Genomic DNA, 72,089 nt, shown 5'->3' on the forward strand with positions numbered 1-72,089 from the left:
TGCCATTGTTTATTTATATCGGTATGAGCTCATGGGTATTTATTTCATACTATGGGTATACTTTATGCTTCTTTATACTATTGGTTATAGTACATTGCTTCTTTACTTTTTTGCTCAAACTTTTTAATCTTGGCCATTGGGAACTCTTTCTGTTGTCTCCTTTGTGCCTTTGACATACCACCATTAAACTGTTCGTGGGGGATCTACTAAAGGACTTACTTAGGGACACTACCACGTGCTCCAGACTAATCTAACGTATTTTTACCCCAGTCCTTGGATCAATCATTTCTTCAAGTAGCTCTGGTCCCTTTTATTGGGGAACAATATTAGAAACCAAAATCATGGTACTAGGTGTCCTTGTTGCTACTGGAGTATCATTGATTCTAGGCCATTTCAACTGACAAAAGGAATATATATTTGCATATACACATATGTATAATTTTTTTATGTAACCTATCTTCACTCTATTAAGCTACACATGAGTTGTTACTGATGTTTCTTGCTCTTATCAGTTATCAGCAGACTTCCCTTGCATATGAGTAAACTCTTATTCTAACTCTTATGTCCAAGGAATCTGGATTTCACTATCTGCCATCCATTTACTTAATTGTTCAGTTCTAGTATACAGGCACAGCACTCTGAAGATTGCTAATCCATACCCTATGCGAAAGAACTTTGCCTGCCAGAACACAGTGCTTATGTGCAGTGACAGGCTGCCCTCAGTTCCAGAGTTACTTAGGGCGGCACCTTCCTCATCCACTCCCAACACTAAAGTTATTTCATATATTTGTAATATGGTTAAATTCTTTTGCACCATGCTACATTTCATTCAGTGATCCTGAGATGTCCTAATTTAAAAAAAAATTAATAAAGTTTCAATCTTTGTGCTGTAAATTCTATGGGTTTTGACAAATGCATAGTGACATATATCTACCATTACGTTATCACACAGAGTAGTTTCTCCATTATATGAGTACACCCTGTGTTTGATCTATTAAATCTTCCTTCTCATGGACATCTGGCAACTGTTGGAGGAGTTCTTCAAGAGGACATGACCCCCAGTTGAACCACGAGCTCATCCTCACCCCTATCCTTGGAATGTGTTCCACCTACCCTTCCACAGCTGGAGCTTCAAGGATGTAGCCTTGAGAGAGTAAGGCATTGAGACAATCTGGACTGAATATGAGCCTGAACCCAAGTAAGGTCTCTGTATAAACTTTTAAGATTCTAGCAGGTAGCTGGGGAGATCTGCTCATCTTGAAGCTGCTCAAGACAAGCCTCAAATGTAAGTCCCCTTGCTTACTAAACCTGCCACCCACCAATCTGGCATGCCCTGCCTCCTTCTTCTTCAGTCCCTTGCCTTCTGTGAACTGGCATCAGTTTCAGATTTCACCTGGGAAGCTCCCAAGGTTCCAGCCCACCAGCAAGTGATCTTTTTACTGTTTTCACAGTTGCACCTTTTTCAGAAGGTCATATACTTGGAATTATAAAATAGGTAGCCTTTTCAGACTGACTTCCTCAGGCATGTGCGTTTAAGCTTAATCAATGTCTTTTGTAGCTTGGTAGCTCATTTCTTTTTATCAATGGATACTATTATTCATATATTATTATTATTCATATTCAATAATATATATTCATATATTATTATTCATATGGTATTCATATATTATTTGGATAAACCAGTTCATTAATTCATACACTTATTGAAGGATATCTTGGATGCTTCCAGTCAGAGCATTATGAATAGTTATCACAAATATTCACATGCAGGTTTTTATATAGACATAAGCTTTAAAATAAGTTGGGTAGATACCTAGAAGGGAGATTGCTAGGTGATATGGTAAGACTATATTTAACGTGGCAATAAATTGCCAGACTGTCTTCCTCGCTAGCTGTGCCATTTTACAATCACACCAGCAATGAATGAGAGTTCCTATTGCCCCACATATTTTCCAGAATTGATATTTAGCCATTTTATTTTTAGGTGTATCATGGTATGTTAAATATTGTTTTAATTTGTAACTCCCTAGTGACAAATGAGGTTGAGCATCTTTTGATATGCTTATTTGCTATCTTTTTTTCTTCTTTGGTGAGACATCTGTTCAGATAATTGCCTGTGTTTTTAATAAACTTCAATTTTTAGAGTAATTATAGGTTTATACAAAAATTAGGTGGAAAGTGTAGAGGGTTCCTATATACGCCCTCTCCTTCTCACAGGCTTCCCCTATTTTTAACATGCTGTGTTATTGTGGAACACTTGTTAGAATTGATGAACCAGTATTGATACATTATTATTAACTACAGTCCATAGATTACATTTGGGTTCACTTTTTGTGTTATACAGTTCTGCGAGTTTTGATAAATGAGTAATGTCGTGTTTCTACCATTATGACATCATGCAGAGTGGTTCCACTGCCCTAAATGTACCTAAATATCCACCAATTATTCCCCCTCCTCACTCCCTGAAAAACAGGTAACCACTGATATTTTTACTGTCTCCATAGTTTCGCATCTTCCAGAATTTCACATAGATGGGATCGTATATTATGAAATCTTTTCAGACTAGCTTCTTTCAACTAAGCAGTTGTGTTTAAGGTTCTCCTCCATGTATTTTTGTGACTTGATAGTTCATTTGTTTTTATTGCTCAAAAATACTCCATTTTAGGGATACCCATTGAAAGGAACCTTGAATACTTACAAATTTAGGCAATTTTGAATCAAACTGCTATAAACATTCTAGTTAAGGTTTTTGTGTCGACATAAATTTTTAGCTCCTTTGGGTAAATAGCTGAGTGTGATGGTTGAATTGTACAGTAAGTCTAACTTTGAGTGTTCAGTTTTGGAAGAAACCTCTAAAATGTCTTCCAAAGTAGCTGTGCTATTTTGCATTCCCACCAGCAACGAATGAAGGTGCCTGCTGCCCCACATCCTTGCCAGCACTTGGTGTTCATGTATTTCCAACTCCGGGTTTTTGTCCTCACGTTTCCAAATGTTTATTTGAAGATTTTTAAATTCATTTTTGAGTGTAGTGTTACAGTTTTCTCAGCTTCAAGGTTGTCTTTTTGGAAGGAAGAGAGAAATTTTGCCAGCTGAAATGCTTTGATTCATCTTTTCTATTTTTATTTCTGTAGCTTTTTATGAATACAGTCAGATTTTTTGCTATTTCTATTCATTTTTTTGTTTATTTTTATTTTTTAAAACATTGTTCCTAGCTCAAGAATTCTATTTTCTTTTGTCCTCTTCTGTGCAGCTCCTTCTATGAATGGGGCTGGCGTGGTAGTACGAAGGAGGGGATGATGAGCCCTATTTTTCTTTTGTTTGTACAATCCTTAATTCCCCCCCTCCTTTTTTCCTTTATTTTCTTTTGCTGCCTCATTGCTAAGCAGTACCACCCATCCTCCATATATCTGAATCTCCCCGCAAAGCAATATTTCTACATGATGGCCACTACCTGCCATGTCCCTTTGCTGTAGCCAGTGCTGTGAGCCATCAAGTTCTGACCTGTGTTCATTATATTGGCATTTAATATCGGACTTTCACTTTCTCAGGTGATTTGTCTGTGCTTTTCTGTGTCCTTCATACTCTTCTTTTCTTCCTTGAATTCCTTAAGCCTCTTCTATGCTGTTCTCCACATCTACAGGCTTATAATAATGGGTGGGAAGCCTGTCAGAATTTTTGAAACTACTTAAAATTAATTTGGAGGTGGTGCTACTTTTTATCTTGTGGTAATGGTAAATGCATATTATTTTCATTGTTGTTAAGAGTTTCATGGGGAGGGTGTTGGGAAGATTTGAAATCTGGTGATACCATTGTCTTTAAACCACTAGCTTTGAATTGAAAGTGGAAATTTCAAAACTTCAGAAATGATTTGTCCTGGATACAGTTTTATGAGAAGGTTATGTCCTGAGCTTTCAGACTGAGGCTGGGAGCGCTATATTGCAGTACAACAAATGGAAAAGTGAAATATTTGAAATGAAATGAAGAAAAGAGGCACGGTCAGATGGATGGATAGGTAAAGAGAAACGTTTGGGTAGATAGATACATTGTTAGGATATATATTAGAGGCAGAGGGGTGGTGGAGAACTTTTCCTCTTTGTGAGGGATTAGCTGGTCCCATCCATTAACTGTGCAGTAGGGGATTAAAAAGGAGGAAATTTCCTATCAGAGAGAGACTGATTCATGGTGTCTCTCTGTCTGCTAGTTGCAGTTAAGCCAAATTAGATTGGCAATTACTGCGAACAAAAGGGTGAAAACAATTAGCAAAATGTCAAAGAAAGAAGTTATTTTCTTAGAGAAAGGAAAACATTTTGGGGCATTCATCCCTCTGTATGGGTGGTATATATTAAGTAAAGTGGTAGAGGTATTAGATCTGACCCGTGCGTCAGCTCTGGAGGAGATTCATACCCTTGTCCAAAAGTTTCTGGACGACTAAATCGGTAGACTTTCCTGGCATTGCCAGTGAGTGGTGATAAGTGCATTAGGGCTGGGTGGGGGTGGACATAGAGGGAGGGAAAAGTACAAATAAGACAAAGGGGACCTGGGGCAAGTCTGCATTCCCACTACTTAGAAGACAGGAATTTTCCATGAGTGGGAAGGACACCGTGAAAGGCAGCAGAGCTGAAGATACCTTGTGAGTTCCCTAAATGAACAGCCATACCAGAGCAAGGGAATTTAGGCAGAAAATAGAGTAGCCCCTCTGTGGCATGGAGAAAAGGAGGAGTCATTCCTTTGCAGGGGTCTAAGTTTAGGGATCTATTCCAAGAGGAGCTCCCATGAACCCCTAAATAACCCAAATATGTGTTCCAGAAGATTCCAGCATTTTTTCCCCAGCAGCTTAGGGTCAGAAGCCATCTAATGCTACATGAGGAATTGGGGGTGAGTACAATGGAGAAGCAGACAACAAGTTTGTCAATTAGCTTGAGTAGTTAACCTCAGAAACAGATGTTGTCTTCTACAGAGAGTGGGGAAGGAAAGTGTTCAGGGCCATTCCCTCCATTTGCCATCGCCGTAACAAAAACACACACGCTTCTGCTGGCAAGTCTTTGGAAATTTCTGGTAGTGGACAATTGATGTGTAAAAGAGAACAATGATAGTCCAGGGTAGACCACTTCAAGCAATAAGTGAAGAGTTTGGGATTGAGAATTATCTGGAGAGAACAATATCAAATCAGTTGCTTTTCTTCCCCATTCATGTAGTTTGTAGACAGCAGAAGCAAAACAGAGTTAATGCCTGTTATTCATAGTTAAATAAATGAAATCTTCCATGTACATTACATCCCAGAATTGACTCTTTCATTCCTTGTTACTAAGCCTAAAATTCTGCCACCAAAGATTCATTTCCTTTAAATTGGAAAAATGACTAAAATCTGTCCTGTGGACCCTCCCATGTTTGTTGAAAAGGAGGAAAACAATGTAAGTTGTTAAAAACTGGTAATATTATCAAATACTAATAATATAAATAAATTATAAATCTATAATTACCAACTAAACCCTGATGTCTTCATTAAAAGAGGTCGTCTATATGTTTAGCTAAGATACTTTCCTTTCTGTTTTAGCTACTTTGTTTCTCGCCCCTCTGACAAATGTGAACTAATGTGGAGGACTCAAAGAACCAGGAGAAGAGGAGACAAAGGGAGGTTGATTAAGGGTGGATTATAGGCAGAAGACTATTTCAAAGCATGTATGGTGGGTAACAAAAGAAAAACTCTGTAACAGTTTAAAAAAGAAAGCAAAAACAACAAACTGATATCTTTTCCTCTTAATCTAGCAATAGTAATCCTTTATTGCCTCATCACTAATAGCTATGATCCCTCCTGAATCTAGGTTGCCTACTTATCTATGCCTACGTATCTTTGAGGGGTACTTAAACTTCTTTGCACTAGATTTTTTTTTTTTTGAATACTTAATGTGCGATAGGCACTATTTTAAGAACTTTACATGTGTCATATTATTTTAATGCCTACAATGAATAGGTAGCATTTTTTTAACTTTAGGGAAGAGAAACTGAGGCACAGAGTGATTAAATAACTTGCTTGTCACAGCTATTAAGTAGTACATACAAAATTGAAAGTCAAGAAGAGGTCCAGCTCCAGGCAATTCTCAATTATGAACTTAAATTGGTAAGTTTAGTGGTCCATTTCCCTGTGTCTGGCCAGAGGTATTTGTAAGCCATCATTTTTAGGTGATAATCCAATTGCCTCTAAAATGAAAATTTGTTTCTGCTCTTACTTACCTGTTCTCTCTCTCTCTCTCTCTCACACACACACACACACACACACTCAAGCATTACCAACTTCTTTTGATTTTGGAAAAGATGATTAGGACTTTTGGTCCTTTAATCCTTCTGTGCTCGATGAATTATGTGTGTTTTAACCCTGGATTTATTTTAACTTTACAAATGGCACAATTTAAAGACTCTGATTGCCATCCATTTGAGAGCACTGTGAAGAATTATTCCAGGCAAGGCCACCATTTATTAGCTCTGTGTGTCCTTGGTTTAGTGCAAACTTTCTAAGTTTCAATTTCCTTTTCCTTAGGGAGAGAGAATTCTACCCACTTCACAGGTGTTTGTGAAGATTATATAAGATGCCGTATATAAATTCTAAGGAATTTTGTAAATGGATGGTGCATCTGATAACTAATTTGTCTTCTATTCCCCATATGATCTTCATTTCTCCTTTAAAAATGAAATTTCCCTTGGTGTTTCATCCCCTTTCACTACTCTAGAGTGTAAGTAGATAACCTAAGTTCCTCACATAGTAACTTCATCAGAGAAGTAAGAAATATGTATTTGAAAGTAGAGAAAAATGAGGCCAAAGAGTCACACAGGGGAATTGGAACCAGAGGCAGTTCTAACTCATAGTCTAAATCCATTTTCTTTAGATTATAGTGTTCACTTTTTCTCATCTCTGTTTTTTCTTTCATTTCATCATACAGTATTTTCATCTCTCTTCAGAGCTAAAGAAGGAAAGAAATGGAAACAAAAATTAACTCAAATCTCAGTTGAATGGAGTCTTTTTTCATCAATTTTCAGAGTCCAAGTTCTGTATTTACATACAGAGTGTGAATTGGTAAGAATCTAAGTTTGTGTAGGACTTCACTGTTATGTGTCTTTACACATTAGGTGTTGTGTGTTTTAGAACACTCATCACATTCACTATTCAGTATGATTCCTCGCAATAATTTGTTTTAATACATATCAGGTCGATGGAATCATTCCTATTTTACAGATAAAGATACAGAGGCTCCAGGAAATTGGACAGGATACACTGCTGGCTGAGTGTTCACAGATGGTTTAAGAAAGAGACAAGTGAGAGGAAAAAGATCCTTAAAGATAAATCAGAATTCTACTCCTTTTCACCTCAAGTATTACTATTTACTGCTTGATCAAAACTATTCAATTAAGAGTATCCAGCCTTTGACCGGGGAATTTGTAACACATGATACCAGATTGTTGCACCGAAGTCTACAGCACTCACGTGGCCAGTGATTTCTCATCTTGTCCAGGATTTCAAGGCCAGTTTGAGATGATCCTTTGTTTGGTCAGTGGTAGGTGTCAGCCCATGTATCTGCTGGAAATACCCTGGGGAGAAGAGAATTCGGTAGAAAGGAAGTGATTCTCAGTATGTGATAGATAATCATCACACTCACATACATTTGAGCATTTGCATACATTATTTAGTAATTAGCATATCTAATTGCCTTATGACATTAGGAATTAGCTTGCCTGTTTGCTTTGCTTTTCTGCTTAGTGCTATTACCAAATGTGTCACTGGAGTCCACACGTCCCCACAGAGCTTTGCCTGTGCTCTGGGTCTCCCTTAACTTGCAAAGGGCTCAGCGTATAAAAGAGGTAATTTCAGGATTTCAGAATCATCTCCGACCTGTGAAATCCTTGAAGGGGGAACACATTCCATTTTGGTAATTTCCAGAGAGATTATAAATCGTGGTGATTATAGCTCATGGTAATAGAAAATAATTAGAGTTTATACTTAATGAATATGTATGCCTTGTGGCTATTACATAATCCTAAAAATGATCATCATTACCTGACAACAGATCACACTCTTTTGCTGGTATATGCAATGTTCTAGCCCCCAAAGGTGATGAGCCATGAAATAAGGTACATGTGGGGTGGACTAAGTCAGTCACGAAGAACTTCAGGGGGGAGTGATGAATCTTAAATACTTCTGATAGAAGGATAATCTAGTGGTTGAGGTGTTGGATTATTTCCAGGGAAAGTTGCTTAATTGGCCTTCATGCAATCTGATAGGCAGATATTACCTTAGAAGTAGAAAACTTAAGTCTTCTATTTCATAATTTTATGAAATATAAGAAGCCTCTCTAAGGTGGTGATTGATTAATGTGGCAACTTGACTGTCCCACAGGATGCCTAGATAGCTGATTAAACATTATTTCTGGGTATGTCTGTGAGGATGTTTCTAGAAGAGATTAACATTTGAATTGGTGGGCTGAGAAGAGCATATTGTCCTTTCCAGTGTGGGTGAACATCATTGAATCCACTGAGGGCCTCAATAGAATCAAAAGGCAGAGGAAGGTCAAACTGCTCTCTGCCTATCTCCTGAAGCAGAAACATCAGTCTTCTCCTGCCCTGGTTCCCAAGCCTTCAGATTCTGACTGGAATCTTTACCATTGGCTCGCCAGCTCTCAGGCCTCTGAACTACACCACCAGCTTCCTGGGTCTCTAACTTGTACGTGACAGATCATAGGGCTTACCAGAAGCTATAATCATATGAGCCAATCCCTTATAAAAAATCTCAAGATGTGTTTATAGATAGATAGATATAGGGCCATAGATCTAAGGAGTTAGATAGGAGATTGCCTCTTTCTGTCTTCTATTGGTTCTGTTTCTCTGGAAACCCTGGATAATGCACTAATATACCAAGGTTCCTCAGCTTTGCACATTAAGAAACTTGGGCTTATCAGTACAGCTGAGTTGGGTTGTTTCATGAAGACTCATTCATGCTGAAAGAGCTCACAAGAGAGTAATGAATATATACCAAAATGAAGCTGAATAGTTAATCTTTTGGATAAATAAGACATGGTCACCCTGTTGGAAAATAATAATTAGAAGCTAGCTTGATGATTATAGATTCATAATAAAAATTAATTATAAGAATGGACAATTGAATGTTATAATTGTTTTCTGTGCTATACTGTCCCTGAGGAGTAAGATATTAATTTAGAACCCTTCCTTTTGATCAGAATTTGAGTCCATATTTATAAAACATGGCTAAGAATTTATTTTCAAATGTGTGACATTTTATATATAGTCAACAACTTTGGTTTGAGTAGCATCAAGTCTTGATTTGGTCTGGGAATTTTTCTTTCCGTTTAAAATAATTGTGTATCACTGCTGTGATGCTTCTTGTGTTGGTTTTATAGATTTCCTCTGAGAAGTTAAAAATATTTTAGGAGAATCTCATCACTGTCTCATTCCAATGCCCAGAAATCTTTAGGAACAGTTGTAATCAACAGAAGTAGATGGAAAAGTTGAGAATGTCACCATTGTAAGTCGCTAGCAAGCTCGAGAGTAGGGACTTGTAGGTAATAATGAACCATGTGGGTGAAGAATTTAAGATCAGTGTGGTCTGAACAAATTAAAATACAGTCAAGAGTTATAAGATCAATTGGATAGATGTTGGGAAAGGCATTTTGGAGGTAGCCAGTGGCACATTCTGGAAAGTAATAGTAAGGTAAAATTCAATTTGGAAAGTAGAAGTGTTGTAAAGCCTGGCATAGGGAGGAATGAGGCATTCTCAGGTCAGTCATGGAACATTGAGTGCCACTTTCTGTCTTCAGTCCTCTTCTGGGTCCTAGGGACATAGAACTGAATGGCAGAAGGAAGCTCCCTGCTAGATGACGTAGAGGGGAAGGTGGACATTAAGCAACTACTCAAAAAACCCATCAAATAATAATCACTGCAAAGTGCTATAAAATAAAGTTTAGAATTCCATGATAGGGTGTCACAGTGAGAGTCTGTGGGGGTCTGAGTTCTGAAGATACTTTCTGGTATAATAGAATAATGGATTCATTTGCTTATAATTATGAATCTGCAATTACCAGCAGGGGGTTAGAATCTCTAAAAGATGAAGTAAGATACTGTTACATACTGTGTTACTTACTGCGGACTCAGAGGATTGGAGAATCTTCTTTCATTTTCATTTTTTAATATTAGTAGCATAAGCCGGTGTCCTTGGGTAAATGTTTGAGACTCAGTGAACGTTCTGAGGTGTCTGGGTGATAACTGGCCTCCCTGGGATTCCAAGCTATATCTGACTTGAGTGCAGTTACTTAATGACCCAATGCATATGACAAATTCTAAATGACTATTTTGAGACTTATTTACTTTTATAAGTGTAGATGTGTGTCCTAGGCAGGCATGTGGAAGATTGAACATTAATGAACTGTACCTGGAAACTGAGTAAAATTGAGCGGGGGTACAGAGTATTTTGGTCCTCATTCATTCATTCTGCAAATTGTCATCTGTGCCAAAATGTGTGGTCAAGGTTGCAGTGGGATTCCAGAGAGTACGATGTTAATAAACCATTTTCTCTCTTCTCCTGGGTTTGAAATGTCACCAGAGCCCTGAGATGCAATAGAGGATTTTAATGTACATTCAGGTGTATGATTCTTTCTATTATCATTCTGAGTATTATTATCATTATTCACATCCTATTAGCTTTTCAACTTGAGCTAATGTGACATTTTAGTGCTATGGAAAATCAATGAGGCAAAAATTTCTCATGCTACCACAAACAATTACTGTTGATTTAAGTACAAAGACTAAATACCACGTGGACAATATGGATAAAGAGATTAAAATGCACACACATACATACCATCCATTATTGAGAATCTTTTAAGTGGCTTTCAAAGTTAGTGTTTTCTGCTGGGAAGAAAAGATTCCCTCATTGAATGACTATAGCCTGAACTGAAACTTGCTTTCAGTGTAATTAGCTATGTCCTCACTTCTGATAATGATACAAAACTTCGGGTTTAATTAGACTCTAATTGCTGTTTTAAATTGTCTCCTGCCTCACACTTTGCTTTCTGTGCCATCTCATTCCGGCTTTGTGTGTGTGTGTGTGTGTGTGTGTGTGTGTGTGTGTTTAAATTTTTTCCCCCCATTTTCTATTTTTGTTCCTGTGTCAACACCACAGTACTTAACAAGTGAGTCACAAAACTTCTAACAAACAGGGGTCCTACCAAGAATACATGGTGTTTTTCAAGAAGCTTCTCTGACAAAGATTTTGTGTGACAGAGGGTAGCTGTCCAGCACATTTTCCATTTCTCCTGGGGAACAACTAGCTCATGTTTCCTTCCAGGTAGGGATGACCACGTGACCAAGTCCTGGCCAGTGGAATGTGTGTAGAAGTGATCTTGGCTCATCAAACCTTTCACATGATCTTCCATTTTCTTTCTTCCCCTGTCTCCTGGATGGATGTTGATGTCCAGGTCACCGTGAGGGTCATGTAGTCTCCAAGCCCTGATAGGCTACGTGGGGGCTCTCTCCTCTGCCCCTACCTACTGGGTTTCATAATGCGAGTGAGAAATGGTTTTCTAATGAGCTAAGATGCAGCGATTCATGATATACCAGTTTTAGCAGCTAGTGTTTCCTTCATTTGATAATGCCTCCCATCAACCACTGGCTCATGTTTTTCTTTACCCTCTATCAGTGATGGTTTTCCAGAACTGGGGGAGGCTAGCAAGAATTAGGTCCATTGGGCATTCATGTAGGCTGGAAACTTGGGCAGGAGCTAATGCTTTAGTCTTGAGGCAGAATTTCTTCTCCTTCAGGAAAACCTCAGTTTTGCTGTTAAGGCCTTTTCACCAATGGCATGAGGCCTTCCCATGCAATTGAGATCATCTTTACTTCAAGCCAACTGCAGGTTTCAACCACATCTACAAAACACTCAGATTAGTGTTTATAACTCTAGCTAGGATGACATATCAAACTAAGGGAAGGAAACCTTTACTTAAATCCAGAAATCTAAACTCTTAGAAATTATATAAGAGCTTTTTCTTATTATAATAGAAATGCTAAATAGAAAACTTTATTGCAAGTACAGAATTTTTCTATCACAAAAGGCATCTACATACTAGGAGTCACTAAATAAAATCAACACTAGTCAGCCAGATGCATGCTGAGCATAAGACTAGTAATGGTGTATGAAAAATTGGAGGAGGTCATTGAATTGAAAGGTTTACAACATTGCGGGGGGATGGGTGGGAAAAAAAACCATATGTGGGTTCGTTACAGTATTTTCTAACCTCTAAATAGTGACATTTCTCCCCCCCCCCAAAATATTCAAACTCTTGGAATTGGATGATTCCATTGGAATTGGTGACTCAGGAAATCCACAGGGGTTTTGACCTGGGAACATGGAAAATATGGAGAAGTGGGAGATAGGCAGAATCTACTGTCCATGCAAATGTAATTCAGGTGGGGATAAAATGCAGTGTGAGCTGGTGGTATGAGGGAATGTGGGTGAAACTTCCATGTCTCAGTCTTACAAGATGGTGTTTTCAAATCATGTGAACAAACCGACAAACACTGTTTGAGGAGAGTCATGGAATGAGAAACAACGTAACCTTCAAGTGCCTGCACTGCCCTTCAAAGCCTTTGTAACCTTGAACAGTAACATTTTAAGCCTCAGTTTCCTCACTTGTCAGTTAAGGGGATTGTGTACCATGATCCCCAAAGTACTCTCAGCTATAGCATTTGTTAATTCTCTAACATATCTCCTCTGAGGAGAGGCGTATGCTTCCACTCACTTCCTGGTTGTAGCAAAGTATTGAAAAGTCATTTAGAACTTAGCCACCCTTTAAAAATACCTATCGGAGGGTGCCTGGATGGTTCAGTTGGTTAAGCAACTGCCTTCGTTTCAGGTCATGATCCTGGGGTCCTGGGATCAAGCCCCATGTCAGGCTCCTTACTCAGCAGGGAGCCTGCTTCTCCCTCTCCGTCTGCCTGCTACTTCGCCTGCTTGTGCTCTCTCCCTGTCAGATAACTAAATAAAATTAAGAAAAAAAAAATAGTACCTATCAACCATAAATGACTCTTAATCTCACAAAACAAACTGGGGGTTGCTGGGGGGAGGTGGGATTGGGAGAGGGGGAGCGGGCTATGGACATTGGGGAGGGAGGCGAACCATAAGAGACTATGGACTCTGAAAAACAACCTGAGGGTTTTGAAGGGTCAGGGGTGGGAGGTTGGGGAAACAGGTGGTGGGTGATGGGGAGGGCACGTTTTGCATGGAGCACTGGGTGTTGTGCAAAAAGAATGAATACTGTTACGCTGAAAAAAAAAATAAATAAAAAGGGAAAAAAAAACAGTAAAAAAAAAAAAAAAGAAAAAGGTCTAGGCAAAATAATGAAAGTTTTGCCTACTCTAAAGGGAATTTAATTTGCCTAAAAGCCTAAGCTGTTTCTAAAATATGGTGAGGTAGGGTAAGGAATTAGGGTAAAAGAAAGTTTTGGGGTTAGATTGGAAAGAGAAGGATGTCAAATATTGGAACCTAAATTGTGCATGCACAGTTGAATGGGTCTTTGAAAGCAAAGCTTAAGTTTCTCGGTGTGCCTTAGAATTTTTCGAGAGTGAATTGCGTCTTTCCTAAAAGCAGGTTTAACCTCTAGTAATGAGGATATAATCTAATCTCCTGCAAGGACTATATTAAGAAAATAAAGGTTGTATTATTCCAAAAAAAAAAAAAAAGAATCTACTAATATTTACCAAGTGCACTTAGGTGCCTGGCGCTTTATATGCAGTATCTTGTCATCATCACTCTATTCCAATAAGGTGTGGAAGATTCAAGTCAAGATGCAAATGCTTACATCGATCACTGAGGTCAGACCGCTAAATAGTGGCAGAGCAGGCGTCCACTTTCAGGCTTCCCAATGCAAGGGGACTTAACCCTCCGCCGCACCATGCCGGGTCATCCTCTCATCCTTTACCCTGATTTCGTGCCAGATGTAGCTGAAGCACTGCTGTCTGCCTTTCTTTCTGCTCACCTCTGCTCCCTCCTCAAGAGGCCATGTTCACACCTGCTCCTTATTTTGTCCGCTCGTCTCATTTCTCTCCCCATCCCCTTGCATGAGTCCCACCTGCCTGGGCCTCCAGTTAATAACGACAGCTGGGAAGCTTCCTGCTTGCAGATAGCTTTTCTCTCTGGCCGTTTCCCAGCTGCTCGATGTGCAGCTTGTAGTTTTTGAGAGGAGCAGAGGGGCAGCTCACGGATGGAAACTTGAGAACTGGCTTGCATCCATTCTCCCCTTTCCTTGAGACAGACATGTTTGCAATTGGCTACACAATTTAGAGAAAAAGAGAAAAGTTGAAATGAAACACAGTAAAATAGAAAAGCAGTGAGATTGCTTCTGAACGGTGGTTAAATTGCCTGGGTCAGTGTCCCCTCTGAAAAAGCTAATGGCATCTTCCCTGAAAAAGGCTCTTCCCTGTCTTGCAATAAGAAAAGCTCTTTCAGGACCATAAACAACCCTCTTCGGCTCACCCAGGGTCACCCCTCCTCACTGCATTCTTCATTTATTGTCAGATGCTCTACCCTACCAGGGATCCTGTGGCTATGGGCTATACTGACAGAGTAATGCCTTCGTCTGTTTTCTTTCATCAAATGCTTTTACAAATGAACTCTTCAGGCTGGTTCTTATGGCTAAGATCTCCATTCTGGAACTCCAGTGCTTGCCACCTGACAAACTCTTGTCTGAGAGGCTCACTGTGAATTCCAAGTGTAAAAGGTTATAATAGGGAGGCCTGTGTGGCTTAAATGGTTCAGTATCTGTCTTTGGTTTAGGTCCTGAACTCAGGGTCCTGGGATCGAGTCCCGCATCAGGATCCTTGCTCAGCAGGGAGCCTGCTTCTCCCTCTGCCCTCCCCCTGCTCATGCTCTCTAGCTCTCTCTCTGTCTCTTTCTCTGACAATTAAATAAATAAAATCTTTTTAAAAAACAAAAGTTACTAATAAGACCCATTATCTAAATTTTATAAGTCTGCATGGTAATTCTTTTTTCTCCAATTCATAATAGTCTAAACCTGTATCTTAATTGATTGTGAGGCATAAAATTTCTTTATCAAGTTTCCCTCTTCAAATATGTCTGAGAATTAAGGAGAGTGTCTAAATATTGCAAAAATCTGTCCTGATTGTCACTATTTTGCTAGCTACCTCAGCCACCTTAGGGCTTGTGCGTTATTGTCTCTGCAGTCTGAAATATGTGTCCCCTTGTCTTTGCATGCAGATTCATTTTCTATTGTTGCTATAACAAAGTACCCCAACTTCCTGGCGTAAAACAACACATATTTATTATAGTTCTACAGGTCAGAAATCAAGTACAAATCTTACTGAACTAGAATCAAGTTATCAGTGGGGCTGTAATCTTTTTTGGAGGCTCAAGGGGGATCCACTTCCTGCTCATTAATGTTGCGGGCAGAATCCAGTTCCTCGTGACTGTAGGGCTGAGGGCCCTGCTTTCCTCCTGGCTGTCATGAGGCCATTCTCGGCTCCTAGAAGCTGTTACATCCCTTGGCTTATGGCATCTTTCCTCTATCTTCAAAATCAGCAACAGTGGGTCCAGTCCTCACCTCGGATCCATCTGACCCACTTTTCTGCCTTCCTCTTCCATGTTTAAACTCAGTGACAACATTGAGTCTATGTGGATCATCCAGGATAATCTCTCCACATCAAGGTCCTTAACTGGAACAACTTCTGCAAATTCTCATTTTCCGTGTAAGGTCACATAGTCACAGATTCTGAGCATTATGGTGTGGACCATTGGGGCCATTGTTCTGCCTCTTCCTATTATTGAGACATTGGCTCCAATGTCACTCTCAGAGGGGCCTTCCTTCATCATAGAAAATACTGTTTACATAGCAATGATCATTACCTTCATTTATTTTGCTTATTGTTTTTAGTTGTTTACTGTCCATGTCTCCAACTAGAGTGAAAGCTCCTTAAGAGGGGTTTTGTTCACTGCTATAGTCCAAACACCTGAATAGTTATTGGTACATAATCACTATTCAGTAAATGTTACTGAGTGGACAAAAGCTTACATAAATGGAAATGCTCTTGAACCCTTTGGTGTAGAGGATTCTGGTTTTGAGTCTTCGTACTCTTCCTAAGTATTTCCTTGTCCAAGATTGTTGACAATGTCCACTGTCTTCATCAAACAACTCCTTCTGCCCAGGGCATTAGAACATCATTTTCCCAGGGCAGGACATTTCCCAAAGTCTGAGTTTTTCAGTCCAGGAAAATTAGTCGTAGACAACTTCAGTAGACAATACAGATAGGACTTCAGTCTTCCCTACCAGATTCTCTGTACATCATGAGGTAAAGATGTCCTCTCAGCACTTCCTCTTTTGGGGGTAACAATAGCTAGCTCATGCATATCCCTCAAGAATTCACATGTATTTGTGGGGGAAGTACAGTTTTACCCATGTTTAGGAAAGATCCATTTTCTTTCTTTCCCAAAAAAAGAAATACACTATGCAGTATAGTTTAGCTGTTCATTATCTCCTTTTTTTCCTGAAAAAAGAAACGTACTGTGTAGTATAGTATAACTACCCATTATCTCAGACTTCTTCTTTTCCTTTACTTTTGCTTTGCTTTATTACTGCATAAACAAATAAGATATTTTTTAGAAAAGAGAAAGGAAGTATTGCCCCCAAGTTGAAATGAAAAAAAAAAAATTTTTTTTTTGTAAAAAATCAGGAAAGATATTTCTAGCAATAAAATGGAAGACCGTCTCTAAACACACACAGATACACACACACACACACACACACACACCCTTAGCAAAAATGAAAAAATCTTGGGCCCAGTCTTACCATGACATGTCTTTATGGTAACATTTGTGGATCACAAGACATGAAATGTAGCCTATGCTAAAGTACCCTACATGTATATATTCCATTTAGTAATTTTTAAGCCTTCTTGGGTAGGTACTGTTACCCAATGTTATACACAAGGACATTTTGGAGAGAGAATTTCCAGAAGATATTTTGCACTCCAAAACTGATTGCTTGATGCCAGAAATCCATGTTATTTTCAGAATTTTTCATTGCCCTAACCCTATCATCCTTTCTGCTTTGTTTTAGGTCACTCCAGTTGTCTTCTTCACACCTGTACACATACTACCTTTATGCTGTCCATGGATGCATCCTTTTCTAAGTCTGTCCTTCTAGGGGAATATTCCAGTACTCAAAAAAATGCTTAATTTTTGTTGTCACAAAACATGATTTCCTTCCAAGGCTTCATCTCACCAAAGAATCTCTGGGACGAATGCTAAGTAGAAAGCAACAGCCTGATCAGAAAGATGTAGAACTTGAATTTGACCCAAGGATCTGCAAATTTTGGTAGTAAGGTTTTGGTCCAGGAATGTTGGAGTAAAGCCCTTGGGAAACGGTGGTGTCTTCCTGAGGCTAACAATTACCACACCTCTCCTCTGAGGTCTGGATCTGGGTCAGCACGCTCCCATTTGGTTATCTCATTTTGTTTTATTAGCATTCCCCAAGACTCAGTTTCTCTATCTCTGAAATAGTATCCAGAACTTTAGTAACTTTCCCACTGGGGATAGTGACATCAATGTTATATGTTATAAAATGAAAACCATTTTCTAAATTCAAATCCTCATACAAGCGATTACAAAATCCAAAGTGAAATGATAAAAAAGAACCTTGACCTGTTTTAAGTAACAAGAACATTTAAATCTTGCATAAATGCAAGTCCAGCAGGGCAGACTCCGGGTAGTGAATGGAATAGAGGCTTTAGAGTGTCATCAAAGAGCCTGGTTCTTATTGTCTTTCCAATATTCTGTCCTCAGTATTGGCTTCATCTAAAGCTGATTCTTTTATGATGTTGAAATACTTTGCAGATGAAATCATGACCAAAGAGATTCTTTTTCCTGTCCAGCAGGGGCAAAAGAGAGAGACCTCCTGCCAAGAATTTTATGTAGTATGCACTTTCCTTTAGTTTGATTGGGCCAACTTATGTCTCAAACTACCACTAGATAGGAAAGAGTTACCATAAGAAGGCTATTCACTGATTAACACAGGCTAAATAGAGGCGAGGTAACGTCTGCGAGTCTCATGGGAATAAGGGGTCATTTGCATAAAATTGGAACAATGTGGGCAAGAACACAGTTGAGTCTGTGGCTGGGCAGGAGGCAAATCCATATTCACAGGTAACCTGTGCCCCTTTTCCACACGCCTTCTGTGTTTCCTCTTCAAAAAGGAAGACTGGTTATTATACGACTGACTAGAGCCCAGGATGTTTATTACTTGAGCTGCTAATGGAGTCCTTGTTACACCCGCAGACATAAGGAGAAGTCAGTCTTTAGAACAGATCAGTCATGACAATTTCTTCCTATTTTTACAGGCATGTTCCATACAATGTATCTTTGCCACTCCTTCCTTCAAGAAGTAAAATTTATTTCTCTACCTTATGAATCTAGACTTGTCTTGGAAGTTGCTGGAACCAAAACAAATGAACAAAAACCCCCCAAAACTGTAGTGGATATTGTAAGGGTTTTCAGTCTAAGTCTTAAAAGGTGTGATAGCTTCTAATCTTACTTGTGACCCTAAGACTGCTGTGTATAAAAGCCTGGGTTAACTTCTTTGAGGATGAGACATCACATGGGAAGAGAGGTCAGGTTAACAACAGACATGAACAGATTCATATGGCTATTTCAAGCCTCTGCATTTGGGGTGGTTTATTATACAGTAATAGATAGCTAGTGTATGATCTATTGGTCTGGTTATTTAAGAAAGAGAGGTATTGTATGTATATTTTTAATAAAGTATAAAGCATATTATTCTTAGTATGTAGGTTTATATTTAAAACAGTATAAGTCATAATCTATTTTAAGTGTTTATTTGTAGGGGAAGAAAGAATAGAGTGAAGGGTAAGGGTATAGAATTCTTTGTTGGTTTGAATTTGTAATCATGTAAATATCATACATAGTTTTACAACAAAATAAAAATTTAAATACAATCCTAAAAATCAAAAGCTCAAATTAACTTAAATTTCTTTCTAGTGGTAGAACTTTTCATAGTAACTTAAAAACAGTTATTTGTCAATCTATCCCTGTAGTAGAAAGATAATTACAAAAAAAGAACAACAACAAAATGCCAAAACCCCCAAATAAGGACAATAAACAAAAACCACCTTAAACTTTGTAATTCCAGGGGAACTATCCATCCTTATTTATTATTGGGGTCCATTGTACCATTTTCAATCTTTATAATTTCAAGTTATTTTACCAAAAAAAAAGAGTTCATATGGACCTATATGGTAATTGCAAGACAAAATTAATTTTATTCTACTTTTTTTTTTAGTATATGTGCTGCCAAAGCGAGCACTTTATTCTACTTTTTAAAGTAAAATTTCTCTTTAATATTTTTCTGCAGTAAATTATTCTGAGAAACCTGTTGATTGAATTCCTGGATGAGCAATAAAAATCTGGGTCTTTATTCCTGCATTTAACATCTATTTTCCTCTTTGTTTACAATTAACTGTATTTTGCAAAGGGGGCTTTGGCAAAGAGAAATAAGATAAAGAATTCAAATGTTCAGCAAAGGACTTTTTTGCAGACTGTGCATCTACCTTCAAACCAGAGTGATTTCAGGGAAGCAGTCAGAACCCTAAATATTAAGTGTTCTATCTCATGCCTCAATAATTGCCTTTAAGAAAAAATGTAACCTTCACCCTTATGAAGAAGGCGAATTAAGAACTCCGAGTTCTCTCCTTTTATTCAGGCACTGAGGCAGTGCAACTATATATTTAGCAGTGACAGACTCAGCTATATGGAACTAATTATGAAAACCAATTATTTATTTTTTTCCTCCATTAAAAAGCACAGATATATGTGAATATTCTCCCTGAAGACTGGAGAGTTTCTAGGAATCTTTTTTTTTCCTCAATGAGAAGAGGTGGCATTTAATTTCTTAGAGCAGCTATTCCAGATTGGTTTTGTGTTTAATGGAATGAGCTGATCAAGTGCAAGTGGAGAACTGAATATTTCTAGCCCAAGAGTCATTATGGACATATTGGAGTGGAGACCTTGGTAAATTAGGTGTCAAGCTAAAAACGAACTTAAAATGAATTCTAATCCCATTCAACATAGAAGGTACACTCATGTTTAGTCAGGAACTGATGCAGGGAAAAACAAAAAACAAAACAAAAAACAAACAAAAAAACAACCCAAACAAACAAACCATAAAACAAAAGTTTCTTTCCTTAAGAGATTACTTCCCAGTGAGGAAAAGAAACATTTATGAAAATAAAATTGACCTGTTGTTATAGTGAGTGATGTGTCCGCCGAATACTATGGTATTCCAAGTGTTAAATGAGCTATCTTGAATAGGTGAATATATATGAATATATATGAATAGAGCGTGGATTCAGAGGTGATCTCTGTGCTGGGATTGTAAGCGCAGGACATAGTTGGGTGGGTACTTCAAAGCATTTCTAGACAGAAGAAATGGCAGGATAGAAAGGCTTGAAAGAGGGGCACCTGGGTGGCTCAGTGGATTAAGCTGCTGCCTTCAGCTCAGGTCATGATCTCAGGCTCCTGGGATCGAGCCCCGCATTGGGCTCTCTGCTCCACAGGGAGCCTGCTTCCTCCTCTCTCTCTGCCTGCCTCTCTGCCTACTTGTGATCTCTCTCTCTGTCAAATAAATAAAATAAAATCTTAAAAAAAAAAAAGAAAGGCTTGAAAGAGCAACATGCATTTGGATAAAGGTAGGAAGTCCAGAATGGTTTAAGTATGAGGTGTGTGAGACAAATGGGAACATTTAGTGGAGGCAAGAGTTATCTGTGCCTTGTATCCATTCTCCACAACTATTCTGGGCCAATGTATTTTTGGAGAGAGGTAAGTAGCTGGAGGGTGAAATTGGCAGATGTTGTTGTGAATTGGGAGTTTGGGAAGAATAGAGGGCCTGATGGTAGAGAGCATTAACAGCATCCAGGTAGCACCCATTCCAGTATTTGGAAAGGTACCCCACCACTTGTTGTTTTGGTTGCTCTTTCACATGCAAAATAATGATTGAGTCATTCTAAAACGTTTCTAATTATTAATAAGATATCTAAGGGAGTAATGACACAGGGACTTCTTGGACAAGCTTGGCACTGCATGAAATCCTCATAAAGATTAAAATGAACATAGGGGAGAACAGTGCCCTCTTACAGTGCCCTCTTACACCCATATAAACCTGTGGAATTGAAATAGGAGAATGAAGGCACAAAAGCATGGTCTCAGCATGGATTTGCCAGATACCCAGAAGTGTAAGGTTAAGACTTTGTTATTTTATTTATTTACTTGTTTGTTTTAATTTAAGGGGTGGCAATAATGTTAATAGCAGGAAAGGAGGGAGCTATAATTACTGCCATTATCCTATATGTATCTTGCCAGAGTTGAAGTCTGGGCTCTTGGGTCTTGGTTATTTATTAGGAGTTTACTTGCTGACTGATGATGTCTGACTACAACTGGAGATAAAGCCTCAAGTTGGTAATGCATATTTCTGTGTATTTTGTATTGTGATTAACTACTATGGTTTGGTGTATCCCAAGCACTCACTGCCCTGTTCTCAATACATCTGTGTTGAATGAATGAATTGTGTACCTTATATTAAACAGGATAATATATCTGTATATACTAGACTGTATGTTCTATGAAGTCAAGATTTTTTTGCAGTAAATTCAAAAAATGGCTTAGGATCCAACCCTGGATGTGTACTTCATTTGAAATGTGATTTTGAAATATGTTTTTTGCTGTTCTTCCAAGAAAAGATGGAATATGATTCTTCAGCAGTTTGGATCTCAGCTAGACTTCTGACTCACTTTGACTAGTAGAATGCAGTAGATGTAACATTTAAAAAGTTCTGAGTGTAGGCCTCAGGACATTATAGTTTCTGCTGTTGTTCTCTTGAAACTAAGGCTAACATATAAAGAAGCTAGGTTAGTTTTATTGGAGTTGATAACCTTATGAAAAGAGAGGTCAGCACCAGCATCCAGCATGTGGGTGAGACCATCTTGGAGTCTGAGAGACTCAGCTGGTAGCTGGACTAAGACTATGTTTTAGTCCAGCTACCAGCTCCCTGCCCTCACAATGAAGAATTACAGATGGAGTCAGCTAAAAATTGTCCAGGTGTTTCAAGCTCAAATTATTGGCCCACAGATTCGTGAGTAAGTAAAATGGTTATTTCAAGCTGTGGAATTTGGGGGATGGTTTGTTACATGGCAATAAAAAACTGACATGCTTTATCTGTATTATTAACTGCTGGATTTCTAAAGCTTAGCCAATCTTTCAGCACATAAATAGCCCTTGTTAATTTTTTATCAACTACAAATTGTTTTTTCTTTTCTTTATTTTTTTCAGCGTAACAGTATTCATTGTTTTTGCACAACACCCAGTGCTCCATGCAATACGTGCCCTCCCTATTACCCACCACCTGTTCCCCCAACCTCCCACCTCCGACCCTTCAAAACCCTCAGGTTGTTTTTCAGATTCCATAGTCTCTTATGGTTCACCTCCCCTTCCAATTTTTTTTTTTATATAAACATATAATGTATTTTTATCCCCAAGGTTACAGGTCTGTGAATCGCCAGGTTTACACACTTCACAGCACTCACGATAGTACATACCTTCCCCAATGTCCATAACCCCCACCTCCTCTCCCAACCGCACCTCCCCCCAGCAACCCCCAGTTTGTTTTGTGAGATTAAGAGTCATTTATGGTTTGTCTCCCTCCCAATCCCATCTTGTTTCATTTATTCTTCTCCTATCCCCCTAACCCCCCATGTTGAATCTCCACGTCCTCATATCAGGGAGATCATAGGATAGTTGTCTTTCTCTGATTGACTTATTTCACTAGCATGATACCCTCTAGTTCCATCCATATCGTCGCAAATGGCAAGATTTCATTTCTTTTGATGGCTGCATAGTATTCCATTGTGTATATATACCACCTCTTCTTTATCCATTCATCTGTTGATGGACATCTAGGTTCTTTCCATAGTTTGGCTATTGTAGTCGTTGCTGCTATAAACATTCGGGTACACGTGCCCCTTTGGATCACTATGTTTGTATCTTTAGGGTAAATACCCAGTAGTGCAATTGCTGGGTCATAGGGTAGTTCTATTTTCAACATTTTGAGGAACCTCCATGCTGTTTTCCAGAGTGGTTGCACCAGCTTGCATTCCCACCAACAGTGGAGGAGGGTTCCCCTTTCTCCGCATCCTCGCCAGCATCTGTCATTCCTGACTTGTTAATTTTAACCCACTGAGCCACCCAGGTGCCCCTCTGACTTGTTAATTTTAGCCATTCTGACTGGTGTGAGGTGATATCTCATTGTGGTTTTTATTTGTATTTCCCTGATGCCCAGTGACGTGGAGCACTTTTTCATGTGTCTGTTGGCCATCTGGATGTCTTCTTTGCAGAAATGTCTGTTCATGTCCTCTGCCCATTTCTTGATTGGATTGTTTGTTCTTTGGGTGTTGAGTTTGCTAAGTTCCTTATAAATTTTGGATACTAGCCCTTTATCTGATATGTCGTTTGCAAATATCTTCTCCCATTCTGTCAGTTGTCTTTTGGTTTTGTTAACTCTTTCCTTTGCTGTGCAAAAGCTTTTGATCTTGATGAAATCCCAATAGTTCATTTTTGCCCTTGCTTCCCTTGCCTTTGCCAATGTTCCTAGGAAGATGTTGCTGCAGCTGAGGTCAAAGAGGTTGCTGCCTGCGTTCTCCTCAAGGATTTTGATGGATTCCTTTCTCACATTGAGGTCCTTCATCCATTTGGAGTCTATTTTCGTGTGTGGTATAAGGAAGTGGTCCAATTTCATTTTTCTGCATGTGGCTGTCCAATTTTCCCAGCACCATTTATTGAAGAGGCTGTCTTTTTTCCATTGGACATTCTTTCCTGCTTTGTCGAAGATGAGTTGACCATAGAGTTGAGGGTCTATTTCTGGGCTCTCTATTCTGTTCCATTGATCTATGTGTCTGTTTTTGTGCCAGTACCATGCTGTCTTGATGATGACAGCTTTGTAATAGAGCTTGAAGTCCGGAATTGTGATGCCACCAACTTTGGCTTTCTTTTTCAATATTCCTTTGGCTATTCGAGGTCTTTTCTGGTTCCATATAAATTTTAGGATTATTTGTTCCATTTCTTTGAAAAAAATGCATGGTATTTTGATAGGGATTGCATTAAATGTGTAGATTGCTTTAGGTAGCATAGACATTTTCACAATATTCTTCCAATCCAGGAGCATGGAACATTTTTCCATTTCTTTGTGTCTTCCTCAATTTCTTTCATGAGTACTTCATAATTTTCTGCGTATAGATTCTTAGCCTCTTTGGTTAGGTTTATTCCTAGGTATTTTATAGTTTTGGGTGCAATTGTAAATGGGATTGACTCCTTAATTTCTCTTTCTTCTGTCTTGTTGTTGGTGTAGAGAAATGCAACTGATTTCTGTGCATTGATTTTATATCCTGACACTTTACTGAATTCCTGTACAACTTCTAGCTGTTTTGGAGTGGAGTCTTTTGGGTTTTCCACATATAGTATCACATCATCTGCGAAGAGTGATAGTTTGACTTCTTCTTTGCCGATTTGGATGCCTTTAATATCTTTTTGTTGTCTGATTGCTGAGGCTAGGACTTCTAGTACTATGTTGGATAGCAGTGGTGATAATGGACATCCCTGCCGTGTTCCTGACCGTAGTGGAAAAGCTTTCAGTTTTTCTCCATTGAGAATGATATTTGTGGTGGGTTTTTCATAGATGGCTTTGATAATTTTGAGGTATGTGCCCTCTATCCCTACACTTTGAAGAGTTTTGATCAGGAAGGGATGCTGTACTTTGTCAAATGCCTTTTCAGCATCTATGGAGAGTATCATATGGTTCTTGTTCTTTCTCTTATTAATATGTTCTATCACATTGATTGATTTGCGGATGTTGAACCAACCCTGTAGCCCTGGAATAAATCCCACTTGATCGTGGTGAATAATCCTTTTAATGTACTGTTGAATCCTATTGGCTAGTATTTTGGCGAGAATTTTTGCATCTGTGTTCATCAAGATATTGGTCTATAGTTCTCTTTTTTAGTGGGATCCTTGTCTGGTTTTGGGATCAAGGTGATGCTGGCCTCATAAAATGAGTTTGGAAGTTTTCCTTCCATTTCTATGTTTTGGAACAGTTTCAGGAGAATAGGAATTAATTCTTCTTTAAATGTTTGGTAGAATTCCCCTGGGAAGCTGTCTGGCCCTGGGCTTTTGTTTGTTTGGAGGTTTTTGATGACTGTTTCAATCTACTTACTGGTTATGGGCCTGTTCAGGTTTTCTATTTCTTCCTGGTTCAGTTGTGGTAGTTTATATGTCTCTAGGAATGCGTCCATTTCTTCCAGATTGTCAAATTTGTTGGCATAGAGTTGCTCATAGTATGTTCTTATAATTGTCTGTATTTCTTTGGTGTTAGTTGTGATCTCTCCTCTTTCATTCATGATTTTATTTATTTGGGTCCTTTCTCTTTTCTTTTTGATGAGTCTGGCCAGGGGTTTATCAATCTTATTGATTCTTTCAAAGAACGAGCTCCTAGTTTCATTGATTTTTTCTATTGTTTTTTTGGTTTGTATTTCATTGATTTCTGCTCTGATCTTTATGATTTCTCCTCTCCTGCTGGGTTTAGGGTTTCTTTCTTGTTCTTTCTCCAGCTCCTTTAGGTGTAGGGTTAGGTTGTGTACTTGAGACCTTTCTTGTTTCTTGAGAAAGGCTTGTACCACTATATATTTTCCTCTCAGGACTGCCTTTGCTGTGTCCCACAGATTTTGAACCATTGTGTTTTCATTATCATTTGTTTCCATGAATTTTTTCAGTTCTTCTTTAATTTCCTGGTTGACCCATTCATTCTTTAGAAGGATGCTGTTTAGTCTCCATGTCTTTGGGTTCTTTCCAGCTTTCCTCTTGTGATTGAGTTCTAGCTTCAGAGCATTGTGGTCTGAAAATATGCAGGGAATGATCCCAATCTTTTGATACCAGTTGAGACCTGATTTGTGACCCAGGATGTGATCTATTCTGGAGAAGGTTCCATGTGCACTAGAGAAGAATGTGTATTCTGTTGCTTTGGGATGAAATGTTCTGAATATATCTGTGATGTCCATCTGGTCCAGTGTGTCATTTAAGGCCTTTATTTCCTTGTTGATCTTTTGCTTGGATGATCTGTCCATTTCAGTGAGGGGAGTGTTCAAGTCCCCTACTATTATTGTATTATTATTGATGTGTTTCTTTGATTTTGTTATTAATTGGTTGATATAGTTGGCTGGTCCCACCTTAGGGGCATAGATATTTAAAATTGTTAGATCTTCTTGTTGGACAGACCCTTTGAGTAGGATATAGTCCTTCCTCATCTCTTATTATAGTCTTTGGCTTAAAATCTAATTGATCTGATATAAGGATTGCCACTCCAGCTTTCTTCTGAGGCCCATTAGCACAGTAAATTGTTTTCCACTCCCTCACTTTAAATTTGGAGGTGTCTTCACGTCTAAAATGAGTTTCTTGTAGGCAACATACTGATGGGTTTTGTTTTTTTATCCATTCTGATACCCTGTGTCTTTTGATTGGGGCATTTAGCCCATTAACATTCAGGGTAACTATTGAGAGATATGAATTTAGTGCCATTATTAGCCTGTAAGGTGACTGTTACTGTATATTGTCTCTGTACCTTTCTGATCTACTACTTTTAGGCTCTCTCTTTGCTTAGAGGACCCCTTTCAATATTTCCTGTAGAGCTGGTTTGGTGTTTGCAAATTCTTTCAGTTTTTGTTTGTCCTGGAAGCTTTTTAATCTCTCCTTCTATTTTCAATGATAACCTAGCTGGATAGAGTATTCTTGGCTGCATGTTTTTCTCGTTTAGTGCTCTGAATATATCATGCCAGCTCTTTCTGGCCTGCCAGGTCTCTGTGGATAAGTCTGCTGCCAATCTAGTATTTTGACCATTGTATGTTACAGACTTCTTTTCCCAGGCTGCTTTCAGGATTTTCTCTTTGTCACTAAGACTTGTAAATTTTACTATTAGGTGCTGGGGTGTGGACCTATTCTTGTTGACTTTGAGGGGGGTTCTCTGCATCTCCTGGATTTTGATGCTTGTTCCCTTTGCCATATTAGGGAAATTCTCTCCAATAATTCTCTCCAATAGACCTTCTGCTCCCCTCTCTCTTTCTTCTTCTTCCGGAATCCCAATTATTCTAATGTTGTTTCGTCTTATGGTGTCACTTATCTCTCGAATTCTCCCCTTGTGGTCCAGTAGCTGTTTGTCCCTCTTTTGCTCGGCTTCTTTATTCTTTATTCTCTGTCATTTGGTCTTCTATATCACTATTTCTTTCTTCTGCCTCATTTATCCTAGCAGTGAGATCCTCCATTTTTGAGTGCACCTCATTAATAGCTTTTTTGATATCTACTTGGTTAGATTTTAGTTCTTTAATTTCTCCAGAAAGGGCTTTTCTATCTCCAGCGAGGGTTTCTCTAATATCTACATGTCTTTTTCGAGCCCGGATAGAACGTTCAGAATTGTCATTCTGAACTCTTGATCTGACATATTACCAATGTCTGTGTTGATTAGGTCCCTAGCCTTCGGTACTGCCTCTTGTTCTTTTGTTTGTGGTGATTTTTTCCACCTTGTCATTTTGTCCAGATAAGAGGATATGAAGGATCAAATAAAATACTAAAAGGGTGGCAAAACCCCATAAAAATGTGCTGTAACCAAATCAGAAGAGACCCCAAATTGTGTGGGGGAGAAAGGGGATAAAACGAGGTTCAGAAAAAAAAAAGAAAAAAATTTAAAAAATAAAACAAATAAAGAAAAAATATAAAAAAGAAAGAAAAAATATATATATTTAGATAAACTAGTCAATAAACGTTAAAAAAGAAAAGGGTTAAAGTTTTAAAAATTTAGCAGAAGAAAAAAGAAAGAAAAAAAAATTGAAAAAAGAAAAAAAAATTGAATTAACCGCAGGGCTAAAGAATCATGGGGAGAAAGCCATGAGTTCCGTGCTTTGCTTTCTCCTCCTCTGGAATTCCGCTTCTGTCCTAGGAATTGAACCTGCTTTCCTTGATAGATGACCTCCGTCCTGGCTGGATATTTTGTTGATCTTCTGGGGGAGGGGCCTGTTGTAGTGACTCTCAAGTGTCTTTGCCCAAGGCGGGATTGCACTGCCCTTCCCAGAGGCTGGACTAAGTAATCCGTTCGGGTTCGCTTTTGGGAGCTTCTGTTCCCTGAACGCTTTCCGTAGAGTTCCGGAGGACGGGAATGAAAATGGCGGCCTCCTAGTCTCCGGCCCGGAGGAGCCGAGAGCCTGGGACCCCACTCCTCAGTGCGCCCCCAGAGGACGGCACCCAATCACTCCTGTATCCCCAGCCTCTAGCCGCGCTCCGAGCTCACCCAACCCGCGACCAGTTCAAGGTAACCCCGAGCTGAGAGTTCAGTCCTCGGCTCTGTCTCTGTAGCCGGCTTCTCTGTTCTAATACCTGCGAGCTCTGCAACACTCTGACACCCCCATTCCTTCTGTGACCCTGCGGGACCTGGGGCCACGCTGACCCCGCGTGGGCTTCACCCTGGTTTAGCCTCTGGAGCAATGTCCCTCAGTGGAACAGACTTTTAAAGGTCCTGATTTTGTGCTCCGTTCCTCCGCCGCTTGCCGGGAGCTGGCCCCTCTCCCGTGGTCTATCTTCCCGTAGTTTTAGATTCAGTTCTCTGCCAGTCCTACCTTTCAGGAAGTGGTTGATATTCTGTTTCTAGAATTGCTGTTCTTCTTCTCTTCGATCTCCCATTGGATTTGTAGGTGTTTGCAGTGTTTAGATAAGCTATTGAGCTGATCTCCTGCTACCTGATGTAGTCTCAGCTTGCTACTTCTTTGCCATCTTGACTCCTTCAACTACAAATTTTGATTCTTACAAGAATCATACAAGGTAAATGAGTATATTATTAGACTCATTTTGTAAATGAGGAAAAAGAAGTTCAGAGAGATAAAGTAACTGGTCTGTATTAATCAAAATGCCAACAGGAAACATAGCACTGACACCGTACATTAAACTGAGAAGAATTTGGTATAAGGGCAATTTAGAGAGGCATGAATAGGGAGTTCAATTGTCTGAGATCATAACATGGAAACTTGTTACTACCCCAGACCCAAAGGGCAGAGATGAAAGAGCTGTTATCAGAATCCAGAGAAAGAGTGGCCATGAGTCAATGGCTGCTTGACTGGAACAAAAACTTTGGTGGAATGATGCCTATGGGAAGGAAGATGCAAAATAAGTGCCCTAATCTCACTATCCTCCTATCCTCTGGTTTCTTGCTGATGCCTCATTGGACAAACCTAAACAGAAGCATAGGTCTGAAGCACCTATAGAGGCATCCATGTGGGCAGCTTCCCAGGCATGGAGGGGAGAGAAGTATGGGAAGTGGATTTGGAGAGGCGAGTAAGTGGCAGACTTACAGCATGGTGCCTAAGACCATTGTCTGTCAGGAATCCAGGTCCGATGACTCTCAGGGCTCTATGCAACATGCATTTTACTGTTTCGGGTCAGACACCAGATTCTTAGAATATGAGAACTGACCTCTAATATCTCTTTCCTAAATATTTTACAGAAATAATTGCCTAAAACCTGTCTGCATGGCTCAGAGGTCTTTCCTTGCTTATTAGCAATTTAATTAGTCCCAGAGTGGGGCAGGAGGGTGGAGGATGTTTGTCAAGAAAAAGAAGCCATCCTATTTATATACACATTTTTAATGGTATTTTTACTTCTGGTACCATTAAGAAGGCTGTTTCTTGTGGTTGGAGAATATTGTCCTTGATAACCTGATCTTATTTTAAGTCTTAAAAAAAGATGGGAAGGTAGTTACTGTAAGATTGCAGAGAAAAACAAGGGGAGAGAATAATTCTGACACTATATACTTCCCCCTTGATTGTAAGTTTCATTTCATAAAATGGAAGTGGATGAAGGGGCACCTGAGTAGCTAAGTCGGTTAAATGTCTGCCTTCGTCTCAGGTCATGATCACAGGGTCCTGGGATCAAGCCCACATCAGGCTCCCAGGTGGGCAGGGAGTCTGCTTATACCTCTCCCTCTTGCCTCTCCCCTCTGCCACTTGTGCTCTCTCTTGCTTGCTCTCTCTTTCTCTCTCTCAAATAAATAAAATCTGGAAGGAAGGAAGGAAGGAAGGAAGGAAGGAAGGAAAGAAGGAAGGAAAAAGAATGGGTTTCATCCAAGAAAAGAACATGGTCATGTAAACACAAAGAAAATTTCCGAATTTCTGGTAGATAATGTGGGCAGTGAAATATAGTGAATAGAGCTCTGGTTTTGGCATTCCAGACCTAGCCTCCCTATTGAAAGGTGTAACACTGTGATTCAATTATTTCAACTCTCAGTGATTCCATTTTCTCATCTATCAAAATATCAAAATTATGTCTGACCTATCTACCTCAGAAAGTAGGTATAGTAACACAGGAACATTTTTTTTTTTCTATAGCACCCTGAAGAATACAGAACTCTGTTTGTCAGGTATTCTCAATAAATGCAAATATATTGCAACCCCCTGGAAAAAATCAAACAAGCAAACATGTGGCTGTGTTTCCCTGAACAAATTCAGTTACCCTAGATGGCCTCCCTCCTGAACTGTGTCTTTTAAAGTTGTGCTTCATAGGTAAAGGCGATGAGCTGGCCACAAAGAGCCTTGACCTCATGTGGACTTCCTTTGTGTTTGCTGTCCTGGAAAGCAAAAGGCTTAGCTGTGGGTAGCCCTCAGGGATCCAACCCTGAGCAAGTGATGTTTGATTCATAGAGTTCTTGAAAAATCAGAGGAGACAATTGAAGCCTGCCTGGATTACAAGATTTATGAAATACAAAACTCACCAGCAGTCTCTGTCTCCTCTTTCCTTTTTGGTGATGGGTGAAGAGCTGAGGTTAGAGCAAATAGAAAGAGAAAAAAGCAGTAGGCAAATACGTCAGTGATTCATCATCCTCCTGGCCTGAATCCAGATGGATGTTCGTACATAGCTCCATGTTTGCACAGAGAAGAGAAGCCATATGGGGGTAGGATAAGTGCTAAAGCAGGGCCAGCTGGTGTGGTAGAGACTGCACAATAGACTCTTCCAAGATCCATTTTGGAGGGAAGGAAGTGACTCTGTTTTCCTTTCTCTTGTCAACTTTCTCTTAATACTTCTTATACTATGGAGATAGATAGATAAAGGTACACTATCTATATAGAGGGTCTTGTTCTCATTACAGAGGGCCAAAGGAGAAATCTCATTATAATCTCATTAAGAGGGTCAAAGGAGGAAGATTTTTTTCTGTAGGGGTTTGAGATCAGATATATTAACAAAATCCTTTTTATTTTGCTTTTATTCTGGCCAAATGAGCTGTACTAAACTTAATACACATGCCCCACCCAGTGAAACAAGTTGTAGCACTTACATTCCTGGCATACCTTATTTGCTGATTACCTATTTCCATCCCCCCCTCCCCCGTAATCTTGTCCCTTCCCAGTTCTAAACTTGGCACTTTAATAGATATAGATATGGATAGATATAGATACAGATATAGATGTAGACATTGACATAGATATAGACATGGATATAGAGAGAGATAGGTGTCTATATTTCTGTGTGTGTGCATGTATACATGTGTGTATGTGGCCTTTGGCATGTGGTTTCTGGTGTTTCGAGGCTGGCTCCCTCACAGGAACATTAGATTATCTCATCCTCCCACCTTTGGCTTCCTGTGCAGCCTCAGTGTAGATTCCCCACTTTCACTCTGATTCCATGGATGCCAACCTCAGATGAAAGCTAATTTAGTGGCCCGACACAATTCTGACTCCACGTAGGCAGGAGGAAGGAGGCACATTCAATTTCGGAAACTATGATGACCTGTTTTCTTATGGATAGTTCTATATTTATTTATCTTATTTGGGAGAACAGTTCAAAGCACATAAGCATCACTTTTGTAAGAAAAATATAATGTAGCTGTGATATACCTTCTTGGGATATTGCTGTAATACAGTTTCAACAAACTGACCTTCTGGCTACTTTGCTTAAGACTTCATAGATCTCAGCGTCAGGAAGATGTTTGCTGTTTCTTCAGTGAATGGATTATAGAGGGATAACAAAAGAACAATAACAACAGCAACTTGTTCAATCACACCGGCAAAGTAGGCCAGGCACTTAGTGTGTGTGTGTGTGTGTATATATATATAATATGGTATATATTATGCCAGCATATGTGTATAATATGTGTAAGTATATATAATATGTACATACATACATAATGTATGTGTGTGTGCAATTCTCTCAAAAGAATACTCCAAAACATTTATTTAGAGCATTAGAGCATAGCAAAAAAATGATGGCCAGAGGACGGAGATCAGTTATGTATAGATTGTCTCCATAGTCAAAAGCAAAGGTAGGACTTAAAAATATTTCATCTCTAAGTGTGCATGATGTATCTGTATCTGTGCAATGGTAATAAGTAGATAAGCCAGGCTTTGTACCAGTTCCTCCACTATGATTTTTGTTCTCTCTTCAGTCAACTTAGCTAGCAGAGCAACCCATTTATCAAGAAGACTTCCATCTTTTCTTGATACAGTAGTATCAGCTGAATGTTGGCTTAAGGTAATGACTAGCTAAGAAGGGTCCATATGCCATTTCCCATCTCAGTTAGAGTGGCTCCTTTATATTAATCAGTTAAAAGATATTGGTTAATTGTCAACCAAATGCAGACTGTGCAAGGTGATTCAAGAAGCATACAAGAAAAAATCTTCCTTCGAAGATCATATAGGAAGACACGGTTGGAATTATGAGTTAGTCTCAGTTAAGTGCCAGTAGTGTCTAAGTAGCTTTTTGTCCTGGCCGCCAATATGGAATATTAGCATTTTCTTCTCATCAAAGTAGGTTTATCCCTGTTATCCCACTTGTATTGTATCCATGCTGTAGTCTGAGAAACAGTATTTAGGAAGAGCGAGGGAGAGAGAGAAAGGAAGGAGTCCAAAGGAATAAAGGAATAGATGATACATTACCACATTTATGTTCTATCACTTTTCCAAATGAATCCATATCATATTAACCATTTACTAAATTGTCATCATGGAACTGTGCTTTAGCAGCATATTCTTAGGCTATTTTTGTGGGTCTTTACTATTAAAAGCCATATCCTATCATGTCCATATATGTAAAAAAAACCATGTGAGACATAACATTTAAAATTTATGGCGGTGGGGGCACTCAGGTGGCTCAGTCAGTTAAGTGTCTGACTCTTAGTCTCTGCTCAGGTCATGATCTCGAGATTGTGAGGTGGAGCCCTGTATTGGGCTCTGTACTCATGCGGAGTCTCCTAAAGTTTCTATGTCCCTCTGCAGCCCCTGCTTCCCCGTGTGCCCACACAGTCTCTCTCTCTCTCTCTCTCTATATATATATATATATATATATATATAAATATTTAAAAAATAAAATTTTTATTGGGAATTTTCTTTTTCTGTCCCAGAAATTATACTTTGATATTTTCCATATCAGGAAATCAAGATGTAAGTGATGATACTACCTTGGTCTTCATCCTTGGCATGCTTATTTTCTTGTTCTTTCTAGGATTTTTGTTTTTGTATTACCATTACAATTTTTTGAAACCTTACATTTTCTGTGTTATGAGCCACCTCTGTTTATTTTTGTCAAGATGAGAAGGATAGATTGAATTGATAGGTAGATAGATGGATAGGTGGTTAGAATCCTGACTACTATCATCAGTCGTCTGTACCAGAAAAATCTGACATTCTGCATACAAACAGTAACTGGGAGCCAATTTCCCTTTATTTAAAATGAATCAATTATAATGTGTTAATACATTAACCCCAACTCTGCATCAAACTTCCCAAAATGTAAGTAACACAAACTACCTGTATAAGGCTCAAATTGTGTTTGTTTGGATAGAAGATGCTAAAAGCATCAATTTCTGATCACCAAGGTGTTTATTATGTTAAGATTTGCATTTTATGCATTAGCCATGTCTTCTTCTATTATAATTATTTTTCTCCTCTAGTTTCTTTTTTCTTTAGCAAAATGTTAATTTTGTGAGGACGGGGTAGTCATTGAACAGCATTAGTCAAAACAAGTGCTGTGGGGCGCCTGGGTGGCTCAGTGGGTTAAGCCTCTGCCTTCAGCTCAGGTCATGATCTCAGGGTCCTGGGATCGAGTCCCGTATCAGGCTCTCTGCTTGGCAGGAAGCCTTCTTCCTCCTCTCTCTCTCTCTGCTTGCCTCTCTACCTACTTGTGATCTCTATCTGTCAAATAAATAAAATCTTTAAAAAAAAAAAGTGCTATGCATAAAATACTGTGGAAATCTACTCAGTGCAAGCTTAGGATGGCAGAAAAATGGCTCATGCTGAGTATGAGTGACACTGTGATGCCTCTTTTAGTACCAGCAAGTTTGAGACCCACATCCCCTTTGTTGATCACCAGAGCACTTTTCAAAAGATCCACCATGTTTCTGATTTTCCATCAGTTGTATCTGGAATGTAATTCATAGCTGTTACTGCACATTGTCTTTTCACTGCACATTGTGAATGGTGCATTTAGAATTGGGAATGTATATATAAATTTTTCCTAGGTGTATTGGCTGAAAAATGTTATATCAAGAAATAAGTGCATTTTATCAAGTTAGTTATCAAAAACTAACAAATGTTTTCAAAGGAAATAATTCAATGGAGAGAGTTTAACAAATGTTTTCAAAGGAAATAGTTCAATGGAGAGAGTTTCACAGATTATCCCTTTATAACGTAATGCAGTTTTCAGAAATGTGGTAACCATGATTTTAATGGCATGCTGCATTGTGGTGATGAGAGGGTAAATGAATGTTGTACTGAGTTTTGAGCAGCTCAGCTGAAGCAAAACAGAAGCTGGGGGGAAGGGGCACAACTAATACCCAAAGCAAGAAGGAAAGCCTTTTAGAATTACTTCATATCATTAGAGTGTAGATGTCATTAGCCATTAGATGTGTCAGAGATACATTTTCTTATTGTATACACTTTTACGGTTATTCTCTATAGCTAGGGTTTGGGGGGTTTACCTTTACTGTGTATATATTTATTTGAATTAGGTAACCTAATCTAAGTGGCATGTGAAGGAGGCAAAACTTACGAAGCCGTTATGTGAAGAATTAAGATTTGTAATCATCGTAGAATTGTCTGCCACTAACTACTGTGTGATCTTGGTCAAGTTCTTTAGCTTTTTTGAGTCTTATTTACCTATCCATAAAATATGAGTAATTACACTCAGCTTGTGATAGCATTTAAAGACAAGTATATTGATTAAATTTTGTCCAGATACAGATCACAGGACAAGGATTTGGGTGTGTGATCATTGAGCATACAAGTGAAGAAGTGTAGAAGTAAGCCAGGGAACTATAAACAAGTAAAGTGTGTATTTTACACTATGGGCAACTGAAGTACAATTGCTCAGGGTCTCTTGACATACCTCAGAAAGGTCCCAACAGGGAATGGAGGTCAGGGTACTTTTATACATACTCCTCTTCCCCAGGAACTTAACTCTCCCTCTACTTTGAGTTTGTACCTTCATACAGCTAAGCACACGCCTCATGATGCCATGGAACACTCAGGCAAAAGATCCATACAGATTTATGCATGTAGATAGGGCACTGTCAACATTTTAGAAATCATTTCTTACAGAGGCAAGAAAACCCAGAGGTGAGCCAAGAGGATGGGGTAGTGCATCAATAGTGTATGATACAAATACTTCTTTCTCAGATATTCTTATGCGCTACAGCAAGTCTACTCTTTCTTTTTCTTTTTTTTTTTTTAATTTTCATTTTATTTATTTTTTTTCAGTGTAACAGTATTCATTCTTTTTGCACAACACCCAGTGCTCCATGCAAAACGTGCCCTCCCCATTACCCACCACCTGTTCCCCCAACCTCCCACCCCTGACCCTTCAAAACCCTCAGGTTGCCCCAACCTCCCACCCCTGACCCTTCAAAACCCTCAGGTTGTTTTTCAGAGTACATAGTCTCTTATGGTTCGCCTCCCCTCCCCAATGTCCATAGCCCGCTCCCCCTCTCCCAATCCCACCTCCCCCCAGCAACCCCCAGTTTGTTTTGTGAGATTAAGAGTCATTTATGGTTTGTCTCCCTCCCAATCCCATAGCAAGTCTACTCTTTCAAGGAATCTTCAGTGTGGTGGCCAGACACAAAATCTAAAAGAAATTTTAAATATGGATAACTGCCATAAAGGCTCCACTCCTCACCTCTGCACCTGGTCCTAAGGGCCATTGTGTATGTTCATCAGCTCTCTCTATTATTACCTCTTCTAGAATTGCCTCACCTATGGCCAGTATTTCTATTAGTCTGACCTGCTTTTCTTGGTGGGGGTGGCCAATCCATCAACTTTAAAGACCTGAACTCCTGCTGACAGTGCTTTTTGCAGGCTATGGTCACTACATTCCCATTTACAACTATCACTCGACACGGATAATCAAGGAGCACTCCAGAGAATGTTCTTAATTCCAATCATACTCTTCCATTCCCTCATTATGTATCAGATACTTGAATTATTCATGATAATGAAGTTTGTTTATCTCTTCCAAGTATATTAACTCCTTTCTTTTCTGGTCTATTTACATGAGTAGTCCAAAACAACCAGGAGGGAGTAGTAATTTTTGCTTCAGTGAACTCTTCACCTATCTCCTGATGGAAGTATTCCTGGCCTGGGTTAACAACCTCTAATCCAACAAAGACTACTGCTGTGCGTGTATTACTGTTCTAGAGCTGCCATGACAAAGTACCACAAATTGGATACCTTTCAGTGCTCTGCCCACTGGAAGTGTTTCCCTCTCATCAGAGCTCCTGCTTCCATCAGTGTTTTGACCTATTCATTCCATGAACCAAGCCTGATTTTCTTCCTCATATGGCAGCTGGTCTTAGGAGACTGCCAGAAGTCCATATTGTGTGCTGAGGGTGAAGTGTTGATATACCATAGATAGGTGATATTGGGATATGTTGAGTACCTGGTATGTAATTTCCTTTTGCCTTTCAGACCTTCTCCGCTTGAATACCAGATTTGCTGTTAATCATATGACTACATTTCTGATAGTCAGAAATTTGAATAGCTAGCTAAGCTATTACCCAGCTGGGTAATTCTGCCTCAGAAGCTCTCCTGAGTTTGAATCAAGATGTCTGTTAGGGATGCAGTCCTTTTTTTTTTTTTCTTTTCTTTCTTTCTTTTTTTTTTTTTTTTGACATTTGACTTGATTTCAATTTATTTTTTTACCTGCTTTATTTACTTATTTATATTTATTATATATTTATATATATTTAATTAACATATAATGTATTATTTGTTTCAGGGGTACAGGTCTGTGAATCATCAGGCTTACACAATTCACAGCACTCACCATAGCACATACCCTCCCCAGTGTCCATCACCCAGCCACCCCATCCTCCCACTCCCATCCCTTCCAGCAACCCTCAGTTTGCTTCCTGAGATTAAGAGTCTCTTAAGGTTTGTCTCCCTCTCTGGCTTTGTCTTATTTCATTTTTCCCTCCCTTCCCCTATGGTCCTTTCTCTTGTTTCTCAAATTCCTCATATGAGATCATATGATAATTGTCTTTCTCTGATTGACTTATTTTGCTTAGCATAATACCCTCTAGTTCCATGTGCGTCACTGCAAATGGCAATATTTTGTGGTTTTTGATGGCTGCATGATATTCCATCATATATCTATACCACATCTTCTTTATCCATTCATCTGTGGATGGACATCTAGTTTCTTTCCATGGTTTGGCTATTGTGGACATTGCTGCTATAAATATTGAGGAGTACGTGTCCCTTCCAGATCGCTATATTTGTATCTATAGGGTAAATACCCAATAGTGCAATTGTTGGGTTATAGGGTAGCTCTATTTTCAACTCTTTGAGGAACATCCATACTATTTCCAGAGAGACTGTACCAGCTTACATTCCCACCAACAGTGTAGGAGGTTTCCCATTTCTTCAAGGGATGCAGTCCTTTTGAAGGATTGACTGGGACTGGTGGATATGTTTCCATGATGACTTACCCATATGGCTAGTATGTTGCTGCTGGCAACATATGAGGTCTCAGTTCCTCATAACATGTACCTCTGTAGAGAGCTGCTTGAACATTTTTAATACATGGCAACTATCTTCCCCAGAGCAAGTGATCGAAGAAAGGCGAAAGCTGAAGCCCAGTATATTTCATAACATATCCTCAAAAGTCAGACAATGTAACTTCCTTAACATCCTACTGTTTATACAGATTATCCCTAATCAATATGGAAAGGGAATACAGAGGGCAGGTTTTCCTCTAAGCAAAGACCACTGGGGGCTATGTTGGAAAATGGCCTCCATGACTGATTATCCCTACAGAAAACTTCCTAAATTCTACTGGGAAATTCTGAGATATAATATACTTCAAAATTGGCATTTTGAAGTATATTAGGATAGGATTGCTGGGATGCTGGAATATCTACCTCCAATCTTCCATTCCTCATTGGTTAGCTGACCCCAGGACTTGAACTTGCTCACTTTTCTGAGTTGCACTCATGTGTAGCCAAGAGACCTCACTGGCAGAGTCAGAGAGGTTTGTATTCTTGAGGCAGAAAGCTATCAGCATACTAAAAAGTATATGCCACCATTTCAGGCAAATGTAACAGTGAACTGAGTATTTGAGATGGGGCAGCAACAGCCCCATGAGAATAAATGCGAAATACCTAGGACTCAAGAAATAGTATAATATTGTTATTGTTATTATTTTATTATTATTGTTATGTTATTATCATTATAATTGGTTCTTATTTGTGGTAGTTATGTTCTATAAAGACACCATGAACACTGAATTAGCGAATACTGAAGCATTCTTCCTGGGGGAAATACAGATTTAGAGTACTGTGAGCTTTTGCTTATGATATTTTTGTCTACCAATCAGTACATAGCCTTGCTTTATGTGTGTGTCTGCTGAAGACACCTTATTTAGTAATACTATTGATTCATTAACATTGGGCTAAGAGCCAACAGCACTGTAACTCATGCCTGAATGAAGCTTATCTAACACACATATTTTGTTTATGAGGCATAGCACAGCCTTCTTGCACTTAGGAACATTAGATAGCATTTCAGCACTACAATTAGGGGCCATTTTAAAATGGCAAAATCGCTACCAAAAAGCCCCAAAAATGTGAAAAAAGGACACTGGTTACATGATGAGAGCTGAAACCAGAGAGCAGAGTATCACCTTTTTGAGCCTTACCTGGGAATATGTACATTCAGTTTATTCTGTGCATTTTTGCCTACTCTGTACATGTCCTTGAAAAACCATGGAAAACTATAATTTAGCATAAAGATGAATTTTCAAATATGGCATTTACAAATAAATGAAGACTGACAATATTATTAGATACTTTACCATGTTAACCATATATAGAAAGCCTTGATTATAAAAATGAATTATGACTGATATTTATTAATTGCTTACTATAACCTAGCCGCTCTTCTAATTGTCCGATCTGTATTTTATTTTTGAAACATAAATGTGACGTAGGCACTGTTACTACCTTCATTTTCACATGCGGTAACTGAGGCAGAGAGCAGTTAAGTGATATGAACTGTCACATAGACAGTGAACTGAAAGCTGAATTTTAAATATATACAGTGAAACATCCCATTGGCATTGTGAATGCTGTAATGTGCCACCCTGTGTTGCCAACTAGTGGCCCGTAGCTGGAAAGTAGGTTTCCAGGAAGTACTGTACAGCAAAGGGCGATACCTTGCGCAAGGCATGCACCCTTTCCAGAAGTCATTTGCATTAAGTGACTAGTCAAATTGGGGATACCAAGGCCCAACCCCCTTACCTCAGTAAAAGACATTTCTGGAGGTTCCAAAACTTCCAGTGGGGTCAGCTGAGGCCTCTCTTGCAACCTTATCACAGTCCAACTTCTCCCTTACCTGAATTCTGCTTCCCTTGTAGGTGCCATTCCTAAGAATACTCCTGAAGGAATAACCTGTACACACAGATCTCCATTTCAGTGTTTGTTTCCTGGAAAACCAAGCTATGATAATTCAAATGGTTAAGACTTACCCCTTTCCATTTATCACATGAATGGGTAGATTATTTGCTAATTTAAAACAAGAAAGCTTAAAACAATTCTGGAAATTACATGTACATTTCGGTGCAGAAGCAGTCAAATGGTTTTGTACATCTGTAGAACTCACACAGTGCTCTGGGACTCTTCAAATAGTCCAGCCACTATTATTATCCTATTTTCCAGATCTCCAAAGCCTAGCATATTACCAACACTTGATTAGGCATTTGAGGTTTGACCAGTGGAAGCTGACTTTGTTTTTAGCTGTTCAGCCCGAGTATCAGTGCAAAGTTGTCTCTTATCTTCTGTACCTAGCCAAGAGAGAGTGAGTTTCTGAACTTTAGCCTGTTTCTCATTATTCAGTATATTTCCTTGATTCAAGGAACCTTCATACTTTGTCTTGAGAGACAGTTCTTCACTGGACTTCTCCACCATGGTTTCAGGTATGAAAACTAAACTCAACATCCCAAGCAAAAACTCTTTGAATGAAGAAGCTTCCCCTTCTCTGTTACTGATAAGAACTGACCCAGCATTGAGAGAATTTAGTCAGGACCTGAGAAATGACTTATATGATGTACATTTAAAAGAAATATTAGCCCAGAGAGGTTCGTGACTACCCTAGTCTTTATTTGTGCAATCCCCAACAGGATGATGTCCCAGGAAACAATCTTACTCTCTTTCTGAAGGCCTGATTTGGGGACATTATCTGATCATTTTCTCAGCTCCTTTCCCCAGGAGGTTAGGCTTCTCCATCAGAATCTAACTGATGAAGACTTTCTTATTCTCCCTCCCCACCCCTGGAGAATGAGGATTGTTCTTGCCTAGAGGTAAGTTGAAACTTCAAAATGTCGGCTTCTTAGATTCCTGCTCGCTGCCTCCTTCCCCTTTTGGTCATTAAACAGCAGTTGCTCCCTTCAGCAAGTCTTCCCATTTCACATACCCTAATGTACCTTTATTAGTTTAAGCAAGTGCTGCTTTATTAGTCCAATTTTATGACACACCAAAAGTATTTCTTTTTAATGATCTAGCTCTATTAGCAGCTACTGATTTAGGAAGATCTCTGTTTAATATAGAGAGCTATTTTTAGAGATAAACTCTTCCCAAGCTCTGTGAACAATTTCTCTCTTTCATCTATATTTCATTTACTACCTCTTTTAGCCTTTTGTGCTTCATTGTTCTGGGATAATATCCAGACCCACCAAAGGGAAAACAAATCAGGACAAGTTTTATTTTCGTGCATGCCACTCACATGCATGCTAAACATTGTAGGAAATCATTGAAAACCCAATGGGAAAATTGATAGTATATTCATATTAATTTTTTACAAGGACATAAAATTTGATGTCTCTTTAGGATATGTCTCTTTAGGATATCAAGCAGTAGGAGAACAAAGTGGGCTAACAAGGAACCACTGAAGGGTTTGATATTTTACTTATTTGCTTTTTATTTGTGTGTACAAATGTGTTTTAATTTTCACTGTCTAGGATTTTATGTTTGACTCTGCAGTACTTGATAAACATTTTCCGGATGAAATTTTTTTTAAGATTTTATTTATTTATTTGTTCACAAGAGAGTGAGAGAGAGAGAGAGCAAGCATGAGCGGGGAGAGGGGAAAACAAATTCCCTGCTGAGCAGGGAGCCTGATGCGGAGCTTCATCCCAGGACCCTGAAATCATGACCTGAGCCAAAGGTAAATGCTTAACTGACTGAGACACCCAGGCACCCCAGATGAATTCTGAATTTCCCATCATGATTGTTGTTGACACATAACAAAGACGCGGACTTAAGAGTCTTAGATGTGAAAGGGACTTTATAAATTCACCTTAATATCTTAAAAGTGTACAAAACTGAGTTTCAGAAACTTTAAACGATGTACAGGATGTCACACGGTGGCAGAGCCAGGACTGAAAACAAGTTTTTAGTTCCCAGTCAAGAGTTTATCCTCCTGTATCACCATTTTAAGTAAAGAGAAACAGAGAGTGCCAACCCTTCCGTTTTATGAGGTCTCTAAAACTCACACTGGAAAAAGATAATCTAGAAGAAAATAACCTAGCATAATCATAAATTTGTTCCTGAATTGTCCAACCTGTAGTTCTTGAAATGTAGTACTGGTTTCACTCAGGGTTCTCTTAGGCAGCTTATCTGATAGGGTATTATTATTATTATTATTTTTTTGCATGATTATATCTGTACTTTTCCTGGCATATGTAGTATATTAATTAAACCCAAGCATGGGAGGATCTGTATGAAAATGGTAATATAGCACAAATTTTCCCTAGTTATTTTTCGGTAAGATCATCTTGAACTATCTGTCATGCATTACTTAATGGAAGTTAAATTGAGAGAAGTACTATAGAAAGTTGAATAATGTCTCAATAAGGTAACTTGCAGACCTGGGACACACTGTTTTTCTCTTTACCTTACTATCCTGAAATTAATTCATGTATTTTATTCAATAATATTTACTGAGCACTTTCTATATCCCTGTACTATATTAGGTGTAGGAAATATGTACAGAGCATTAAGTATAATTATTACGCTGGGGAATTTTTAGGAGGAGGGCAAGATAGATGCCAGTGAAATAACAGCACAAATAAATTTAAATCATATATCTAAACAGGAAATCATACATCTTGCAAAGGAAATGAACACTGTGCCATGGTAGTATAAAAAAGGGTATTTGACCTAGTCTGATATGTCAGCAAAGGCTTTCCTGGGAAAGTAGCATTTCATTTGAGAACAAAAGTGGTAAGAAAGAATTGTGAAAAATGGTTGCTTATAAGAGGTAGTATTTTAAAAATGGAGCAACATGTGTAAAGCCCTGTGGTGAGGGAGAGCGTGTTTTGTTTGAAGATTAAAAAGAAGGTCAGTGTAGCTAGAGCTTTGAAAGCTGAGGTGGTCATGGGTTGAGATGAGACTAGGACAGGATTTGGGACTTAGACCATGCTGAGCCATGTAAATTATTTTAATTGTACCCCAGGAGCAAAGAACAAAAAAGAATCCATTGAAGGATTTTATACATGTGATAGATTACAGACTTGCATTTAGGAACCACTACTATAATTGCAGGGAAGAGACCTGATTACTTGGGGTTAAATTGGGGTGGGGGTGCAGGTTAAAAAGCAGGAGAGAGGAAGAGGAGCGTTTTGATGGTCCAGAAAGATGGGAGGTTATTTGGGCGAGGGTGGTGGTAATGCAAATAGAAATATTCAGGGTGTGTTTAGATTTGGCATTCAGAATTTGTTAAGAGAGGGAGTCGTCAGAAATGACTCCCAGGTACTTGACATGCAGAGGAGTATGAACAGTAGTACCAATCATTGAAAGAAGGAAAAATAGAAAAAGACTTTAGTATAGAATAGCCAGTGATTCCAGTTTTGGATGTGTTCAGTTCAACCTATATGTAAATTGTCAAGGAGGTAGCTGCAGGTAATGTATATCAAAACTCAGAAGAGAATTAGCAATCATTAACATAAAGACAGAGATTGAAACAATGGCTATAAATGAGAACACTTTAATTTATTTGCTCTATTTTCAGATATGGCGGACAAGAATTTAATGCTGTTGAGAAAAATGCAGTATTAATGGTGAGATAAATAACATATGGGGAGGAATAGGTTCATTTCTACAAAGTCAGATGAGAATGGACACTGGAACATAGGTGAGTTGTCCACTAGAGAAAGCACACCTCTTCAGTTATAAGAGAGAGGTGAAGGGGCTCAGGGAAAGGAGGTAGTCTTATGAACTAGTAGTGAGATATGAAGGATTCGTGTCTTGCACCAGACATTTCTCTTTGTGTTGGGCAATGAGAATGAGGTGAGGATATACATAGAGTTTCATGGGGAGCACAAAAGCTTAATATAATTGTTGTGGAAAGTGGAAAAGATTTTTTGTTTAGAGAAACGTCTGATTTCAAGCACACATTAGGGCATCTTTTAATTTGAAGGTCATGGAAAAATTGTAGCATCAGTTTGTTCTTGTGTAGTTTTCTCAAGCAGTGTTCAGTTCCTTGGGTGAAAGCAGAAGGAAAGGGAATGTTTGGTGTTGAGAGTAGGTGGTTAAGGTGTCACGTTGCAGAAAATCATCAGAGTTGAGGAGCCCAAGAATGTTGAGGTCAGTGATCTGAGTGGATTGACCACAGGAATGACAATAAAGATAGGAAGAATTTTCAAAATCTCAAGGTTTCTGTTGCAAGAAAGAGAAGAGCAGGGCTACCAAGAATGATGGTACTAGGAGAGAGGAAACGTTAGAAACCAATGACTGCTATTGCTGTCAAGGAGCAAGCTCTTAATAAGACATAGGTGAAGAGTTTCAGAGACTGACTAGCCAATCTCATTTTTTCTTCTTAGTCACATAGAGGAACAACAGTTCTCCTCCCAAGAAGTTAGATGGGGCCATGTGACTGAGTTCTGCCCATTGGTAGACAAAAAGAAGTAATGTTGTCAGTCTTTTAACAGGATGAGTAAGTAGTCAGTATGTCTTCCCTTTGATTTCTTCCCTCTCTCTGCCTCAGTTGTATATTTTCAGAATTAACTTATACTGGTAGAAGGGCCAAAAGATGGAAACAGACTGATTTTTGAGTCACTTCTCAGAAAAGAAGTTGGACAGAGCAGTGATGTGATTAAGAATAAAAAGCCTCCCAAAGGGAGGAGCCCAAAGTCCGTGGAGAGCCACCCGCAAGAGGTTATGTCCCAGAGGGCAAGAATCATAAAACCTAGGGTGGAGAGTTTCACTGTGTCTGCCTAGCGACACTGAAGAATTGTTCAGACCAGCAAGAGTGGTGAATTTTTTGTTCTTCATCTTTCCAAATGCGAATATTTACTGCTGATATCCTGTCTCTAGTTTACTATATATGTGATGTGTTCATTTATATGGGTGCTGAGAAGATAACTTATCCTTTTAGTCCAAAGCTTACAGGACCATCATTAACCACATCCAAAGATGACAGAGATGGCTGGGCCTCAGGCGCTTATTCCAGAAATTTAGTCAGAGTCTGTGGCTAAGTGGAGGCTGGGTTCTGTTATACTGAGGGAGTGAGAATTTTCAAATGTATGGAAAGAATATTGAGACATATTTATTAACTAGAAGGTTTGACTGTGACAGACAATGGCTGAATCTCTCATCAATTTTATGTGCTTTTCTAGGCATGGAGAAAGCTAGATTTCCCAATTTCTTTGTTGTTAGGAGCAAGTGAGTTAGGAATAAGCATTAGTTATGGTCAAGTGAATGTGGGCAGAAATGATGTAGGGTGTTTCTAGGTATGAATTGTCAAAGGATTGAAAACTCTTTAGACCATGGTCTCTCCTCCCAGTTTTGTGGATGGAAAAAGAATTCTGAGATGACAAAGACATATGATAAAAGGCAACAGGATCTGAGTCACCACTTAGAGGAAAGCTGCTAGGAAACCTTAACTTTCACAACTGAATATGGCAGGAGAGAGAACAAAACTTCTATTATGTTAAGTCACTGAGAGTGTCAATATTTGTTCAGCAGCTAGTATCTTTGAGATATCAGTATCTTGGCATCTTAGAAGATACTAGTTATCTTGAGAAGAATTGAATGAATATCACAAGCAAATTTTCACAAATATATGGCACTGGGTTAGTAGTAGAAAGCAAAGAGGGAAGACATGATATTGGAAGAAGGTACCTCATGTTTTGCTGGGAGAAACATTTGGAAGATTGTCACTTTTGGTAATACTTTGGAGGCAGATGATTTACATAACTAACCTGGCATATCTAGTGGAAAAAATTTGAAAAGCTCATATAATTCATGTTAGTTGGTTGTTATGGACAACATTTGGCAGTGTTATAAAAAATAGATGACAAGATACAAATTTGGCTAGTTTTCTAGAAGAAATGAAATGAGACAGATGGAATAAAAAAATACGGGACTTGTAGGGTCAGCAAAGCTTCTTTATAGACTCCAAGTAGTAACAAATGGAATTACGTTTGTGTGTGTGTCAAAATCTAGTTTTGTTTTTCATTTTACCAAAATGGCTCAAGTTGAAGATGAAATAGAGTATATGGCCTGTATTTGTATTTATTTCAAGGGAGCATCAAGGTAATAGTCATTAAACATAGAGAAAATCACAACTCAAGAATTATATCTAGAAAGAAACTTGGATATGACTATTGGAAAATTAATTAACTGGAAAAAAACAGACCCCCAAGCCTAATAAGCTTTTTGGGAAAAATGTATTGCCAGGGAAATGTCAGGACGAGACTAAAAATGTCTAATGTTGTTATAGCTATTAAAACAATTTCCAATTTCCTCAACATCATTTGTTGAAGAGCCTGTCATTTTTCCATTGGACATTCTTTCCTGCTGTATCAAAAATTAATTAACCATAGAGTTGAGAGTCCATTTCTGGGCTCTCTATTCTATTCCATTGATCTGTATGTCTGTTTTTGTGCCAGTACCATACTGTCTTGATGATTACAGCTTTGTAATAGAGCTTGAAGTCTGGAATTGTGATGCCACCAACTTTTGCTTTCTTTTTCAACATTCCTCTGGCTATTCAGGATCTTTTCTGGTTCCATCTAACTTTTAGGATTGTTTGTTCCATTCCCTTGAAAAAGTTTGGTGGTATTTTGATAGGGATTGCATTAAATTTGTAGATTGCTTTAGGTAGCATAGACATTTTCACAATATTTGTTCTTCCAATCTATGAGCGTGGAATGTTTTTGCATTATTTATGTCTTCCTCAATTTCTTCCATGAGTACTTTATAGTTTTCTGAATACAGATTCCTTGCCTCTTTGGTTAGGTTTATTCCTAGGTTTCTTATGGTTTTGGGTGTAATTGTGAATGGGATCTACTCCTTAAGTTCAAAAATTCTTCTGTGTTGTTGGTATTCAGAAATGCAGCTGATTTCTGTGCTTTGATTTTATATCCTGACACTTTACTGAATTTCTGTATGAGTTCTACCAGTTTTGGAGTGGAGTCTTTTGGGTTTTCCACATAAGGTATTTTGTCATCTACAGAGAGTGAGAGGTTAGCTTCTTCTGTGTCGATTTGGATGCCTTTAATTTCTTTTTGTTGTCCGATTGCTGAGGCTAGGACTTTTAGTACTATGTTGACTAGCAGTGGTGATAGTAGACATCCCCCCACCATGTTCCTGACCTTAGGGAAAAAGTTCTCAGTTTTTCTCCATTGAGAATGATATTCACTGTGGGGTTTTTTGTTTTTTTGTGGGTATTTTTTGGATTTATTTATTTATTTTTTTCAGCGTAACAGTATTCATTGTTTGTGCACAACACCCAGTGCTCCATGCAATACGTGCCCTCCCTATTACCCACCACCTGGTGGGTAATAGGTAAAAATCCCCCAACCTCCCACCCCCGTCCCTTCAAAACCTTCAGGTTGTTTTTCAGAGTCCATAGTCTCCCATGGTTCGCCTCCCCTTCCAATTTCCCTCAACTTCCTTCTCCTCTCCATCTCCCAATGTCCTCCATGTCATTTGTTATGCTCCACAAATAAGTGAAACCAAATGATACTTGACTCTCTCTGCTTGAATTACTTCACTCAGCATAATCACTACCAGTCCCATCCACGTTGCTACAAAAGTTGGGTATTCATCCTTTCTTTCTTTTTTTTTTTTTTTATAAACATATAATGTATTTTTATCCCCAGGGGTACAGGTCTGTGAATCACCAGGTTTACACACTTCACAGCACTCACCATAGCACATACCCACCCCAATGTCCATAACCCCCTCCCCCTCTCCCAACCCCACCTCCCCCCAGCAACCCCCAGTTTGTTTTGTGAGATTAAGAGTCATTTATGGTTTGTCTCCCTCCCAATCCCATCTTGTTTCATTTATTCTTCTCCTATCCCCCAACCCCCCATGTGGCATCTCCATGTCCTCATATCAGGGAGATCATAGGATAGTTGTCTTTCTCTGATTGACTTATTTCACTAAGCATGATACCCTCTAGTTCCATCCACGTCGTCGCAAATGGCAAGATTTCATTTCTTTTGATGGCTGCATAGTATTCCATTGTGTATATATACCACCTCTTCTTTATCCATTCATCTGTTGATGGACATCTAGGTTCTTTCCATAGTTTGGCTATTGTAGACATTGCTGCTATAAACATTTGGGTACACGTGCCCCTTCGGATCACTGCGTTTGTATCTTTAGGGTAAATACCCAGTAGTGCAATTGCTGGGTCATAGGGTAGTTCTATTTTCAACATTTTGAGGAACCTCCATGCTGTTTTCCAGAGTGGTTGCACCAGCTTGCATTCCCACCAACAGTGGAGGAGGGTTCCCCTTTCTCCACATCCTCGCCAGCATCTGTCATTTCCTGACTTGTTAATTTTAGCCATTCTGACTAGTGTGAGGTGATATCTCATTGTGGTTTTGATTTGTATTTCCCTGATGCCGAGTGATGTGGAGCACTTTTTCATGTGTCTGTTGGCCATCTGGATGTCTTCTTTGCAGAAATGTCTGTTCATGTCCTCTGCCCATTTCTTGATTGGATTGTTTGTTCTTTGGGTGTTGAGTTTGCTAAGTTCCTTATAGATTTTGGACACTAGCCCTTTATCTGATATGTCGTTTGCAAATATCTTCTCCCATTCTGTCAGTTGTCTTTTGGTTTTGTTAACTGTTTCCTTTGCTGTGCAAAAGCTTTTTTTCTTGATGAAATCCCAATAGTTCATTTTTGCCCTTGCTTCCCTTGCCTTTGCCAATGTTCCTAGGAAGATGTTGCTGCGGATGAGGTCGAAGAGGTTGTTGCCTGCGTTCTCCTCGAGGATTTTGATGGATTCCTTTCTCACATTGAGGTCCTTCATCCATTTGGAGTCTATTTTCGTGTGTGGTATAAGGAAGTGGTCCAATTTCATTTTTCTGCATGTGGCTGTCCAATTTTCCCAGCACCATTTATTGAAGAGGCTGTCTTTTTTCCATTGGACATTCTTTCCTGCTTTGTCGAAGATGAGTTGACCATAGAGTTGAGGGTCTATTTCTGGGCTCTCTATTCTGTTCCATTGATCTATGTGTCTGTTTTTGTGCCAGTACCATGCTGTCTTGATGATGACAGCTTTGTAATAGAGCTTGAAGTCCGGAATTGTGATGCCACCAACTTTGGCTTTCTTTTTCAATATTCCTTTGGCTATTCGAGGTCTTTTCTGGTTCCATATAAATTTTAGGATTATTTGTTCCATTTCTTTGAAAAAAATGGATAGTATTTTGATAGGGATTGCATTAAATGTGTAGATTGCTTTAGGTAGCATGGACATTTTCACAATATTTATTCTTCCAATCCAGGAGCATGGAACATTTTTCCATTTTTTTGTGTCTTCCTCAATTTCTTTCATGAGTACTTCATAATTTTCTGTGTATAGATTCTTAGCCTCTTTGATTAGGTTTATTCCTAGGTATCTTATAGTTTTGGGTGCAATTGTAAATGGCATTGACTCCTTAATTTCTCTTTCTTCTGTCTTGTTGTTGGTGTAGAGAAATGCAACTGATTTCTGTGCATTGATTTTATATCCTGACACTTTACTGAATTCCTGTACAACTTCTAGCTGTTTTGGAGTGGAATCTTTTGGGTTTTCCACATATAGTATCACATCATCTGTGAAGAGTGATAGTTTGACTTCTTCTTTGCCGATTTGGATGCCTTTAATATCTTTTTGTTGTCTGATTGCTGAGGCTAGGACTTCTAGTACTATGTTGGATAGCAGTGGTGATAATGGACATCCCTGCCGTGTTCCTGACCGTAGTGGAAAAGCTTTCAGTTTTTCTCCATTGAGAATGATATTTGTGGTGGGTTTTTCATAGATGGCTTTGATAATTTTGAGGTATGTGCCCTCTATCCCTACACTTTGAAGAGTTTTGATCAGGAAGGGATGCTGTACTTTGTCAAATGCCTTTTCAGCATCTATGGAGAGTATCATATGGTTCTTGTTCTTTCTCTTATTAATATGTTCTATCACATTGATTGATTTGCGGATGTTGAACCAACCCTGTAGCCCTGGAATAAATCCCACTTGATCGTGGTGAATAATCCTTTTAATGTACTGTTGAATCCTATTGGCTAGTATTTTGGCGAGAATTTTTGCATCTGTGTTCATCAAGGATATTGGTCTGTAGTTCTTTTTTGGTGGGATCCTTGTCTGGTTTTGGGATCAAGGTGATGCTGGCCTCATAAAATGAGTTTGGAAGTTTTCCTTCCATTTCTATGTTTTGGAACAGTTTCAGGAGAATAGGAATTAATTCTTCTTTAAATGTTTGGTAGAATTCCCCTGGGAAGCCGTCTGGCCCTGGGCTTTTGTTTGTTTGGAGGTTTTTGATGACTGTTTCAATCTCCTTACTGGTTATGGGCCTGTTCAGGTTTTCTATTTCTTCCTGGTTCAGTTTTGGTAGTTTATATGTCTCTAGGAATGCATCCATTTCTTCCAGATTGCCAAATTTGTTGGCGTAGAGTTGCTCATAGTATGTTCTTATAATTGTCTGTATTTCTTTGGTGTTAGTTGTGATCTCTCCTCTTTCATTCATGATTTTATTTATTTGGGTCCTTTCTCTTTTCTTTTTGATGAGTCTGGCCAGGAGTTTATCAATCTTATTGATTCTTTCAAAGAACCAGCTCCTAGTTTCATTGATTTTTTCTATTTTTTTTTTGTTTGTTTCTATTTCATTGATTTCTGCTCTGATCTTTAGGATTTCTCTTCTCCTGCTGGGTTTAGGGTTTCTTTCTTGTTCTTTCTCCAGCTCCTTTACGTGTAGGGTTAGGTTGTGTACTTGGGACCTTTCTTGTTTCTTGAGAAAGGCTTGTACCGCTATATATTTTCCTCTCAGGACTGCCTTTGCTGTGTCCCACAGATTTTGAACTGTTGTATTTTCATTATCATTTGTTTCCATGAATTTTTTCAGTTCTTCTTTAATTTCCTGGTTGACCCATTCATTCTTTAGAAGGATGCTGTTTAGTCTCCATGCATTTGGGTTCTTTCCAGCTTTCCTCTTGTGATTGAGTTCTAGCTTCAGAGCATTGTGGTCTGAAAATATGCAGGGAATGATCCCAATCTTTTGATACCGGTTGAGACCTGATTTGTGACCCAGGATGTGATCTATTCTGGAGAAGGTTCCATGTGCACTAGAGAAGAATGTGTATTCTGTTGCTTTGGGATGAAATGTTCTGAATATATCAGTGATGTCCATCTGGTCCAGTGTGTCATTTAAGGCCTTTATTTCCTTGTTGATCTTTTGCTTGGATGATCTGTCCATTTCAGTGAGGGGAGTGTTCAAGTCCCCTACTATTATTGTATTATTATTGATGTGTTTCTTTGATTTTGTTATTAATGGGTTTATATAGTTGGCTGCTCCCACGTTAGGGACATAGATATTTAAAATTGTTAGATCTTCTTGTTGGACAGACCCTTTGAGTAGGATATAGTCCTTCCTCATCTCTTATTATAGTCTTTGGCTTAAAATCTAATTGATCTGATATAAGGATTGCCACTCCAGCTTTCTTCTGAGGCCCATTAGCATGGTAAATGGTTTTCCACCCCCTCACTTTAAATCTGGAGGTGTCTTCACGTCTAAAATGAGTTTCTTGTAGGCAACATACTGATGGGTTTTGTTTTTTTATCCATTCTGATACCCTGTGTCTTTTGATTGGGGCATTTAGCCCATTAACATTCAGGGTAACTATTGAGAGATATGAGTTTAGTGCCATTATTAGCCTGTAAGGTGACTGTTACTGTATATTGTCTCTGTACCTTTCTGATCTACTACTTTTGGGCTCTCTCTTTGCTTAGAGGACCCCTTTCAATATTTCCTGTAGAGCTGGTTTGGTGTTTGCAAATTCTTTCAGTTTTGTTTGTCCTGGAAGCTTTTTATCTCTCCTTCTATTTTCAATGATAGCCTAGCTGGATAGAGTATTCTTGGCTGCATGTTTTTCTCGTTTAGTGCTCTGAATATATCATGCCAGCTCTTTCTGGCCTGCCAGGTCTCTGTGGATAAGTCTGCTGCCAATCTAGTATTTTGACCATTGTATGTTACAGACTTCTTTTCCCGGGCTGCTTTCAGGATTTTCTCTTTGTCACTAAGACTTGTAATTTTACTATTAGGTGACAGGGTGTGGACCTATTCTTGTTGACTTTGAGGGGGGTTCTCTGCATCTCCTGGATTTTGATGCTTGTTCCCTTTGCCATATTATGGAAATTCTCTCCAATAATTCTCTCCAATAGACCTTCTGCTCCCCTATCTCTTTCTTCTTCTTATGGAATCCCAATTATTGTAATGTTGTTTCATCTTATGGTGTCACTTATCTCTCGAATTCTCCCCTCGTGGTCCAGTAGCTGTTTGTCCCTTTTTTGCTCGGCTTCTTTATTCTCTGTCATTTGGTCTTCTATATCACTATTTCTTTCTTCTGCCTCATTTATCCTAGCAGTGAGAGCCTCCATTTTTTATTGCACCTCATTAATAGCTTTTTTGATATCTACTTGGTTAGATTTTAGTTCTTTAATTTCTCCAGAAAGGGCTTTTATATCTCCAGCGAGGCTTTCTCTAATATCTTCCATGTCTTTTTCCAGCCTGGCTAGAACGTTCAGAATCATCATTCTGAACTCTTGATCTGATATATTACCATTGTCTGTGTTGATTAGGTCCCTAGCCTTCGGTACTGCCCCTTGTTCTTTTGTTTGTGGTGATTTTTTCCGCCTTGTCATTTTATCCAGATAAGAGGATATGAAGGATCAAATAAAATACTAAAAGGGTGGCAAAGACCCTAGAAAAATGCTCTGTAACCAAATCAGAAGAGACCCCAAATTGTGGGGGGAGGGAGAAAGAAGATAAAAAGAGGTTCAGAAAAAAAAAATTTTAAATAAAACAAGTAAAAATATAAAAAAGAAAGAAAAAATATGTATTTTAGATAAACTAGTTAAAAAACGTTAAAAAAGAAAAGGGTAAAAGTTTAAAATATGTAGCAGAAGAACAAAAAAGAAAGAAAAAAAATTGAAAAAAAAATTTTGAATTAACCGCAAGACTAAAGAATCATGGAGAGAAAGCCATGAGTTCCGTGCTTTGCTTTCTCCTCCTCTGGAATTCCGCTGCTGTCTTAGGTATTGAACCTGCTTTCCTTGATAGATGAACTCCATCCTGGCTGGATACTTTGTTGATCTTCTGGGGGAGGGGCCTGTTGTAGTGACTCTCAAGTGTCTTTGCCCGAGGCGGGTTCCCGGGGGCCGGACTAAGTAATCCGCTCAGATTCGCTTTCGGGAGCTTATTTTCCCTGAACCCTTTCCGTAGAGTTCCATAGGACGGGAATGAAAATGGCGGCCTCCTAGTCTGGCCCGGAGGAGACGAGAGCCCGGGGCCCCACTCCTCAGTGTGCCCCCAGAGGACAGCACCCAATTACTCCCGTATCCCCAACCTCCAGCCACACTCGAGCTCACCCAGTCCACAATCAGTTCAAGGTAACCCCGAGCTGAGAGTTCAGTCCTCGGCTCTGTCTCTGTTGCTGGCTTCTCCGTTCTAACACCTGCGAGCTCTGCGACACTCCGACCCCCGATCCTTCTGTGACCCTGCGGGACCTGGGTCCATGCTGACCCTGCGTGGGCTTCACCCCAGTTTAGCCTCTGGAGCAATGTCCCTCAGTGGAACAGACTTTTAAAAGTCCTGATTTTGTGCTCCATTGCTCCACCGCTTGCCGGGAGCCAGCCCCTCCCCCGCGATCTATCTTCCCGTCGTTTTAGATTCACTTCTCCGCCAGTCCTACCTTTCAGAAAGTGGTTGATTTTCTGTTTCTAGAATTGTTGTTCTTCTTCTCTTTGATCTCACGTTGGATTTGTAGGTGTTTGCAATGTTTAGATAAGCTATCGAGCTGATCTCCTGCTACCTGATGTAGTCTCAGCCTGCTACTTCTCTGCCATCTTGACTCCAAAACCCACTGTGGGTTTTTTATAGATGGCTTTGATGGTAAGATCTTTGAGGTAAGATCAAAAGCTTTTGCACAGCAAAGTAAACAGTCACCAAAGGCAAAAGACAACTGACAGAATGGGAGAAGATATTTGCGAATGACATAGCAGATAGAGGGCTAGTATCCAAAATCTATAAAGAACCAAATCCACACCCAGAGAACAAATAATCCAATCAAGAAATGGGCAGGGGCACCTGGGTGGCTCAGTGGATTAAGCTGCTGCCTTCGGCTCAGGTCATGATCTCAGGGTCCTGGGATCGAGCCCTGCATCGGGTTCTCTGCTCTGCAGGGAGACTGCTACCTCCTCTCTCTCTGCCTGCCTCTCTGCCTACTTGTGATCTCTCTCTCTGTCAAATAAATAAATAAAATCTTTAAAAAAAAAGATTTTAAGAAATGGGCAGAAGACATGAACAGACATTTCAGCAAAGAAGACATCCAAAGGCCAACAGACACATTAAAAAGTGCTTAACATCACTCAGCATCAGAGAAATACAAATCAAAGGCACAGTGAGATACCACCTCATACCAGTCAGCATGGCTAAAATTAACATGTCAGGAAATGACAGATGTTGGCGAAGATGCGGGGAAAGGGGAACCCTCCTACACTGTTGATGGGAATGCAAGCTGGTGCAGCCACTCTGGAAAACAGTATGGGTGTTCCTCAAAAAGTTGAAAATAGAGCTACCCTGTGACCCAGCAATTGCATTGCTAGGTATTTACTCTAAGGATACAAATGTAGGGTTCCAAAGGGACACGTGCACCCGAATATTTATAGCAGCCATGTCCACAATAGCCAAACTATGGAAAGAACCTAGATGTCCATCCATAGATGAATGGATAAAGAAGATGGGGTGTGTGTGTGTGCATGCGTGTGTGTATATATATACACACACACACATGCATGCACACAATGGAATACTATGCAGCCATCAAAACCCCCCAAAATCTTGCCATTTGCAGTGACAAGGGTGGAACTAGAGGGTATTATGCTAAGCAAAATAAGTCAATCAGGGAAAGGCAATTATCATATGATCTCTCTGATGTGAGGAATTTGAGTGGTAGAATGGGGGGTTATGGGGGGGTAGGGAGGGAAAAAATTAAACAAGATGCCATTGGGAGAGAGACAAACCATAAGAGACCCTTAACCTCAGAAAACAAACTGAGGGTTGCTGGGGGTTGGGGGAGAGGGATGGGATGGCTAGGAGATAGACATTGGGGAGGTTATGTGCTATGGTGAGTGCTGTGAAATGTGTAAGCCTGATGATTCACAGACCTGTAGCCCTGGGGCAAATAATACATTATATGGTAATAAAAAATTAAAAAACAAATTCCAGTCTCCTAATTTCCCACAGTCAAAAGGCAGCCTTCAAGCCTGAATTACTGCAAAGAGGTCATACTAATCCTATGTATGATGTTGCCGCATAAGGTAATGGGAAGGCAAACACTTTTCAAGAGAAAAGCTTGAGGTGATGGGGAGTTATGACCAAAATAGATCTTTCTGAAGAATAGAACCATTTTGTGGAATCTCCATTACCTCCCAGAAAAGGACAATTCCCAGGGTCTTATTCCCTAAATTTCAAAATTACTATGACTCTGTGACTACTGTGTGTTTCTTTGTCTCCCTATGCCTTTCTTTTTGAATGGAACTGTCTGATGTGGATAACCTTTCCATACTCCAACACTGTATATTAAAGTGAGACATACATTTTATCTTCATGGAAAAGGCTTTCATGTGGATTTGATGTGGAGGAGTGGGAATCACATGGAGAACCTGATTTTGAGGTAAACCCAGTGATCAGACAGTAATTTAGCCAGTCTCTTTTTAGGAATAAAGAGTATATTCTGTGTGTTGGAGAAAAAAATAAAGTTGGATATTTGTGTAACCAGAATGTTGAGCTTTGGTAGATATTATTTGGTCAGTATTATTATATTTGGTCAGTATTATTTTCTCTTATTGGGAACCCTAGGAGTCTGTATTTTAGAACCACCATTTCAGTTAAGTTGGTGTCATATGACTGAGTATGACTATTATAGTATAAGCAGAAATAACATGTCATGTAGTGACTGGTGTGAGAAAAGGTATAGTGCATAGTCCCTCGGTTTTTATCTCTCCTTGTTGGCTGAATGATACCCAGAAGACCTCAGCATCAAAAGAATGTGGAACAACAACAAAGAAGCAGCTGATTTGGGGGAAGTCACTTGACCTTCTCATCAGACTATGTTTTGAGTGAGGAATATACTTTTGTTTCACACTGTGGCATTTCAGAATTATTTTGTAACTGTAGCTTATTCTAGCCTCTCCTGACTCTTACAAGGGATTAATAGTCTATGAATATCAAGGCTTAATGAAAAGGAAAACAACTCTCTCCTCAGACTGATAATACATGAACTTTGAGAGAAGATATAATCATCATGGGGAATTATATGTTTAGGAAAAAGCAATGTTTTTGTCAAAGCAAGAAGTAAGGAAAGAGCTAAGGAAAAGATTAAAGATAAAAATGAGTTTATTTCTTATAGAGTAGTGTTTCAAGATAGAGTGAAAAGTTTGGACAGGTAAATATAGGGTATAGCTAGTTAGAATCAAGGAAATATAGAGCATCTTGATAGAGGAACTCTGAAGACCAGAGAACCAGGGTGAAGGGGAAATACTTACACAACAGGGATGAAACACTGAATAGGCCCAGTTTATACTGTTGGTCTAATTAAACTGTGGCTACCAGGCCTAACTGCTCAGGAATTGGGTAACTCCATCTGGGGTGGATGGCTGCCAGCCCTTTCTTTCTCAGTGCCCCTGAAGCCCAGAGTGGTGACAGGCCATGCAGCTGTCATGCTTGGATGGCATGATGACAGCAATAATGATTTTTATTCCTATATTTTGTTTCCCTTGATTCTTGGATTGACTGCCTTAACCCTTCTCTGGAGGCTATTCAAAGGTCAGCGTGTTATTGAGATGGTCAGTGGTTTCCTGAAGCATCTTCAGGTCAATTATCAACTTTGCTATGATGACATTAGAAATCCCTGGTTATGACAACTGTTTCCTGAAGGTATTGTTTTTGATAATCTGGAGTTGGAGAATAGTTTTCAGAGGGGACATGTTTCCTTTCTAGCTTGTTTTTCTCTTAAGGCCTTAACTTTGATTTCCTTCTAGCTTTATGCATCTTCTATTTCTCTAGAAAGTTTGAAAATGACATTGTTTACCACATTGCATAGTATTCTCTTTACTGAGGGCTTGGTGTAGAAAATCTCTGTAATCTTGGTGTTAGTAAAAAGTGCTTTCTCTGGAAAACTGGACCATTTTATTCTGCTATGGATAATGTGAATCATATTATGTTTACCAATGGTGATGGTGGCTAGTTTTCATGTGAATCTATGGTTTACCCCTTGCATGGAAAATATTTTGGGTACTAATCCCACCTCTGGTCCATCTTTTTTTTTTTTTACTTTAATTTTTCCTGTCGCCTGTTGTCTAAATTTCTTCAGTTTTAATTAAAAAAAAAATGGATCCATGGATATATTAAGGTGAACTTAAAGGTTTTATTTATTTATTATTTATTTATTTATATTTATTCTATTTGGGGGGGTGGTGTAGAAGAGGGGAGAGGGAAGGACAGGAGAGAGAGAATCTTAAGCAGACTCCCTGCTGAGCATGGAGCGCAGCACAGGCTCCATCTTATGACCCTGGGATCATGACCTGATCTAAAAATCAAGAGTCAGATGCTTAACTGACTGAGCCACCCAGGCACCCCATTAAGGTGAGTTTAAAGCCTTTTGTGGTGGTTGTGGTGTCAGAAAGAATGAAAGAGACATAAGAAAGTAAGAGAAAGTTAGGACTAGAGTAAGAAGGAATGAATACTTACTGTCAGCATTTTGTAGATGTGCTATTTTAGTGGGGCTCGGCTGAGTTCCTACAGCTAGTATCTATCTGTGCTGAGGTCACTTTCTGGAACTGCAGAAGACCATGATGCATATGTGTGGGAAGGCTAGAAATGTCAGAGAATTAGCTTCCCCTGTACACGTGTCTTTATCAGTGACTCTCAGTTCAGTATATAAATACCCCTCCTCCCTCATTCCTTGGTGGGGATATATATGAATTGTTTTGCATCATTTTCCAGTTTGCCTACTAGATGAGCTCTGGTCACTCTCTGTGTTATTAAACTGCTTTTTCTTCCAAGTGTCTCTTCTCCATTCTCCTATCACTCTACCCTTCACTTCTCAAAGACATCCTTGCATGCAAATTCTTGCATCAGGTCTACTTCTAGGGAGACTGAACAAACACAGAGAAAGAGGAAGAGGAAAAGAGGGAGAAAAGGAGAGGGGAATGGAAAGAAGAAAAGAAATAGACATGGGGGAGGAGGAAGAAGGGAGGAAGGAAGACGGAGAAACATAGAAAAAAATGCATTTTTTATAAATAATACATGTTCCTTTTGCTACTTGAAGGATCCTCTCTTTAGGTGAGGTGTTTTTATACCTACAAGTATGTTATTTTCTCTGTTAATGAAGGAATACAACTAAAACAATTTGACTCACTTGCTTAGAGGTTTAAGGTAGTGAATAAATACTTATACAAGAAGTTTCTCTATTTTGTTAATTAATATGTAACTCTAAAGTCTTATCTGATTGTTTTTCTTGTTTTTATTTGTACTCTTTTTCAGAACCTTAATAACTAATTTCATACCCAGTCCCTCTCTTGTTCTTCCACTCCCTAAAAACCTCATTCACACTTAGCTCTTTCTTTGGTACAGGTACGATTAGAACCATATTCCTTTAGGATTTAACAAATTCTAGGTAATAAAAGGTCTTCACATATGACATACACCTTCAAGTATATATATATATATACACATATATATGTATATATATATTATATATAAATTTCATTTTTGTTATGCATTTATTCTGAACCCATATGCGTCAGGATGCAAAAATGCATAGCACATGGGCAACTTAAAATCAATTTAAGAAAAAGAACATACCACATATATTTATTCATTTGTTCATTTTTCAAAAACAGAGCATTGAATTAGATGCTGTGAAGAATGCAAAAATATATCAGACACTAGCCAGTAGAAATGCATTGTATATGTGCAACTGAAAACTGATGGAAGAAAGCAACACTATTTGTAATATCCCGCAACTGGAAACAAGGCAGTTATACATCTACAGAAAAAATGGAAAAAGAAAGTAGGATACATTCATGCAATGAAACATGATATAGTAATAAGACTATATAAACTATAAGAACATGAAATGACATCGATGAATCTCATAAGTGTAAATTAGAGCCGGAAAAAAAAGATACAAAATAATACATTGATTTGATCCTATTGATACAAAGTTTAAAATTAGGCTGTGCAGAAATCAGGACGGTAGATTTCCTTGTGGGTGAGGGTAATGACTGAAAGGGAATATGAAGTGACTTCTGGTATTCTACTAATTTATTTTTTGACCTTGATTTTAGCCGCATGGGTGTGCTGCTTTGTGAATATTTATTTATCTGTATGCATACTTGTGATTTCTGCACTTTTCTTTATATATGATATTGAGAGAGATATATGTTTATAGATACAGATCTAAATAAATGAGACATATTTTTGCTTTGAGCTTACATCTTCTAGAGAAGATGTGGTATATAAACATATACCTTTAATTTCATAACCCACAAATGTAATACAGTAAAATTTCCTAGAATTATAAACAACCTGCAGACTTTGATCTTTGGCCTACAAAGAATCAGAAATACTTAAAGGAAGTAATAAGTACATTTTGAGATTAGCCTGGAAGGATAAATAGGGGCTGCCATGTGTGTGGAGAGTGGAAGGGCCTAAGTAGAAGAGAGATAAGAAGAAATGTGGGGTATATTCTACAAATAAGTTTCCTTCTGTGGGGTCTAGATATTAAAAGTTGTGGAAGATAACCCAAATGAGAAGTTGATGCTGAATGATGGAAAACATTCAAGATCCGACTGAGGAATTTGAGTATGTTTGGTGGAGTGCCAATAGTTTTAAGCATAGTTGATGTCATCAGAACCATAGCTAGAAAGAATGTGAAGACCCTGGGAAATATATGTGTTGGCATGAGAGAATCCTGGATGAAGGAGGCCGGAAAAGACATATGGAACAGATACCACCTTATTGGACTTGACAGTTGATTTAGGTGACAACAAGGACCTGAAATTGAACATATATTTTTATGGTTGAGTAGCTAGGGTTTGAAGGGAAGGGAATTATGTGACTCCATTTGGAATAGATTGTATTTGAGCAGGTAGTAGGTTATTGAGAGGTTGAGTATATGCTTTGTAAACACAAGCCTGGAGCTCATGAGAAAGGCTGAGATTTGAATTTGGGAGTCATCTGCAGAAATGTGATTGAGATAATCAAAGGCCAAAGTGAAGAAAAGAAAATAAGCACTGTGTTGTATCACTCTAACTTTGCATCCAACAATGTAGAGGATTAAAGTGAAAGTATCAGAAAAATAATATTACACATAACAGTAGCGAGATCAATGATACTGTGCAAGTTGCTTGAGCATGGGCAATGTCTTATTAACCATCATATCTTCAGTCCTTTCACAGTTCCTGGCACATAATAAATGTGTTTTTTAAGTTTATAAGTTACATTTTCATTGTACTTTACCATTTTTAAGTTTCATTATCAATATCTTCACTATCTCAACAACTTTATCACTTATACCATAAAAATAGTATGTAACCATTACATTTTTATACTCATCTAAGAATGTTTTTTTCCCTGCGTGTTGAAAGGGGATATTTTCTTCAACACTTTTCTTTACATAATGAACAACCTTTTCCCATTTATGCAGATTCTAATCTACATCAAATAAAGTTCACAGCGGCCATGATGAAAGAAAGTCTGAGAAGAAGAAGGAGAAGCATAGCTGGCCTCATTTTGGAGAGTGTGTGTTTTGTTACACTGCAGACCAACATCTGTTAAAAGTCAGTGTTGAAATGCAGACTGCACTTCTGTAGTTGTACTAGAGAGGTTTCTGCATGGTGTTACAGTGCAGTTTTTGCAGAAAAATTGTTTTAATTATCTGAACTTCACAGGGATATTGTGATGGGGTAGTGGGGTAAAGCTTGTACACACAAAGAGCAAACTGTCCAGCACAGGAGAGGTGACACAAATGTTAGTCTCCTTATCATTATTAGCAAATTCATTAGTCACCTGGGTAACAGCAGGAAAACTCTTCCAAGAATATCCAAGGTAAATCCCCTAATGGAGGAACATAAATTACTGGCAGCCCAGGGGCACAGATCCTAATTGAACCATAGCTCTGATGGCAAAAGTTCTTGACTTACCTTGAGTTTGGAATGCATAGGCTGTAGATCATTACAGCTGCTACTTGTTAGGATCCTAATGCTTGACATGGTTTCTAAGCAGAAGTCTTCTCTTAAATGACAAACCCACAACATAAGTGGTAATAGCACTCATTTGATAATCTGATGACAAAAATATCCACAGTAAACACTGATCATATTCTAATCCCTTATGAAAAACATTGTAATCTTACTCATTTTTTTTTTACTTAGCCTTTTAATCTCTGCATTATAGTATGTCAATCAGAGTAAATATTATGGGACTGTATTCCAATTTCCACATTCATCCACACTAGAGTGATAGCAATGAAGACACTACTTTGATACTATGAATTATCCTCATATCTTTTTAAAAATTTTTAAATTTTTTTTAATTAACATGTATTATTAGCCCCAGGGGTATAGGTCTGTGAATCGCCAGGTTTACACACTTCACAGCACTCACCATAGCACACACCCTCCCCAATGTCCATAATATCCTCATATCATAACAGAAGATATGAGGATATTATTACTAACATTATTAATGTTAGTAATAATAATAATAATTATATTATTATATATTAATATATAATATATATCAATATATAATATTATATTATATTATAAATATTATATTATTATAGTAATAATTATTATTATTATTATTCACATTATTAACATTGGGGCATTATTACTACTCTTTATTGTTGGAAGAAGAAGAAGATATGAGGATATTCATCCCTTTAACATTCTCTTAATCATCACTCGAGGTCTAATTGCTCTGTCTCTGGGCTTCCATTTATTCTGCTCTTTATCCTAACCAATGAACATAAATGGATAGATGACTAGGTAGATAGATAGATAGATATAAATGCATACTTATAGACATGTATGTGATATGCAATATAGTTATATTGTTATTTTCTTCATGTTTTTATTTTGTAAAACAAGAACCTAGAACATGATCTTAGATCTGGTAATTTCATGTAGAATATTATTTGCAAAACACAAATTATAATCTCCTTTACATCCTGAAGATACTGTAAGGCTTATAGGACACATATATTCACATTTGACAGGTGAAAAGCTGAGGTTTATAGATTTTGAGTGACTTGTTGAAGTTCACATAGTCTGTAGCAAACACCTAGGTCTTGTTTTTTAATTAGGGTGTTTTTGTAGAAAGCAAAACAAACTTACCTAAAGGGGAAGACGAATTTGTCAGACAGGTTTGAAGATGTCACAGAAATCAGAAAAGCTGAAGAATCAAGCTCATAAAATGACATACAGAGTCTCAGTTTCATGACCATTACTCATCTCAAGAGCATTGTTGAAGTAAATGATTTCTTACTGTTTTAAGTCTGCTTTGCTTAGTTCCCGAGATTCAGATTCTAAGGGTCTGGTTGGTTCTGTTTGGGCAATGTGTCTGCTTAACTGACTGAGCCAACCAGGCTCCCCCATGTGTCTGCTTTTTCAACAGAAATGTGCTTGGCAACTTGGTTCATGTGTCTTGGTTCATGACTGTGTCATGTGGGAGGAAGAGTTCCCCAGTGAGGTGGAGTAAATGCTGCATAACTACAAAGCCACAAATATCCCTAAAGCCCTCTATCCTCGGTTTTCTATTCCCAATTCTAATACATTTTCTGTGATAGGAATAGATTTTTGCTGCTTAGATTCAGAAGTTCTGATCAGTACAGACATATTGGCAGTCAGTTAACAATCTGAGACATGAGCTAGAGAGAAGTCCTTTAGACTTATGTTAAGATGCACGTACCCTGCTGTCACCACTAACTTCACCAATTCCTGATTACTCTTTTGTGTTTGTGAAGAATAATCAGATTGCTTTGGGTGGTCCCATTCTAGATAGAATGAAACACAAGATAATTGGTAAAAGGAATAATAGCCCTGTTCCAGGTTAGGGTGAGTTATGTATAAATGATACACTGTATTGTAACAAGGTAATATGTTTTCCAGATTTAATTAGCTTGGAATGTGAGTTATAAACTCTTTGTGAGGGAAGGGATTAATTAAATTCTTCTAGGAGGGGGAAGCAGTCTACAAATTTTCAACACAAATAGGTAATAGGTAATATTTTTTCCATATTAATTAAAGCCAATTCTCACGATTTAAACATTGGGGCATTATTACTACTCTTTATTGTTGGAAGCAGGGGACAAGGCAAATAGAAAAAGGAAACCAGATAGAAGAAACAAAAAGACAAAAAATTATATAGAATATTCAATAAACTTTAACTCTTCTGGCAGTGATCTCTATAACCCACCATTTACCCCATTATAAGTGCCAATGTTGGGGAAGAAAAGGAATTTTCCTCTACTATTCTAGGTTCTTGACTAAGGACACCCCTTGTGATAAAAAACAGATTAACAGAAGAAAATCAAACAGAAGTTTAATAAACATGGACAATACGCAGGAAAACTGAGTAACTCCCCCAAAAGGCCCAAAACACCACCTTAAATAACATCTGCAGGTAAAGAAAAAAAAAAAACAAAAAACAAAAAACAAACAAAACCAAAAACAATGAAAAACAAAATGATATGTGTTAGGAGAACCAGTTTTTAGGAGATCCTATCACAAAAAGCAAGGTAAACAAGGGTATGGTTGTTGTGCAGATTTAAGTCTGTGCCTTCTTCATTGGTAAAAGTTTCTGGAGATTTGGTTATCCTTCTCTTCCTAATACAGAGAGGGAAACATCCTTACAAACAGGGATTTCCCTTTTAAATGTGGTGTTACAAAGAGTAATTTTTACTCAGTTTTCAGCGCTTTTGTATTGTTTATAGTTTCTTAAAAATAATCAGTTCAAATAATGAACGTGCTAAGGTGGTATATATTGACATAGGATATTCTGCTTCCTTTCATAAATCAAGTTTTCTAAAGGATCTGAGATATAAGTCGTAAATACAGCTCTGAAGCTATCCAGTCATTTTACTTATTAAATTCATTAAATAACAGGTTTATTTGTTTCCAGTTGGTGGTCAGAATAACACATTAAATTTATGTATTGAGGACCTAATCAGTTGCCCAGACCCAAAGAAATTAGAATGATAAAATAACATGGCTTCAAAGTAACCTATCTGGGTTATTTGATCTCTGGTATTTACATAAGTTTGGGGAAGCTTGTTAACATCTAAGCCTTAATAAAATCATCAGTAAAATCATGATAATAATACCTGTCGCTTAGGCTTGTTGAAAAATTAAATGAATATGTGAAATTTTTCATACCTGTGGGGTAATTGCAAACTAGAAAGTAAAATAATAGAAAGAATCAGTCAAACCAGACTCACATAAACCAGGAATCTTATACAATGTAGAGTTTTATGAATGATTTCAAGGACACAGTTAATAGTAATGCATCGGAGAAACCAGAAAAATCTCTAGGAGCACAGTTCCCCACGTTCCTGTTTGTTCTTTCATAGGCAGAGTAATTCAGATTAATGTGAGATTTTTAAGTAATAGGTATGGTTTGCATAACTTACTCAGAAGAGGACTGTTTCAGACATGAAACATTCCTGTTATACTCAGTTAAATAGCTTACGTGACATTTTCCAGGAAGGCATGTTTTCTTTCATAGTTGTGAAAGAAAAGTTGATAAGTTAGAATTTATTAAAATTAAAAACTTCTGAAAAGGACACTGTTAAGATAATTAAGACAAGCCACAGACTGGGAGAAAATGTTTTCAGAACATATATGTGATACAAGACTATAGTTTCACTTACCTGTGGAGCATAAGGAATAACACAGAGGACATTGGGAGATGGAGAGAAGTGAGTTGAGGTAAATTGGAGGGGAAGACAGAGCATGAGAGACTGTGGACTCTGAGAAACAAACGGAGGGTTTTGGAGGGAAAGGGGTGAAGGGTTGGGTGAGCCTGGTGGTGGGTATTATGGAGGGCACATATTGCGTGGAGCAATATTGAGTGTGGTGCATAAACAATGAATTTTGGAACACTGAAAAGCCTTCGGCTCAGGTCGTGGTCTGGGGGTCCTGGGATCGGCCCCTGTCGGGCTCTCTGCTCCGTGGGGGGCCTGCTTCCTCCTCTCTCTCTCTGCCTGCCTCTCTGCCTACTTGTGATCTCTCTCTCTGTCAAATAAATAAATAAAATCTTTAAAAAAAATTAAATTTAAACAAAAGACTAGTATCAAAATATACAAAGAATTCTTGAAACTTAACAATAAGAAAACAACCCAGTTGAATAGGGGCCAAAGATATGAAGAGACATATCACAAAAGATGTAGTGTCAAATATGCATATGAAAAGATGGTCAACGTCATTTGCCCCCAGGCAATCGCAAATTTAAGCAATAAAGACATACCACTGTATATTTATTAGACTATCTAAATCCAAAACACTGAAAACAACAAATGCTGATGAGGATGTGAAGCAATAGGAACTCTCATTTTATTATTATTATTATTCTTATTGGTGAGAATGCAGAATGATACAACCACTTTGAAAGACATTTTGATGGTTTCTTACAAAGCTAAACATGCTATTATCATATGGGTTAGCATTTGTGCTCTTAGGTATTCACCTACTTGAGCCAAAAATTTATTTCCAGAAAAAAAATGTGCTTGTGAATGTTTATAGCAGCTTTTTATATAATTGCCCCAAACTGGACACAACCATGGTGTCTTTCAACAGGTAAATTAATGTATAAACTGTGGTGTATGCATAGAATGGAATATTATTCAACAATAAAAAGAAATAAGCTATCAAGCCAAAAAGATATGTAGGAACATTAAGTACATATTTCTCCATGAAAGAAGCCAGTCTTAAAAGGCTACATATGATATGATTCTAATTAAATGACATTCTAGAAATAGCAAAAATGTGGGACAGTAAAAAGATCTGTGGTTTCCAGGGATTTAGGGTTCAGGAGATAGTTGAATGGGTGGAGCATAGGGATTTTTATGGTGGCAAACTATTTTTATGATACTGTAAATATATCATACATGACAGCATACATTTTGAAAAATGCAGAACTTTACCACACAAATAATGTACCTTAATGTATACAAATATTAAAAAAAATCATTTAGGAGCTTGGGGTATCACAGACAAAAATGTAGGGTGAGTCAAGAATATCTATCTATATTACAAATGTATGAAAGAAAATCTCCCTGGAGAGAGTGGGGGTGAGGGGAGGGAATGCTGACCTAAGTAACTAGAAATGAGTGGATTCTGCAATACTGAAGACAAAGGAACTGCCTATGCTCACTGTATTTTGGTTGAAAAAGTTGTTTCCCTTGAGGAAAGGGGTAACAATTCTGATAGTTCTATGCATCTGTACTGGAATTGAGCAGTTAAGTAAATGGATGGTGGGAGCCTAGTTTGTTATTATTGGAGTAGGAATTCGCAGATAAGTAAAAGAAGGAGGGTAAAAAAAATTCATGTGGCAATGGCTTAGAGCTGGAGATATTGGTAAGATCTCATGTTTAACTCTCTCTCTCTCTCTCTATATTTTTTTTTCATATGGAAATATTTATGAGTATGTGTTTATACACAAGTTAGTATACATATTTATTTCTTTTTTCTGTCTGCTGAGAGGACCTAAATAAGTGATACCCATAGTATTAATGAGCACACTCAAGATCCAGATCTTGGTTTCCAAAACCATGTACTAGTAAAAAGAACCAGCACTCCCTGGTGAAATGACTGATTCTAGGGAATATATGAGATAGCCTGAAGCATCTTATAGTGTCAGAAAATATACAAGTGCTTAAACAAAGAAAACCATATTGATTATGTCAAAGGGGCACAGAACTCAACTGAAAGAGCTCCTAATGCAAAGCTTTAACAATTTGAGCAACAAAAAACATGAAGTAATATTAGATTATAACCCAAAGTACAAAATGAATATCCATGAGCCATGCTGATATAAATAAAACTCAACTAAATTGATAAATGGGAGAAGAGACAAATCTGTGTGGAAGGATTCTAAATAAAGTAGATTCTCTGCCCTCAAACACAGAGAGATAAATTCCCACTGGGACTGTGCACAGCATCTTCCTTCCAAAGAATACAGAATGGAAAAGGGGGAAACTAGAATAATTCGTAGTGCCAAAATCTGGCAAACACTGCTTCAGCCATACAGTCAAGGTCAACATCAATAGTTACAAAACATGTTCATAGGATATACCTTTCATTTGGTAGGAATGAATGAATGAAAATGTGTACAGTATTTTGGTCCCTGATAGTGCTAGAGAACCAGTAAATTTGCCTTCATTTGTGTACCACAGAATTTTTTTTTTGACATAAGAAGAAATCCCCACTGCTTTGTATTATGTCACTTTTCATTAAGTTTCCTTTTAGTTGCATCTTCACACCAAGTAAGAAAATGTCCAGCATTTTCCTGTTCTTTTATAAGTATGGCTATATAAAGTATAAACTGTAAGTGGGCATTTTTGAAGAGTTTTTAGAAACACAGATCTAATTACTGTTTTCACCTGACATAAAGAAAGTATCCCTTACCCTCCTCTTTTGTTTTGTTTTTAACTAAATATTCAACTTTGCTGATTAAGAGGATCACTTCCCCCTCATCACTAGAAAGAAGGTTCTGTGAGGACATGGGTTTCTGTCTGTTTTTGCTGCTGCAGTATTTCCATCATCTAGAGAAGCACCTATCAAAGAGAAGATGGTCAATAAATATTTGATAAACCAGTGATCATTGCACTGTCTACATTTGCCTTTTAAATACTTTCCCTGGGAAGATGCTAATTGAAGTTGTGGAGGTGCCTGGGATTGTTATGTTAAAACAGGTTCTTGGCATTGTCTATACTTTGGGTTAAGTGAGGAAGAAATAATGACAGAATAGACAGAGACAGTATCAAAGAGATAGAGGAGAACTCATGATGAGTGTCATGGCATCCAAGGGAGATCAGTATTTCCAAAATGAGGTTCTCAATAATAAATATTTCAGAGTCATGAAGACCAAGCATTAGATTTGTTGATTTGCACAATAATGACTAATTTTGAAAGAGCCCTTGAGTGATGGGAAGAAACCAAATAAATTCCAAGGTGTTAATAAGTAAGAACAATTAGAAACTGAGGCATTAGTAAAGTTTCTTATTAATCTTATGGTTGTATATGAATGTGTAAGGTCATATGTGTTATGTTTCAAGTATCTCTTAGCACACAATAAATATTGCTATTCTTTATGTAATAATTACTATTTCAAAATGTCTTTCTCATAGTTTAAGCTTAAAAGTGAGAAAATGTATGTTGCATATTGTTCAAATAGTCTTTGCGACCCTTCACAGCCTTAAGCATAATACTGAATGCACAACAAACAAACTTCTAATAAATGCCATTTCACTGTCATATTAATAGTTCTGTATTCCGTTTTCCCTTTTCTTAAAATCCTTGAGACTTCTATTGCAAAATAATTGATAAATTATATTTAATATGTAAAAAAACCAAGTTGATACCTCTAGCTGGTAAAGAGTTAGGCAAAAATGTTACTATAGCTTAGGAATAGTATACAATAATACAAAATTTGTTTGTGAATCCTTGAGTAATTTGTAGAGCACTTTAACTTTCATTGTTTCAGTGAATTTTATAACAGCCCTGTGAGGAAGTAGTATATGATGTTACCATTATTTTGAGAAAAGGTAATAAAGTTTATGATTAGGTTTAGGGGCGCCTGGGTGGCTCAGTGGGTTAAAGCCTCTGCCTTCGGCTCAGGTCTGGCTGCCTCTTTGCCTACCTGTGATCTCTGTCTGTCAAATAAATAAATAAAATTAAAAAAAAAAACTTAAAAAAAAGTTTATGATTAGGTTTAGGTAACTAAACCTAACTGCAAAGCCACTTATCATTTATGATCTTTGTCAATCACTTAACATTTCTAGCTTCAGTTTCTTCTCCAGTAACATAGTCCTCTCTATAGACCTATTGAGACAATTCAGATAATCAGGTGCATTTGATTGCCATGCCACATACAAACAGTTATAGAAATAAACCAATTTCTGATTGGTTTAAGGGGAATATAAAAGCAAATAGAATATATACTTGGCAAATATAATAGCTGAATTAATCTCAGTCCTTTGGGTTCCCCAAAGTTTTTCTTATACCTTGAGTCACACTGGTATTTGGAGTGCTAGCATTTAGTATATTCTTTTTAGACATTACATTTGATTTTTAGGTCCCAGAATTTATTCAGGAATATTTTAATAATCATTCTGCTGAAAATCTAATGCAAAGATTGTCTCTCCAAAGGTAGATTTCCACTCTCTTAATAAAAGCATAGAGAAATTACTCAGAAGTTCCTTTTACTCCACAATATCTCAGAAATTGAGAGCAGATAATGAGAATGTATTTGCAGTCTTAATGTTGTAATTCCCAGTGGAGATCTTCACATTTTTAATTATTTAACGATGTCATTTAAATATTATCTGTCCTCCATGAATATTTCATGTTCATCAAAAATTCCCTGAAAAAGTAAAAATACCCTGTACATTTGTTAAAGCAGACAGTATCAATAATAGCATCCAAATGGTATTTCATTGCCTTTGGCTTGGGGAATAGTTTTCAATCCAGTGGTTCCAATCAGTCATCTAAATTTTTGTAAGAATACACAAACTGAGGACATGTTAACAAAAGGAATCTTGGAAATAGAGTTTGAATAATAAAGTAGAACTAGAAATAAGCTCTGTCTCAAGATCAGGTGTTCTTCAGGGACATGTGGAAAGTCTCTGTAAGTCAAAACTGAGCCATATCCATTAATATGATCATTTTTATTGCATGTGTTACGGACTGAATTGTGTTCACCCAAAATCTGTATGTTGAAACCTAGCCTGCCATGTGATGGTATTTGGAGGTAGGGAATTTAAAGAGGTACTTAAGTTTAAATGAGGTCGGACCCTTAATCCAATATGACTGGTGTCCCTGTAAGAAAAAGGAGAGAAAGTAGGGATGTGTACACTCAGAGAAAAGGCAGCATGAGGACACAGCAAGAAGTTGGCTATCTGCAAGCCAAGGAGGGAAGGCTCAGAAGAGGCTGATATCCTGATCTTGAACGTTTAGCCTTCAGAACTATGAGCAAGTAAATTTCCATTGTTTAAGCCCCTCAGTTTGTGGGATTTTGTTATGGGAGCCCCAGCAGACTAACAACATATTTCCTTTAGAAGGTACCATGGCCTATGGAATATTAAAAGCAGAGGTGTGAAGTTAAGTAATTACAGGAAGCATAGTTAAATAATATGAGTTACCATATGTAGAACATCTAGTTTGTTTTGAGTAATTTCAACAGATACATTTTTTTTAAAGATTTTATTTATTTGACAGATAGAGATCACAAGTTGGCAGAGAGGCAGGCAGAGAGAGAGAGAGAGAGAGGAGGAAGCAGGCTTCTCACCAAGCAGAGAGCCCGACGCGGGGCTCGATCCCAGGACCCTGGGATCATGACCTGAGCGAAAGGCAGAGGCTTTAACCCACTGAGCCACCCAGGTGCCCCTCAACATATACATTTTATTTCCAACAAAAACCTATAATGTTGGCATAATTATTCTCATTATACAAGTTGAGAAAACCGAGGATTGGAAGAATTTTTTTAGAAGGTTTTATTTATTTATTTGAGAGAGAGACTGAGAGAATGAGAGAGAGAGCACAAGTGGGGTGGGGGGGAGGGGGAGAGGAAGAAGCAAGCTCCCCAAGGAGCAGGGATCCCCTATTTGGGGCTCGATCTTGATCCCGTAACTCTGGGATCATGACCTGAGCTGAAGGCAGACACTCAACTGACAAGACACCCAGGCACCCCAAGGATTGGAAGAATTAAGTAACTTCCTCAAATCAAAGAGATGAAAAGTAATTGATAGGAGATTAGAACCTAGATTATTTTTCAATTTAAAGTGATGACCTTGTCATTATGCCTAATGCCCCCATCTCTGCATCTTTTTGTGACTCTGGCTTTCACTTTATATTTGTGTACTTTTCTCAGTGCCCCCCCCACCCCTCCCCTCAACTTGTGCATGCTTGCACACACATTCTCTCTTTTGTCTCTTCTTTTCTGCTATAGTTCTGGCCCTACATTGATAATGCTTAGGAAATACAGTGTCCTACATTAAATATGTCCTTCCTGTTACAGAGTATGAGAAACCAAGAGGTGGAGAATAAAGTCAGGAAGGGCTGTGTTGTGGTTTTTCTGATTATTTACTAAGGACCACTTGCTATCAGTTCGACCTTCAACCTATTTTGCCTGCTTCTAACCATTTTGTTTTCAATTACTATTTTACTTTGGCAACAAAGTCAGAAACTTTAAATGCATTAGTTTCATAGTTATTTAATTAAAATACAGCTTCTAATTACATCCTCTCTGATGAACTAAGAAGCAAGTTAGAAACAATTGAAAAGTGGACTATTGGAGAGTTTTGAAGGCTATCAGAAAAGTTAAGAGATTGGGAAACTGCTTTATGAACAGAAAACAAAATAATTAGTAGTAGAAAACAAAATAATTAGAAGACCAAGACATGTTGGTCTTCTCTCTTTCTAATCTATTCGCTCCTCCATCAACTTTTATCCCCTTTCTTCTGCCTTTTTCCCCCTTTACCTTCTCTCCCACAGTGGGTATTCTTTCTTTGGAAACGTGTTTAGTGTTTTGTTTTTTTTTTTTTCTGAAGGGTCTGTCAGTAATTGATGAAACTGAACAATTGCATGTGGTCAATATGGCTATTGTCCAT

The sequence above is a fragment of the Meles meles genome, chromosome 8, assembly GCF_922984935.1.
Source record: "Meles meles chromosome 8, mMelMel3.1 paternal haplotype, whole genome shotgun sequence".
In the NCBI taxonomy this organism is placed as follows: Eukaryota; Metazoa; Chordata; class Mammalia; order Carnivora; family Mustelidae; genus Meles; species Meles meles.